Source organism: Manis javanica, chromosome 4 (assembly GCF_040802235.1).
Source record: "Manis javanica isolate MJ-LG chromosome 4, MJ_LKY, whole genome shotgun sequence".
Classification (NCBI taxonomy): Eukaryota; Metazoa; Chordata; class Mammalia; order Pholidota; family Manidae; genus Manis; species Manis javanica.
Window position 1 is genome coordinate 108,048,257 of NC_133159.1, and position 70,150 is coordinate 108,118,406.

Here is a 70,150-nt window from a genome sequence, read left to right on the forward strand (position 1 = left end):
GTGCTCAGCACCAAGTGCTCAAGAAATGATAGGTGGGAGCATGTGAGACCCTGGTATTTTGTGGGGATGCAAGACAATGTGGCTAGCACTTCTATTTTCATGTTTTTGTTTTTCAAAAGAAGTTATAAAATAACCTGGTTTTAAAGTATTAACAAGTCACTGAAAACAAAAACAAAAACAAAAGCTTTAAAATACTGAGTAGAACCAACAATTCCTGACTGTGGTTCATGAGTAAAGGGCAAATAAAATTTTAAAATAGTAGCGACCACTTATTAACTACTCTGTCATCCATTTTATGCATACTATTTATTTTTTGGCATAACTAATTAAACATAAATAACACTTGTGGTTAGAAAGTCATGCAACACCTAAGCATACAGAATAGAAAGTGAAAGCTTGTTTTCTCCCTTTCCTAAAGCCGCACCCCTCCCCAGGTGTCCACCAATTCTGAGTTTGGGATGCATTCTTCCAGATATAAATGGATATATAGACGTATCACCATACATTTCCGATTAGCCCCATTTTACAGGTGAGTAAACTGCAGCACAGTAAGGTTGAAGTGTTCATCCAAAACCTCAGAGCAGGCAAATATTCAGGCTGAGATTCAAATCCAGAACTTTTTGGGCCTTAAATCAGCGCATTTCTTCTGCCAAGCCCCTTTGGAAAATTTTATGGATGAAGAAGCCGAGGCTCACAGACTTTCCCGAGCAGTCGGAACCACATAGTTCGCAGCCCAACCTGGGAGAGGCTGGGCCGACTGTAATGACTGCACGAGAGAGGCTGTGAGAAGAGCCTCGGCCCGCCAGGATCTGGGGCCCGGACCCTACCGGCCCAGAGCGCAGCCCTCGCTGGCGCCCCGGGCTCGCCCACGCCGCTCCGGTACAGGCGCCACCCAGCTGCTCCACGCCCCTGGCGGTCGCCCCGCCGGGGCAGGCCCAGCGCTCGTACCGCCCACTCTGAGCTGGTCGCGAGGCCGAGGTCCAGAGACTGGAGCCCCAGCCAGGCCCTGCGCACCGGTCCGGGAGCGACGGCTGCCGGGAACCCGGCTGGGACCGCCTCGGCTTCGCCCCCTAAACCCTCGGCGGACGCCCAGCACGCAGGGGTGGCCGCGGCCCGCAGCCCCGGTGTGGGTGGCCCGGCGCGCGGAGGCTAGGGGGTGGGCCGCCCCAACGCGGGGACCACCGAGGGGCGCGGGCGGGGCCCGAGGCGGCGGCTGTGTCCCGACCCGGCTCAGGGGCCGCCGCGGAGCAGGGCTGCTTCGGAGAGCACCTGGACGTAGAAGGGTTAACGGGCCGCCGGGGCCGCGCAGAACAGGTACAGACCTTCCCTGGGACCCCAGCCCGGCCGCTCTCCCTCCCCGGTCGCGTTAGACCCTCCTCCCCGCGCCGGCGCCGCCCCGGCTCACTGCGCCCCGCCGTCGCGCCCCAGCCACGACCCCGGTCCCAGCCCTTAAAAGCCTCGGAAGATCTCCCAGTCCCTGGGATCAAATTCCTGGGGAGGACTCTGCTGCCCTGGAACTCTGGTCCCGTCACCCGAGAGGGGAATCAGCCGAAATTCCTACTGAGTCGCATAGTAAAGTTGGAAAACACAGCCAGGAGCACGCGCCGGTGTCTCCTGCCCTCCTCCTGGAGGAGGTTGCCCCTCCAAGATGTGCGCCCCCGCCTCCCCCTTACGTCCTAAAGTTGGGGGTCATGGATGCTGGGAGGGATGCAGGTGGGTGCCCTTGATCCAGCTTAGCCTGATGACTAGAAAGGAAGGACAGCTGTCGGGATGGTCCCGCAGGACCCAGAAATGGAGGGCACAATGAGTACCAAGGCATTCTGGCCCAGGATGGAGACTCCATGCCAGCCCTGAAATACACTGCCCAGCCCCCTTTCCCGCAGTGGCCCATCTCCCAGAGGTGGGTCCCTCTAGGGGTGAAAGGGTTAGCCCTGCCCAGGTCTCTCCTCTCTGACCTTCACTGTCCAGTGTGGAGGTGTGGCCAGGAGGAACCCTGGTTTGTCCAGAGAGCAGTGTCCAGCCCGGCACCAGAGTGGCCACTTCTGACCTCTCCTTTGCTCCCCCTGGGCGGTCAGACACACCAGATGAGGGACATGCAGAGGGGTGAAAAGCACAAATGTGTGTCTGTTTCCCCAGTGGACAGGGTGTCGGCCCCCTTGCCCAGCTGTGCACGGGGGTGGGGTGGGACTTTTCTAGAGAGGGAGCCAGGCCTGGCCTGGGCCCTAGGAGCTCATGTCACCCCACCCTGCACCCCTCACTTCTCCAGGGAGCTGCCAAAGCCCAAGCAGCTCAGGATGGGATTACGTGTACTGGGTGGACCCATGGAGAGAGACAGCAGGATGCAGCCCTGGGCTAGCAGAAGGAAGAGGCAAAGAGGGAGTGCAGAGGGGACCCAGCAGCACAGAAGGCGGGGACAGTGACCATCATCCCCATCTCTCCTTCCCTTCAGCCTCAAGTAACAGAGTTAGGCAGAAAGGTGAAGGTTTGGGTGGAACATTAGCCCTTCTCTGGAGCCCCTACCCATTCACCCCGACCCTGTCAGGGTGGAGCTACTGACCTCAGTGGCCGGCCCAGCCAAGGGAAGGAGCAGCCATCAGAAACCCCCTTCTAAACCCCAAGCAACTGAAATATCATGGGCTCCGGCTCAAATAAATTTCCCAAGTGTTGGTATCTTAGGAGGGGAGTGGGGCTGAGTTTTGCTACTCCTGAGCACTTTCCTGTCCTTCCCTCTGTCATTTTCCTGCCCCTGAACTGGCCCACCTCGGCATTAGCTCTGTGGATTCCTCTCCCAGGTGCCTTTCGGATCCAAGAGAAACATTTTTTTTTTCCTGGAAAGCAGAACTAAAAGTTGTCTGATGAGTGGGGGTGGGAAGTGTTCATAGAGAGGAGGAAGAGGCTGGAGGGCAAAGAGGAGCGGTGGGGAAAGTCAGGCTTTGAGACCAGAGGAGGGGTCCAACCTCCACTTTCCTATCACCAAAGCCAGACTTCAGGGTGAACTTCCCAGCTCTTCAGAATGACAGGCCTGTGACTGGGGGCTTTAGCTGCCTCTCTCCTTCCCAGGTTCCTTCAGCCCAACATAGTCGTGCCTGAAACTGAACCAGTGCTGGATGCTGGCCCCTTAGAGAGAGGTTAAATCGCAGTGGGAAAATCTCTTGCTTCTCTAAACATTACACCATCAAGCCTCTCAGTTTATGCCTTGGCTAAGAAGTGTGTGAGGCAGGCAGACATGTGCCCGAGTGTTCCGGAAGGAGCTTAGCTAAGAAGGGAAGAAAAAGCTGGTGGCAGGTAGGAAATGGAAAGTGCAAGAGGCTCCTTCTCAGCTCCTCAGAGAGGACGTCTGGTAGGTCCTCACACAGCCTCCATCCTTAATTTTCCAGGACCTCTGGTGGGGAGGAGGGGAGCCATATGAAAACCAGTTAAAGATGTGTGTGCCTGTGTGTGTTCGGATTGGGAGTTGGAGGAGCTGAGGGCAGACTCCTACCCTCTAGCCTCAGCTGATGGACAAGAGCAGCATTCCTTCCTGCTCTCACCCTTAAGATCATAAAGGGATGTGTTCGTCTTCCTCCACCCCTCCATTCTCACTCAGAGATGTCCCGAAGAGTCATCCCTCCCAACCTCCAGCTTTCCAGCAGCTGGAGATGCAAGCACCAGGCTTCTGTCCCTGCAGAGCCTACCCCCTCCAGGCCCAGATGGCCGACTAGAGGGCTTTCTTCCCGTCCATGCCTTCCTTGCCCGGGGCAATCAAGGGAGGAGAGATGGAGAAGTGGCCCTGCAGGTAAGAGGGGCTGCTGGTGGAGGGAGGGCCCGTCTCTGGAAGTGAGGGGAAGGAGAGCACTGGGAGGGTGCTCGAGCGAAGTGATGAGTAATGACGAGTAATGACGGCTTTCTGAGAAGTGGGCATCAGGATGCGGGGAGCCTGCTGGTGGGGTGGGGGTGAGGGACAGTGTCAAAACACCTCCTCTTGCTGCTGGCTGACATTCCTACTCCTGCCTTCCATCTACAGGCCCTGGTTGTGCCTGATGCTGCTTCTGCCCCTCCCTCGGTTCTGCCAGGATCGGGAGGTGAGCCAAGGACAGGGGCGAGAACCCTTCCTCTCCCTGATCTCCCATGACACTTCTCCAGGCCATGCCTCCATTTGTGATGTCCTCTTGTGAGCCATGACCCCTTTTTCTCACACTTGCCTCTCCCAGCCTCCCCTGAACCCCCAACCCCTGCCCTTCTAACTCTTGTCAAATAGGGTCAAGTTAATTGGGTGGGCGCTGCTACTGAATGTGACCTTGAGCGGGTAACAACCACCCCAAGCCTTGAGCATAGGACTCAAGACTGTACAGTTCCCTCGAAAATCATTCTAATTTTGTCTGACCTTTTTGTCTACATAGGTGTTGTCTGGACACTCTCTTCAGATACACCCTGAGGAGGGCCAGGGCCTTGAGGGCGTCTGGGGTCCCTGGGACCAGTGGGCCTCTTGCTCCCAGCCCTGTGGGGTTGGGGTGCAGCACAGGAGCCGAACCTGTCAGCTGCCCACAGCTCAACTCCACCAGGGCCAGCCCCTCCCACCCAGGCCCCCAAGCTATCCTGAAGCCGTGCTCCCAGGGGCTCAGGGCCCCAGACCCCAGACTTCCCGAGAAACCCTCCCTCCTTACAGGCCACAGACCTGGGGAAGAGGTGGCCTATTTCGAGGCCCCACTTCTCAATTAGGGCCAGAGCAGGCCCAGGGGATTCCAGGAGCCCGGAGGTGAGGGGTGGGGCTTTGAGGGGAGGGCCGGCCTTGGGTAAGGGGCGGGCTTGGCCTGAAAGGAAGAGGGTAAAGGATACTTGGCCTAGGGAGACTTTGGCAGTAGGAAGTAGGCAGTGGCGGTATGGTCAGAGCTGTAAGCCTGTGTCTGCAACACCTTTGCAGGTCCTGGGTTCGAGATCCCATCAAGCCAGGAATGTTTGGTTATGGAAGAGTGCCTTTTGCTTTGCCGCTCCATCGGAACCGCAGACACCCCCAGAGGCCACCCGAACCTGAGCTTTCCCAGGCCTCAGATCTTCCATCTCTGACTCCAAAAGCAGAGCTGACCTCCACAAACCATACCTCTCCAACTCAGTTCCCTCTTAAAGAACTGTCTGTCCATATCCCATCCCCCCTGGCAGAACCCCCAGGCCCCAGAAGTGCTCAGAGAGAGGTGCCGTCTAGAACCAGGCCTAATCCCACCCGGTCCCAACGCAGAGCCCAGGCCACAGACACAGAGCCCCCCTTCTCCACCCCATCCCCAAGAGAAAGTAGCTCTTTCCACATGTCTCCTCAGCCAAGAATTCCAAGTTCTCAGGGTTGGGCCGGTCCCAGGCTGGCAGCAAGACGCCCTAATCCCTCCCTTTCTGTCCCTCGGGGCCGAGGCCCGCAGAGCCAGGAGCGCCAGAGACCTGGGGGGACTCTTCACGGGCCCCTACTGGAGTCTGCCTCTCTCTATGCAGACAGCTGGTTGCCTCTTCTGAGTGCTGGCGCCCGCGCCACCTCCCTCTGGAGCGTCTTTGCTCCTAGTAGCCCTGTCCCAAGATGTTCTGGGGAGAGTGAGCAGCTGAGAGCATGTAGCCAAGTGGTGAGTTCTCCCACCGACCATTCCCTCCCCGGACTTCCAAATCTGCCTCCCTGCCCCTGAGGCTGGGTCCTTAGCCTGTCAGAGCTGGACCTGAGGGAGAAGGTCCTTGACATCTGACCTCCTCAGGGTAGGAGTCTTTGGGCCTGTTCATAGACCTGACCTTCCCTCCTACCCCCCAAATCCAGCCCTGACCGACACCCCCATTTTCTTCCCCAGCTTTGACTCCTCTGTATCCTTCCTACCTCAGCCCTGCCCCCCTGAACAGCCAGACCCCCGGGCTCTGCAGTGTGCAGCCTTTAACTCCCAGGAGTTCATGGGCCGGCAGTACCAGTGGGAGCCCTTCACAGAAGGTGAGGCTTCTAGCCCACATGGTGGACAAAGGGGGCTTAGGATTGGGGGATGATGGGAAGAGGAAGACACCCAACCCCTCTGTTTCTCCTCTGTAGGCCCTTGTATTTCTCCTCTGTGTCATAATTTCTTTATTTCCCAGGGCTGAAGTGAAGAGACAGATAGCACAGGCCCAGAAAGGGGAAGGGGGTTTCAGAACAGGGCCCAGCTGACAGATGGTGGTGGATGGTCAGCAGAGGGGTCAGGCTAGAGCTGCCCTTGGCTGGTTTCTTCTGGAAAGAAGTCCATCCCAGGAGGTGGGATGTACATGACATGAGAGGAACATGGTCAGAAGGACCCTGTCCAACAGTGACAGTGGGGTTGTGGGGACCCTATGGTCTGGGGGTGGTGTTATATCACTAGTACCTGAGTTACATCCACTTGAGTTTAGGCCTATGTCAACTTGTTCTAAGATAACCCCTCGTGACCTGAACTCACATAATCATAGGTTTCAAGTATCCACCCTCTCTGAGAATTCACAACCCCTTTGCTGGGTTTGGTGACCTCAACTGATCTGACCCAACTTTTGTGTAACCCTCAAACCAACCTTTCAGAGTATGGACTTATCATGTTCCCTTCATCCATAGTGATCTAGGCAACCTCAGGATATCCCATAGCTAATAGAAGCCAAATTGCATTCAGGGCCCTGGGGCCTTTGCCAGTTAACCTCCCCCCAGGGATCCCAGCTAACCACCCTTCCCCTATGTCTCTTAGTTCAGGGCTCCGAACGCTGTGAACTGAACTGCCGTCCCCGTGGCTTCCGCTTTTATGTCCGTCACACTGAAAAGGTCCAGGATGGGACCCTGTGTCAGCCTGGAGCCCTAGACATCTGTGTGGCTGGACGCTGTCTGGTGAGGGAGGATGGGGTGCACGCACATACACACACACATGCACGCACACATACGGACCACACACAGCCTCCTCATTTATCATCACAACAAACACCAGACTGAGATTGCAAAGGAAAAGTCTGCCAGGCTGGAGGTGAGAGCAGAGGCAGGAGGTGAACTGCAGGAAGGACCCACTTGGCACATCCAAGATTCGCTGAGGCTGACTGGGTGGTGGGGCTGGCCAAGAAACACATTATCATGTAGTGCAAAGATCAAGACTTGTGGCTTGCTGAAAGGGCCCAAGAAGACCAGGCTGGGGTGTGAGGTGGTGTCAGGCTTCAAGTGGTCCCTGCCTCATCCCATTTTCCCCCAGAGCCCTGGCTGTGATGGGATCCTCGGCTCTGGAAGGCATCCGGATGGCTGTGGAGTCTGTGGGGGTGATGATTCTACCTGTCGCCTCATCTCAGGGAATGTCACTGACCGGGGGGGCCCTCTGGGCTATCAGAAGATCTTACTGATTCCTGCAGGAGCCTCCCGGCTCCAGATTGCCCAGCACCGGCCCAGCTCCAACTACCTTGGTGAGCTCCCGGATTCCCTGAGTCTCGGGTGCCCGTTGCATTCCAGTCTCCTGGCTGTGCCCTCCACACCCCCATTCAGCACAGCAGACAGGCCAAGTAGGGAGAAGCCGAGGGCTCCCTCCCTTGTTCAGTAGACTTCCCTCACGTCCTGATCTCCAATCTACAGCACTTCGAGGCCCTGGGGGCCGGTCCATTATCAATGGGAACTGGGCTGTGGATCCCCCTGGGTCCTACATGGCTGATGGGACTATCTTCCGGTACAACCGTCCTCCACGGGAGGAGGGCACAGGAGAGAGTATGTCAGCTGAAGGCCCCACCACCCGACCTGTGGATGTCTATGTGAGCTTGGGGCCTGGTAGGCCTTTCCCTCTCAGGGCAGAGATGTGGGTGTCAAGATGGGGGAGAAGGCTATTGGTATGTCCCCACTTGCCACCCCAAAACATTCTTTGCTGTCTTTTCTCCCCAGATGATCTTTCAGGAGGAAAACCCAGGTGTTTTTTATCAATATGTCATCTCTTCACCTCCTCCAAAGCTCGAGAGGCCCACCTCAGAGTCCTATATCCCCCAACTCCAGCCCGGTAACCCCTGGACCTGGGAACAGAGAGGGGCTGAACGCAGGGCTCCAGGCCGTGGGGTTGTATCTGAGTCATCTACTTGGCTCTCCCTGCACAGAGATTGTGAGGGTGGAGACCCCACCTGCTTCGGTGCTGCACCACCCCCGGGCCCCAGGCATCCTCCAGCGCCAGGTGCGGGTCCCCCAGATGCCCACCCTGCCCCATCTCAGGACTCCCCTGGGGTCTCTGGCTGGATACTGGAAGCGGGTGGGACACTCCGAGTGCTCAGCATCGTGTGGAAAAGGTAAGACTTCAGGCCGCAGCCTGAACTCCCAGCATCCTGAGCCCAGCCCTGGATCGTGGGCCCGCATCTTGACTGTGTGCCCGCCAAACTCCAGTGCCGAGGACTGTACTGACCCAGGACCCTAAGCTACCCCACCTCTTCTCCTTCTCATCCCCTTCAGGTGTTTGGCGCCCCGTTTTCCTCTGCATTTCTCATGAGTCAGGAGAGGAGCTGGATGAAGACAGCTGTGCCATGGGCGCCAGGCCGCCAGCCCCCCTGGAACCCTGCCATGGCCCCCCATGCCCCCCATAGTGAGTATGACCCACAGGGAAAGGTTAGTGTCCTGGGAACACAACGGTGACCCTGGGCAAATACGTCCTCACCGCTCCTAGGGTCTCACCTGGACCCTGCACACACACACGGTCTGGCTGCAGAGGGACAGTATTTGATTAGAAGGTCTGCCGTTCTGTCGGCAGCAAGAAGCCCTGGCAGCCCGAGGCCACAGGGGCATCCAGAGCGAATGCTCGTGATGCCCACTCCTCTGAGGGGCCCCCATCTCCAGCCAGCGTCCCTCTCCCTGTACATGGCAGCCCCACACATCTTCTCTGTCTCTTCCCCGCCCTGCCCATGCTCAACAGCTGGGAAGCTGGCGAGTGGACATCCTGTAGCCGCTCCTGTGGCCCTGGCACCCAGTACCGCCAGGTACGCTGCTGGCAGGAGTTTGGGGGTGGTGGCTCCTCAGTGCCCCCGGAGCGCTGTGGACATCTTCCCCAACCTGACATCACCCAGCCCTGCCAGCCTCGCCTCTGTGGTTACTGGGAGGTTCGATCCCCCTGGAGCCAGGTGAGTGGGGCCAGGCAAAGAGGCACTGGGTGGTGGGAAGGGTCCTGAAAAGGGCACGAGTGGGCTAGGGCAGTGGTTTTTCCAACTTTTTAATCAGAAACTTTTTACAAACAAGATCTCATATGGAATCCTGTAAGTCAGATAAGAGATTGAACCAGGAGTGGAGGCCCAGAGCTCTATGCTCAGCCTGCTCCTTATCCCTTAAAGCCATGTAACTACTGAGCCAGGGATCAAAGGCAGATCCTGGTTCAAAGCTATAGAGCTGAAGGTTGGCGAGGAAGCCCAGCTCCTCGGACCCTCCCCATCCCCCAGTGCTCTGTACGGTGCGGGCGTGGCCAGAGGAGCCGGCAAGTTCGCTGTGTTGGAAACAATGGTGACGAAGTGAGGGAGCAAGAGTGCACTCCAGGCCCCCCACGGCCCCCCAGCAGAGAGACCTGTGACATGGGGCCCTGTACCACAGCCTGGTTCCACAGCGACTGGAGCTCCAAGGTGGGCCCCACACCCCCGAGCCGAGCCCCAAGTCCCTGGTGCTCTGCACACAGGACACCATCTCAGAGCCTTTCCAACCCAGTTCAACACACATTTACTGAGCAAGCACCTACCATCTGCTAGACACTGCTGGTGCTGGGAACTTGGAGATAAGTGAGTCCTGGATCCACCCCCAGCACAGGTTCCCCCTATCTGGCTGGCACCCCTGGGCACTCCCTAACTCCCGGGATCAAGACCCAGGATTGATGCACCATCCTCAGGTCCTCTTCCTCCCTATTCGGCACCAGCATCCCCGCCTCACATAGGCCCCTCTGCTCCTTAACAGTGCTCAGCTGAGTGTGGCATAGGAATCCAGCAGCGTTCTGTGGTCTGCCTTGGGAGTGGGGAGGCCCCTGGGACAAGCCAGGCAGAAGCAGGAGCAGGAGCCAGTGAGCAGAGCTGTGCAGCAGGAAGCCGTCCCCCTGACATGCGTGCCTGCAGCTTGGGGCCCTGTGAGATGACCTGGTGCTGGTACACAGGGCCCTGGGCTGAGGTGAGCGGAGAGCCTGGGAGGGGGCCCCCATTGGTGGGATTCCCTGTAGGCAGTTGGGAGTGACCCCTGTTCTACCTTCCCCTTATACACTCTGCCCTTCCTCTATATTAGTGTTCCTCAGACTGTGGCTCTGGTACACAGTGGAGAGACATCATCTGTGTGTCCAAACTGGGGACAAAGTTCAATGTGACTTCTCCTAGCAACTGTTCTCACCTACCCAGGCCCCCTGCCCTGCAGCCCTGCCAGGGACAGGACTGCCGCGACCGATGGTTCTCTACGTCCTGGAGTCCGGTGAGTGTGTCAGCATGCTCAGCGTGGACTTCCAGGGAAGGGGAACCCCTCTCACTGTGCTGGCCCTCTGCCCCAGCATAAGGCCGGATGCGATTTAATATCCCACTTGTTCTAGACATGGAGAACAGGTGGGCCCCTCTCCCTGTGGGATTTCATAATGCTCCAGGACAGTCCCTCCACACACTACTTTCAGAGGAGGAGGAGCCTGGGTCACAGCGAAGGTCTGATTTGGTAGCCGGGGTCTCCCCAGTGTTCTCACTCCTGTCAGGGGGGCACACAGACAAGGGAGGTCCACTGCCTGACTGCCAACCAGACTCTCAGCACCCGATGCCCTCCTCATCTGCGGCCCTCCAGGAAACGACCCTGTAACAGCCAGCCCTGCAGCCAGCGCCCTGGTAACAATCCCCCTCTCCCCAGCCCCCAGTAGAGTGAAGTTAGCTGAAATGTGTGTGGAGATGAGAAAGGACCAGTGGGACTGGGCAACACCCCTCCGGAGGAATGGACCTTACTGACTGACTGGTGCCCACTGGCCTCTGTCCCCAGATGATCAGTGCAAGGACAGCGCTCCACATTGCCCCCTGGTGGTACAGGCCCGTCTCTGCGTCTATCCCTACTACACAGCCACCTGTTGTCGCTCCTGCGCCCACGTTCTGGAGCAGTCTCCCCCAGAGCCTGCCTGAAATGGGTCCAAGAGACCCTCTCCTCATGTTTTTCTCGTGCCACCATTAGTCATCCATCAGTCAGTCCACTCTTTCCTCTGGCTTTCCAGCCCGTCCTTGCCTCCCCAGGGATGATCCTAGGGTGGTTGAAGGTGGCAAGATGACTGGCAGTGACAGTCAGGAGGTGTGGTTATGTCTGTGTGGTGCTGTGATGCTGTGTGGACATATGCTCTCAAATGTGTATCTGGGCCTGCATGGATGTGTGTACGCTCATATATGTGTATCATTTCTCAAAAAGAAGTTAAACAGACTGAGAAAGAGTGGGGAGGGGATGCTGCCTATTTCCTAAGACTTTTCTAGGCTGACAGGAAAGGAGGTTTGCAGCTCCTTAGTAATCTGAGCTGCTTAGCAACTGGCCTTCCCATCAATCACAACTTTGTTCCCTGACCCTCATTTCTCATGTTCAGGCCTCACAACTTCTAAACCACCCATTTGTCCTCTGACCCCTTCTCCCCTTAGTTTCTGTATCCCTACCTCTCTAGGGGTGGGGTCAGCCACTTTCAATCCTGCCTTGCCCAGGAAGAGAGACAACCTCCCCAGAGCAGGAACTAGCTGGGCAGAGGACGGAAAAGAGAAAGGTTAGAATAAGACACTCTAGCCCCTGCTCCCACTCCTGTCTCCTAAGATGGTTTCTTCCCCAGAGCTAATTTATTTTTTATTAAAGATGATTATCACAAATGATAAACCAGCTCTTTATTTTCCTCATGGGAATCTGGCCATACGGGCCACCGAAGCAAGCGGTGCGAGGTCAGAATGAAGGGAGGAAGGGCAACAGCACTTAGAGCCCAGGAAGAGAGATTCTGGGCCCAGGAAGACATTAAATGAGTGAGCCTGAGTCACCTGAGATCAGGAACCCTGATCTGAGGGAGAGGATCCTGGCTGGCCATAGGCCCTGCAAGTCGGTCACTGACCACTAGAGGTCACCACTTCTCCCAGTTAAAGTACGTAGTTGGGAGCTGGGGGCCAGAACTGAGGAAAAACTGCTTGGCCTGTGGAGGGTTTCTGGGTAGGCTGAATCTTTCTGTAAAGTCTCTTAGACTCTAGTAGCACTTTTTTCAATTTGGGGCTGAGCTGAATGGCAACTGGCTTTTATCCTGTTCTCTTTTGGCCCTGCCTTCCTGCCTCCCCCATCCTTTCTGCTATTGCTCTTTTCCCTATTAAGCTCTTGGTTTATTGCTTTAATAAAGGTGGGGGCGGGGATAGGAAGTGATTTCTGCCCCTCACTTCCCTCAGCGGACGCAGCTGGAGGAGGAGGAGCTTGGCCTGGCTGGAGGGAGCTTGCGGTAGAGGCACGGGCGGAGCCAAGGCAGTACTGGATGTCCTGCCAAGGACACATTCTTCAGAGATGTCTCACCCTAGTCCCTTCCCTCTCCCCTCTCCTGCCCACTTCATGGGTCAAGGTAAACAGCTTGCTTTGAGGGGAAGTGAGAGCAGTGGGCAATCTTTTCCATAATACAGATCCTTTCCCTGAGCCCTAGAATTCTGAGGTCTGAATCCAGGTCTCCACTTCCAGAGCCAGATTTCCCAGGGGTCCCTGTACCCCTGAAGGGAGCAGTGCAACAGAATTGGACTCCTCCCTGTTGGAAGCATCCACCTCCCCATCTCTGCACCTCCCTAAGTCTGGCCTAGTGAGACCATAATAAAGGCCTGCAGAAACTGTTGAACTCAGTGACTACTATTTCCTGAGTACATGCAGACCCTGTGAAGGACACCTGTGTTGCCTGAGGAGACAGGATTTCTCTAGTGGCCTCCTCACTTCAGACTGCTGCCTTGGGACTTAGGCTCTCCCTGAGTTGGAAATAGCTGTGAAAGACAACTTTGGACATCTTGGCGGGAGAGTGGGTGAGGAAAGAGGCAAAAGGGAATGGAGGGAAAGGAGAATGAAACTGATTCTAGCCCAGGACAAGGAATGAGGAAAGGGGTACAAGGAAACTCAGTCTCTGCTCAGCCTAAAGAGGAGGTGTCAGACCTGTTCTTCTCTTTGGTGAACCTGTAAGGGGATCAAAGATGATCCCCAGGGAAGTGGGACCTGGGCAGCCTGTAGTTACTGAGGGCTGAAGTCCAAGGCCTAGGACTGGAGGGAGGGGTGGTGGTAACTAGCTGGGGCCCTCCCCGCGATTCCTGGAAGCTGCAGCTGGGTGGTGGCCCCAGCTCAGCTGACTTCCCCGAAGTACACCTCCCTCTTTGGGCTGTTGCTGGGCTGGTCTGGAGTGCTGCCTATGCCTGAGAGCCAATCACACATTGGGAAAGTAGCTGCAGCCCCACTTGGACTCCCCCAGCCTCAGCCCTTGCTTTCTCTCTCTGACAGCCCCTGAACTCTGACTTCTCAGGATGTGGGCTTCCGTCAGGGCAGTTGCCCCTTTCCCCTCTTATTTTAAAGCCAGACTCAGTGCAGCCCCTCGGGGTACTTTCCTCTGGCCACTGAGGTCAGCATGGGGTCAGTGCACACATTTCCAGGAAGGTGAACCTGACCGCAGGTAACCCCTTTCCTTGTCCCCTTAGAGGGCAGTGTGGCCAGACACCTCTTTCTTGACCTCCAAAACCCTGAAGGGACTTGGGAGAGAGGAAGCTGCAGTTCAAGGCCAGGGAGTTGTGGTGGAGGGGCCCCTAGGTTTGGTGCACTAGGGGGAACTTAGGGAAGGACTCAGAGGAACTGGACCCCTGAGCACTGAGGTGGGGGTGGGGTGGTGATGGGAACAATCGTGATATGCACGAGAGCTCAAGCGTGCAGGTGGCCAGTGTGTTGGTAAGGGCTCCTCTTTCCTGAGTGTCTGCGGGAGCAAGGGGTTGTGGTTCTGTGTCGGGGTACTTACAGGTGACCTTGTGAGGTCTCAGTCCAGCTGCATCAGGATTCCTCTCCCCTCCCCTCCCCCAGCTTCCCCAGGGTAATTACCCACCCAATTAAGCTGCCACCTTCAGACTAAATTTATCTCCTAGACTTCCCCAACCCCCTGGCCTCCCTGCAAGCAGGTGCTCGCAGCTGCGGAGGGCAGGGGGAGGCAGTCTCCAGAACCCCATAGTCTTCACTTGACCAGATTCAACCTCTCTGGTAACTAGGATTGAAGCAGAACAGAGGGTCCAGCACATGCGTGTCTCCGCCTTCAGGCTCCCTTCTCAGGCCCATTAGAGAAGACCTAAGGCTAGATGATGTAGACAGCCCTCCAGGCAGTGGGAGGGCTAAAGGTCAGAGTGAGAGGAAGCCAAGAAGCTCCCCTCCAGATTCTCTCCAACCAGGTCCTCTTACATTTGTTTTCTCCTCCCCAGTTTTATGAATAGAGACTTCATATTAACACCCTGTGCCACAAGAGTAAACCGAATCGTGAGACCTCTCCTCTCCTTCAACCATGGAGAATCATGCTAGAGACCGTAGTTTGGGTGTGTGCAATGGGGTGGGGGTTCCCAAGTTTCTACCCTCCCTTGTAGCCCATCCCTCAAATCCACCATCTTTGCTGCCAGGATGTCAGCTGGGTGGGGAAGTTAGGACAGAGGGGGCTTATCTGTCACAGGCAGATGATGAAGAGGTGTCAGCTTTAAATGGCTGCAGGCACCTCACAGGAAATAGAAAGCTTCAGGAAAGTACCTAGTGTCAACAAAAGCAATCAAAAGTTTGGGCTAACCTCAAACTAGACAGCACAAATCCTGACTCTGACTTCAGGCTCTTTGACCAAGCAGATGGGAAAACTCTAGAGGGAGATGTTTCAGGGCTGAGGTCTGAAGAAAGGGAGCAATGTTCAAGATTAGTCCAAAAGAAGGTATGCATGAGCTATGTCAGATGGCAGTCAGATCCTGGGGAGACCTGTGTTTGAGTAGCCTGGGAAAGAACCTGAGTAGTCAGAGAGATGGGTTCAATTTCACGAAGGTCCCAGGTTGGGGTTAGGAAGTGTGTGTTGTACTCTTTTCAGCATTGCCTGAATCTCTAAGAGACAGCTCTACAGAACTTTTGACAAGGAAAAGAAACTGGGGGAGAAAGGTAGGGCTACTTAAAAAGGAGCAGGCTGAGTCCTGGGATCCCTAGGCTAAAAGGCAAGGTGGTGGGGCCCTGCCCTTGATGAGCCACAGATTTCTGTCCCTGGAACCCAAGTACCCCTTTCTTTCATCTCTACCTTCCTCCCTTCCCTCTCTACTACCTATCTTTCTCTGCCTGCCTTTCATTAAATAAGGCTCCCTTTAGCTCCGGTGGAGTGGGCAACTTTTCTCTTAAGGACCAGAGTAAATATTTTCTGCTTTGCAGGCCATACTCTGTTGCAACTATTCATCTCTGCTGCAGCTGCAGCACAAAAGCAGCCACAGACGGTATGTAAACAAATGGGCATGTGTTCTAGTGAAACTTTATTTGTATAACATTAAAATTTTAATGTTACATAATTGTAATAAGTCACAAAATATTTTTTCAACCATTTTTTTTTAAATGCAAAAACCATTCTTAGCTTGGATAGCTTCGGCAGGCAGGCAATTTACTGACCCCTGGCATTTTTTCCATCTGGCTGAACTCTTCTGCCAGCCTACACAGAGTCCTGTCGGGGGAACAGTATCTTTTAATTAACCATCCTGTCTCCCGATGGCTACTTTGTAAGGGCTTCTCCCGGAGAATCCAACAACTGGGAAATGGCTAAGAGAATAAACCCTTAAGGGATATTTCCTAAATTCCTAACATTTATATAGTGCTGTAGGTAAAACAATTATACATATTCTCTGCTTAAATCTTTACAATAATAAAATAGTAAGATAGGAAAGATAGTGAAATCCAGTTTATAGGGGAGAAACTAAGGCCTGGGACCTAGTCTAGTCTTTTCACTTTTTAAATTCTACCTAATTCCTTTGTTCTGTGATTTAACTTCACTCCCATAGAGTACCCTTATCAAAATACTTAATAATTTGAGCCACAGTGATCAGTGTTTTTGTTGTTTTCAAATGTCTTTCATGACTTTTCACAATTTAGGAAAATCCTGTCTAGATTTTTTCATCCCAAAGTGTGAAGGAATTAAAAATCCTTTCAAATGTATCTTCAGTATTTAAGTCCAAGGAAAAAACTGAAGTAAATACACATGGTCTTTATTTAAGGTATAATGGCATGCAAACATAGGCTTATGTATTCCTGGTTGAGCCACAGATTTTTTTCCTAGGACAAATTTTATCACTCAAAGTTGTGTGATATGTTCTGTATTTAAAGGCAATGCAGCTGCGTTTCTTTTTTACACAACCTATATTTACTATTAATAAACAAATCCTTATTCTGTATAAGTAATTTTTCATTCATAAGCATTAATATATCCGTTCATGGTTCATAATGGGGAAAGGAAGATACAGAGACCCTACCCTGTTTCAGAGTAGACCCTAAGTAACCAAACTTTAAGGTGGGGGAAAGGAGCAAGCAAGCAGGGAAACCAACCACCTTTCCTTACCATTACCTAGCTCCTCTGCAGAGCTGTTCCTTAAAGCTGAAGAAGTCATCTCATTGCAAAACAGACACACACACACAGCTTCATTTCATTTCGAAATGAAGTTGTTTCCCTCTTTCTGTTTCTCTACCTTCGTGAGGGATTTCTGAGAAATGAAAAAAATGTCACCTCCCATACTCAGTCTGCCGTTTTGTCTTTTTTTTTTTTTTTTTAATGGACAGGAGAGGGTTAGAGGAGAAGAGTATACTGCTTAAGCATCCAGTATTCATCCAAACTTCACAGGGTAAGAGAAATGCCATTTCCATAGTAGCCCTTAAGCAGAGGTGGGCCCTGCCTTGCTTAAGATCTTGGCTTTCAGGATCTGAGGAAATAAACAAACTATGGTTTTAGGAAATCTCAGTAACAGAGCAGTGAAACCTAACAGCTGCTCCTTGCAGCAGCCCAGCTGTCTCTCCTCCCCCATTCCCACCAAGGACATGAGATGGGTGGGAACTGCTTCAGGCAACTCAGGCAACACAGGAGGGGAGGTACCAGCTGAGGTATGAGAGATCTGGGCACACAGAGGAATAAAATGCATATGAGAGCAATGTTTCCCATCTCCCCCCAAAATCTGAACACCTAAGAGTCATACCAACCCAGTAGGGGAGACTATGAAATGTGTAGCGAAATTTTCTAAACTAACTCCTCATACTAGACAAGAACATTAAAGGTATTTTTCTTTAAAGAAAACAGAGTTGAAAGCCTTTCTTAATCAAAATAAGTGGAAAACTCCTTTAATCCAGGATGAAATCCAACAATCAAACATTGTTTTCCTTGTCTGCTTCCTTGGCTCCCCTTCCCAACACACCTTGTTCCAGGCTAACTTGAATAAACATACACGTGACCACATAAGGGAGAAAGTCAAGAGGGGGTGGTGAGATTCTGAATGGAATGCAGTACCAGCTAGTTAGGAGGCCCAGGCTGAGGCCTCTGGCACTGGCTGTGGATTTATGCAGGCAGAGAAGCCAAAACAATGAGTTCATGGGCAAGAATGCTGCCCTTGGGGAAGTCTGAGCAGAGCAAACCGGTCTTTTGAACCAAGATGGGAATAGCTGTGAATGAGTCTCCCATGAGAACAGGATTAGGGAGTGGAACCACCACTCAGTACCTTGGGGTCCAGTTAAATAACTTTTGGAGGCTGTCACTTATTAAAATTCTGTTCTGCAGAGAGCATAACACCCTCAGGTGTATTTTCAAAAACCTGGTTCCTTTCCCTGGTTATGTGAACCTGGGTGGGCGAAGGATGAGATGGCTGCTGAGATATGTGACTGAGCAACTCTCAGTGATGCTCTAAGATGATTTTTCAAAGCAGGCCTACAAATGCTAGCTCCTACACCAAGAGCCAGTGGTGGCTATGGTCCTGAGATTGTGTACATTCAGGGCCACCACTTTAACATGATAGAGGAATCAACGGAGTCTATCTTACTTCCCAAATAAACACAGTCCACACAGCCATGTGTCCTTTAAGCCAACTTCAGACTCCTAAGACATTTCCCCCCCACCATTTTCCCTTATTTTTATGTAAGGCCCCAAATGGAAAAAACTGAAGAGATACTACATTCACTGGCCATGTATGGGAAAGGGGAAGGCAGGCAGGGAGACAAGATGCTAAGAAAAAATTATCCACAAATCTCTACACCCCCAGACGTTCTTCCCTAACTCCATATGCTTTTGTGTATGTTTGTTTCCTATGTACTCTTTAAGGTCCAACCTCAAGTGTCTTTTGAAGCCCTCTTGACTACCTTCTACTTCCAGAGGTGGTCACCCTGAAGTCCTACCCCTTATCTTACAGTACCTTTAGGACTATTTTGTGCAATGTATTCAACACTTTTTGTCCATGGTTATCACTCCTACTAGATTGAATGGAGTTTAACATTTTGCCACAATTGCTTTCTCATGTTACACATAAATTCTTCAGCATGTATCTCCTAAGAACACTTCACATAACCATGATACACTTGGAACATTTAACATTGATACAATACTAACATATTGCCTGTATTAAAATTTCCCCGATTGTCCCTAAAACCTTTATAGCTTATTTCATTCAGGATCCAAAGATCATCCTGCATTCAGTTGTAATGTTTCTTTTGACTGTTGCCTAGTTTTTTTTTTTTGACCAAATTTCTAGAGGGAAAGAATTATTTTCTTAATTCCAGCATCCACTAGTGCACGGTACACAGTAAGCAGTCCACTGCCATGGACTGGACCAATAAAGAGGCTCAACAAACATCTGGTTACAGAGAGCTCATTTAATGTCCCAGCTCATGGCAGTGTTGAAACCTTAATTAAACCAAGGTAATACCTGAACAGAGGATGAGAAGGCAAAGTTAAGAATACAGAAACCGATGGCAGAAATAAGCCATGGAAATAGATCCTTGGAATGGATAAAATCCAGAGTATCCTTGGCCCTGACATATTTTTGTGCATGAACTACTTTATGCAGGTGAAGAACTGCCAGAGAAACCAGGTATAGTGTGGGAACAAAACCCTGCTGTGTTCTTTTTTACCTAACCATTAGTAAAGAATGCGGAGTTCTCAGGCCTGTTACATCTGCCTGGAGGCAGACTGCCAACCCCATCTTTCCACATGCTTCACGTAACTAAGATGGCACTATAACAACTGGGAACCTAAAGAGGGACAGAGTTAAGTTTTCAAAAATTGAAACAGCAGTTTTTGAACAGTGTAGGAGAGTTCAAGAAGACAAAGCTCTGTGTTATTAAATAAATGGGGCCATAAAGAGCTACAATTAATTGATACTCAACAGACCACCTTGAACTCCAGGAATTAATGGCCTGTGCTCTGGGTATCTGGCTGGAGCCATTGCTACACACCAATTGTACAAATTATTCAATTTTTGTAAAATCCTCCAGCTGTCACAATTGCTTTAAACAAATGTTTCTAAAAAGAAGTAGTATGAAGTAAAGAGCTGGTTCTAAAGTCGCAAAACAGGAACTGAAAGAAAACAGTGTCAAGTGAAGGGAAGCGTTACATTGATTCCCTCAGTAACTCGTTACCTGGTTACCATTTGGCCCAAGTTAAGGTGTTAAAGGAATGCCACAGAAATGCATCACATTATCAACGGGAGTGTGTAACTTGTGACAAGACCTGAGCTGTTCTGTCTTGTGGTATCCTCCCTCCATCCAGTTTGAGAGCATCTGTACCTAACAGCTTTAAAATGGTAAAAAGTTGCTGTCTTCTGATAGGTAGGCTCCACAATGAGCTACCAAGCAGAAAAAGGCATTTTTAAATGTACAGAATCCTATTTGCAGGCTTAGCACTTGGTAGTAGGGGCTTAAGACTAACATGCAAACCTCGCATTTGCACATTTCCATGGCAATTGTGCTTTCAAGGTAGCTAAAAAGAAAGACAGGATAGTTTCTGAAATTGACTAGCTTATTCTCACATCATCTTGGGCGAGGGAGAAGGGTAGTAAAACAGTACCAGAAATTTTACCAAACTCCTAACTTTGGCGGTTATTCTGCTAACTCCTTCACCTCAAATTGTTGCAGTGGGGAGACAGCGAATGCCATAATGAACCCTCTTGCCTCAAAATACCAACATTTGGTGACAAAAATCAGAGGACAGGGATTTTGATTTTTATATCAAAATGCACAAGAACTATTCTGAAGCACAGCAGTAAATATATAAAACCCAACCCTCTAATTTGAATTAAAGAGGGGTTCTTCTGAAGGGAACTGCCCTTTGCTCTAAGGGAAATCAGCTTTATTGAGCTTAGCTTGTTAATTCATCTATACTTATTTGCTCAGCTGGCTTTGTTAAAAGGCTTGCCCAAGAGGGGGAAGGAAAACAGGCATCAATTAGAAAACACCCATAACACACCTTGTATTTGAATAAAAGATTTATTTTCTTCTCAGAAAAAACAGGAAGTTAGGGAAATACACTACATTTTACAGCCCACATTATAGTTGGTCCTAACTCTTCCTGGCACAGCTGTCAACAGCATTTGCTGTTTAACAGGAACCAAGGTGTTTACCCTCCCCCCACTCCACAGAATGTACATGGACGACACTAGAGTGATTGCATGTTTCTCCCTGAGAGAAGCTTTAAGACAGAAGTTGCTGAGAGAACCAGCTTTCCAAGCAGCCCTTCCCTTTCCATTTTGGAGGATTTGCCCTGAACTATGCAGTCTGCCAGCAGTTGGTACATGTGCCTCCTCTCCCTATAAAACCACCCACCCTTCCTCAAGCACTTGGGCTCCCTAAGCCCTCACAGCCTTTGACCCAAAGTATCAATTAAGATCTTCATCTACATTGCAGCAGTCACACCTAGTAAATTGGGAAGTGGAGCCCCCAAATCCCACCAATTTACATCTATGCACTTATTTCCACAACTGGATATAGGGAGTCTTTTAGTCATCTCCACCAGATCTTAAGATTAATTTAAAACTACATAAAGTGCTTTTAGGTCCTTAGAGATAGACATGACATAAATAAGTGGTTCATTATCAAGAAGATAAATACATAGGTAAAAATGGCTCTATATGACCTTATGCTCGGAGATGGGCACACAGGGCAAATTCTTCCCCATTACATTCTTAGTCATTTTATTCATGCCTATTTTTATCCGGAGTCCAAGGTCACATTCTGAGGCAGAAGTTTTCAAATGACCCTATTTCCATTACAGCTCTCTTCAGTTTACCAGTTTTATGTAACCCTTTCAGGTTTAACAGAGTCCACACTTCTTTTAAGTGAGTGTAATTCAAATGCAGAGGAACCTAGAGAAAGTCACATAAAATGTTGCTCTCTCTGAAAATTCCCAGCCCAGACAGGATAAAGCAACAACTGAAAGGGTACCAGTCCAAGGAAAAGGGACTCCTCGCACCAAATGACTCTGTCACAGCACCCATTGTACTACCACCTCCCAAGGATAAAATTCATTAAGGATGAAGGCCTGTGGACTCCTAGGGGGGTTATCAACGTTCCCAGATGGGGTCCATAGTGCCAAAAAATGAAAGAGCTAGTAAGAGTTTAGGGATGGTAGGGTTAAAGAAGTAGGAATGGATATAAATATCTATAAAGGGTGCAGAACAGCCAGCAAATATTTCAAGGAAGGATATGACATAAACACAGATTCAATACAGTATCAAATCTGAAATTCAAAGAGATGCCAATGTAAAAATCTGAAAGTTTAGGAACCATTTATAGAAACAAAACAGTAAGTATTTGCTTTATTGAAGTAATAGGCTTAGACCTGTGTTTAACAAGCAAGCCTAAATATAGCACCATGGTTAGACTAGAGTCTGCTTTTCCAAGTCATCATTTTACAATGTATTAAGCAAACAAGGGACCAAATGCCTCTCATCCACCTGATGTGATCTTTTTATGCACATACTTCTTGTAAGTCCCATTTGGAACAGCTGAAAACCAAAAAGCTTTGAAGATGAGCTCATGAACTCAGTTTAAATTTCACCAGTTAAATAAGGTCAAATGGAAGGAACCCAAATTAGTTGCCCAGAGTCCATTATTTTTAAATCCTCAGCCCACATGCCCCACCCTGTCTCAAAAACAAAAGCAGGAAAAAAAAGCCACCTTGACTCAATTATTGAAAATCTACGAGTTAACTATGTGAAAGGATTACTCTCCATTCCTCAATTTCACAATCTCCCAGTCCCAGACTTAAAAAAAAAAAAAACTATCTAAGGAATACTTACGAAAATCAGACAGGAAAATTAAAGCCTGCATAGTTGACTCAGAATTGTTCCATTATAACCAGGTTGCTTACAATTACATCACTTGGTTCTGTAGACAATCTAGAACTGACCAGGACAAAGTTTAGTAAAGCTGTTAAGAAACAGGTTCCTAACTACCGAAGTTGTAAATTTCAAAAGGGCATGAAAAACTACTGTGAATTCCAGACTCTTTCTCCTTTACATTTCAAAGAAATACTTTCTGTAAAAATATATACAATTTTTACAGACAAATACAAGTTGTGTTTTAAAAATTGAGGATATTCCATATTTGCAACTAATTATTGAGCCTTTAAGTCAAGTATTCTTGGTCTTTATTAGGCTATTAAACTAACAGTCAAAATAAGCCAAAGTAGAACAGGTATGAAAGTCCTGAGCACTTACACTTTATATTCTTCAAGAAGTATACCTGGGAAAGCTTATTAGAGAGCAAACAGCTTTCCCTTCACACTGTTGAACAGTACTGAGGCTTCTAGTCATAGTTCTATTACCTGTAGCTTAAACCCCTCTTACACAGATTACTGGCACTATTAGTGCTTCTTTTTTAACACTAGAGAAGTCATGAAATTCAGTGGGTATATTTAATGAACTCTATAACTAGCCTGGCTACTGGCCACTCTCCTGTTCTAGGCAAGGAAAATTCAGTCTGCCCACTCTATCTTTACTAAATCTAAAAGTCCTCCTCCAGGGCCTCCCAAAGTTTGCTTGTTGCTGAAACTGAACCTTGCTTCTTTCAGACAGCACGTCTCTTCAAGGGGGACTACTTTTCCCATGTATTTATTTTTGTTAGCCATAATCCTCTCGCCACTTGCTTTTCTAGTTGCTAGAGCATAACTCTTGGAGGTTACAGCCTGGACAGCTTGAGGTCCAACTTCATAAATACATCTGATAACATAGCAGACAATGTGGTTTTGGTGGCTGGAGTTGGTTAAGAGTCCAATTATTGCACTTAAAAGGCTATCTTATTAGATATGCCAAACCAGCTCCTACTCCAGCAACACCTGCAAATGCCAACAGCACATTTCTGATGCCACCTTCTAGGTCCTCTACACGGAAGAATTCCACAAAACCATCCTAGAAAACAAAAAAGAAAATCACATTTTCAAGCATGGGTGTCCACTGGCTTAAAAACACGATTTACAGAGAGAAGAGGAATTCAAACATATCTAAAACGCAATGATGACGCATATTAATTAAAAGGAGGGGGCCTTTTGCTCAGGAATGTAGTTCATTCTCAACCCCAGGTGATTCTTATTTCTTCATAATTTGAATCCACTGGTGTGAAGTTGAATCCAGCTGAATTACAATAAAATACCAAATGCAAAAGACTCAACCACCAGTAAAATAGCCTACAGAAAACCAGGATTTTTGATGCAACAACTCAAGATAGTTAAACCATGATCTCTGTGTACCCACTACTTAAAATCAACATCAAGCAACCAGAGGCTCATTAAGCTAGAGGCTGAATAGTGAGTTGTGCATCATTAGTTATCTCCACTTTCTGAAAATAAAATCCTCCATTCCATCTCCACTCCAAGGCCCTCTTCAAGCCTAAAACAAACTTACCCAGCCTCTTTGTTTGACTAGCCAGTCTCGTTTTGTCCTTACGAGAACATCTGTGATGCTTTCTGCTAATGGTACGATGCAGCTTTCTTGGTTTATACTTTTCAAGTGTTTGGCCACAATGGCACCAAAAGAAATGAGAGTCACAATCCTGCCCCAGTTTGTTACGCCGTCACTGAAAACATGGACCATCACTCGAGACAAAGATTTGACATCGTCTTCGTTCTTGATGTCCAGTTTACGAAGCATGCCTGAGAAGGAAAAAAGCACGCAGATTCTCATGGTCTCCTTCGTCTAAACACGGCACGATTCGCCTGCCCACCCATGGCGGGGGTATATCGCTATTTGGGATCTACAGAACTCAGGCCGACCCCCCTAGAAAACTGACATCCCACCCTTTCCGGGCTATGAAGAGAGCTGCCATTTCCAAAATAATCAAGATGGGCGGAAACAATGACTCATGGCCAGAATATTCTGGTCTCAAATAGGATGAGAGTCCTTTCAATGACTCGTTTCGGTTTCCACCCATGTGTGCTGGGTGAGTCCAGGGAGAGGAAAAAAACACTGCGCGACCTTCGTGACCAACTCCCCTACCTTGGAAGGCCGTCTCGTGGTTGCGCTGCACACCATCCCCGACCCTTCGTAGGGTCTCTAACGCCTTCCGGCTGGCGGCCCCACACACGCCCATTGGCTTCACGTCCTTGGCGCCGGTAGCCTGCTCCTGAAGATACCGAGAGATAATCTCCAGCGACTGCCGGTACAATTCGTCCTCCTCCTCCTCTGCTGGGGGTGTCGAGGGTAGTGAGCCGTCAGTGCCGGAGCCATTACTAGGCTCCCCGACCAACTCCAGCAAGGGCAAAACAGCCGGCCGCTTCCCGAGAGACTCCGGCTCGTACCCGTCCAGCTCCTCTTCGGGCGACATGATGGCGTCGGCAGCTGGGGCTTCCATTTCTTCAGGCGGCGACATGTGGCGGGTGGGCGCGAAGAACAGCAGCCTCGCGGGGGTCGTAGTGACGTCGGGGCTCTCGGCGCCAATGGGCGAGGGCCGCGCGACCCTCCGGGCATCTGGCGCGATCGCGGCCGGGGGACTCGCGCCGGTGCTTCCGCCAATCACCGCACCGGCTTCCTCTCCCCCTGCCTCCCGCCTAGCTGCGGCCTCCTTCCCCGCAGTCAGAAGCCGCCCTCCCGAAGGCGAGGCGCCGCCGCTGCCGGTCCCCAATCCGGCCCCCCCACAGTAGAGGTTGAGTCCAATTACTGCGTTTCTTTTGAGGCCAAACATCGCAAGCTGGAGTCGCTGGAGCCGCCGCCGCCGCCTTCTAGGTGAAAAAGGTGGGGGAGGTTCCACCTCTTTACTTGAAGGAAGCGGAAGTAAGAAGTGAGCGAGGCCCTCCTAGATCACGGTATTTTAGGGCCAGTCCTACGCGGGGGCGTCAGCAACTTAAAGAAAAAAAAAGTATTCCCATAAAAGGCTGAAAACTTCCGGATTGCGCACAGCACCTTACAGGAAGAGGCCGGACAGAGCTGGGCGGGGACTTCCGGTTTGGATCCGCCCACGGCGCTTTACGTAACCGCCGCCGGGGACCCTGGGCTGCGGGAGGCGGAGGGGAGCGTGGGGGACTCGCGCTTTCCCGACCTAGGTTTGCGTAATGGCTGCCTGGGTTCTTCGTAGGGTCTTGATTTGCGGGCTCTTGTTGCCGCTTCTGTGCTAGAGGTTTATTCCCATACCAAATTCTTATCTATTTAATCACTCAAGAGATTGAGGAAAGGGGATGAGGAAGTTCTGCCTTAGGTGGGGAATAACAGTCAGGTAACATTAGTAAGTAAGAGTGCACTGTAGGGGACCTTAATTTGCGCATCCTCAGCTGTCTGCTCTCAGTCCCACAGGGATTTGGAAATGGGGATGCTAAATGAACTGCCCTATAGGATCATTATGTGGAAATTGACTAAAAGAAATTATTCTGCCTCAACTGAATTTTATTCCTAGCTTCCTACTTGCTTTCTCGCATCCCCCATCTTCACTACAGAGTCTATGGTGAATACATACAAATCTACTCTCTTAGCGCCTCTTCTTAAGACTCTTGACATCATTTATTTTTGTATTAATAAGGCACATTTGACTGTAGGGGTAAACCTCTTGAGGCCAAGGATTCTGTTACTTGCCATATTTGTGAGTTAACATTAACTGAAGGAACTTCTTTTTGTGGAAGGATTTGTAAAAATACTAGCTAAAATTCAAGAGCATGGTATTTGAGGGATATAAGCAGGAAAGGTAAGCATGGTTCCTGTTCCCCAAAATGTCACCGTTTAATAAGGAGATAGGGTGCTATACTACATAATTATTTGGGCAAGATTTACAACCATGGGGATTTATAATACGGGGCAGAAAGGATGGAGAGAAATACTGTGGGTGTAGTGAATAAGAAATGGTTTTCTATTTTAAGAATTTGTTATTTTGCACAGCAACTAGCCGTAATGTGAGATGGAATATATGCTCTACAGGAGGCATCAACGGCTCAATTGGAGTTGAGAGGTTAGGAAATTCACTTTGAACTACCAGAGCCAGCGGCAGATCTTCTGCAAGAGGTAGCTTTGCTGGGCTTTCTAGAATATGATTTCATTAGGTAGTCAAAGGGAGATTGAGAAAATGTCAAATGCAAAAAGACTTTTTTCAAAGGCTGAAAAAAAGGAATGCATTACAAGTTTCACTTTAAGTTTATAGCCAGAAATCTCAAGTACTTAGCAATACTATTGCATTTCCTTAGTCAATTCACTCTCCCGTGGCCCAAGATGACTATGGCACACCTTCTCTTCTGTCCCTAAACTTCCAATATTTCCTCCTTTGTTTCTCAGTTAACTTCACTGAGAAAGTGGAAGCAATTAGAGAAAAATTTCATTTCTCACCACTAAATCTACTAATTAACTCCTATTCCTATTCTGTCTGCCTTTGCTATAGTTAAGGTGAATGAATGAACCTTCCCTGCTATCTTAAACCAACCTCTTCACTTGTGCACTGGATCCCATTTCTTTTGTCTAGTACTTTGCAGTTGCCCCTTTACATACTTGCAGCAGTTTTTCTGTTGAACCACTTCCATCAGCACACAAACTTGATGTTCTCAGTTCTTTAAAAAGCATTCCCTTGGACCTAAATTCTTTGATGCTCCCCTTTATAGCAAAAAATTTCAACCTCCTTATTGCCTTTTCTCTTCCGAACCCACCCCAAGCAAGCTTTCATTCCCACCACTCCACTGAAACCATTCTTGTCAGTCATCAATGACCTTCACATGACCAAATTCCAGTGGGCAGTTTGCAGTCCTCTTTAGTTGATCTCTTGATCATTCCCTTCTTGAAACACTTTTATTTGCCTTTTAAGGCACCACACACTCATGGCTTTCCTTCTTCCACACTGGCGACTCTTCAGTTTCATGAATCTCTTCCACTGGCTGTCCACTTGTTGATGACACCTTACCCTGTTTCCCTTTGTAACACAAGCCATGCATGACTCATGGCAGAAACTCCATTATTGAATGGGTGAATCTGAATGTTTATTGATATGATGTCTTGCCAATGGGTTTCAGCCCTGGACAAGTTCACTATCGATTCAATGAGACCGAAAAAATGACAGTGGAACATTCTTGGGGTGAAAGGGTTTATACCCAACTTTATTCCCACAGTGGCAGGTCAATCACTAGAATCCTGTCCACTCAGGGCAAGCTGGTCTCTGCCTCTGGGCCGCACTGACCCCCTCAGCCCTCATAGTCTCTGTCCTTGGCACTGCCACCACTCCAGTCTCTGCTCTCCTACAACCATGCAGCCCTGCAGCCATGCAGCAGCCCAGAGCACGGGGTGGAGCTCTTTATATAAATTCAGTAACAATGTATTGCCCACATATGTGTAGTAAGCAAGCTGACCAGGGCCAGGTGAGGATCCTGGCCATAGGAATCTTCACTTTCTCTGCATACAGGATATATAAAGTCTAGGAAAGTAGGATGGGTCATGTTATTGAGAGCTTTGGAAGCCAGTCAAAGAGCTTTGAACTTTTCTAGGCAGATGAAAACCACTGAGCACTAGAGTATTGTGATATATGCTCAATTTAGGCTCGTTACTCTAATTTTGGGTTTTAGAATGGATTGAGGGAGAAAGGACTGGAAGCAATGAAATAACTTAGGTGGCTACACCATATGATAGTCAAAACTTAATGGTGACTGTACTCCGGCGCTACTGGTGGAAAAGGAAAAGTTAATATGGAGAGACTGTGGAGACAGAGTCTATATAACTTATGTTCTATCCAGGTATGGATAGAACAGAGTGTGATATCATAAAATACACATCCATATTATGTAAAATTAACAGGTAGACCACCTTCTAGACTCCTATGCAACTGCCCTAGAGAATCACCACTCTCATGGGTAGGGAAAGGGTCTATGCAGCTTGGAGGCAGAGTCAGTATGTTTCCAGGATGTCTGGGAGGTCCTGTCCTCAGGTAATTTTAGTTCACTTAGAAGGTCTTCTGACCCCTGGTATTAGAGTCAGAGGCACCTCTGGATCTGTGTATACTCTGTATCAACAATGGCTCTTGTTTGTAGAATAACTATATTGTCCACAGTCCTGAACCTAAAAAGAAAAGCACTGTTGACATCCTGACTGTGCCAATCTTTCTTGTAGGCCTATTGAATCCTTTGAAACATTCCCAAACTGTGAGCACATTTCCTCCTCAAAATGTGCTTTGTTTCAGAGAATTCATTTACATCATTTCTTTCAAAATAGAAAAAAAAAAAAAAGATCCCAGTGTAGGAACTAAGATTCTCTAGTGGCTTTATTCTCCAAGTCTTTTGGGACCTGAAATTCAGTATACTTAATATTTTGTGTAGCCTTCCCCCTTCTCTAATTAAAAACTTTCTCTTATCCTTACTGCCTCTCTTAATTATTCAACCATCTTATTCCTCAGCCTGGTAAAGTAGTGTTGTTTTGTTTTGTTTTTAGGCCCTGTATATAATTCAAGTTTTGGGAGGGTCTCCACTCTGCTGATAGAAATTTCCAGAACTACTGGAGCACCCTATTGTCTTTCTCTAGGTTGAGGCTAATCTTTTGCCTTTATGCTCTTTTGAATGCCTCTTCAACTTTGTTTGTTCCCACATACCAAAGTTTTATTTATGTCAATAATGAAGAAATCAGCAGAATGACAAAACTGGTTTAGAGAAGATATGAAAAATTGGGACTTACATAGTCAATAGGGAAGGAAATGCCAAGAAGGATGTTAAGTTAGGTACAAAAGCAGTTAATGTCCTCTGAGGCAGTAACTATAACTTCTGGGGTTATCTTCCTTAGTAAATGAGAAAAAAAATCACTGTATCTTATTAGTTTTCTACACATTATCCTCTGACACATTACCCTCTAAAACTTGTCTGTGCTTCATAATATAGGCACGTCATGGGGAAGGCAGTACAGTACAGAGAAGACAAGTAGTGACTCTATAGCATCTTACTATGCTGATGGACTGTGACTACAATGGGGTGGGGTGGGGGACTCAATAATAAGGGTGAATGCTGAAACCACAATGTTGCTCATGTGAAACCTTCATAAGATTATATCAATGATACCTTAATAAAAAAAATGTGAGTGCTAATCAAAATTACATTCCCCAAGGTAATCTGGTGACCCTTAGGTGGACTTATTTGAAAAAGCTCTAGCACAATACTAAAAGATTCTGTAGTCATCTTTTTGCTTTACTTCTAAAATGTACATAATTTTTCCTACACAAATCCCCCCTGTGACTATAAATAATCTCTAAAGATTATTTTTGATCACACACTAAAAAGGTTGATTTCATGTTTTTGTATCAAAATCATTAACTGAATATCTTGCTTAGTTGGCTGTTTTCTACATTTCTACTGGATATGATACTCTTTCATACTGTGCCTTCAGCATCAAGATCTTCCTACCCTCCCATTACAACACCATAATTATCATCTTTGCCTACAAGATAATTTCAGGCCCTAGTCTCAACAGGTAGTAATAACACTAGCATATAACTAGGGTTCAGTAGCCTCTCAGAAGGTGGGACAGGCACTGCTAGTTCTATTATCCAATATTCATTCTTCTTACTTTCTGATAGAACCCAGAGTTGGCATGGTGGTTCCGTAATGATCAGGAACTTCTATTCCTTCTATTATGTTGTTCTGCTGTCCTCACACATGCTTTTCTATCTCATGATCCAAGATGGCTAGCTTCATCCACGTTATCTGCACACCAACCAGCAGGAAGGAGAAAAGGAAAGGCAAAGGGTATCTAGCTTCTTTTAATGACATTTTTGAGAAGTTGTGTATTAGCTAGAAATTAGTTACATGGTCTCCTAGCTTCAAGGGACGCTAGGAAATACAGTACTTACTGTGAATGTCTGTGTGCCCAGCTATAAATTGGGGATTCTATTACATCAGAAGAAAAGAAGCACAACTAGCAGGTTGTACCACTATATGCAAAACTATGTGGAGAAAATGATAAAACTCTATTGAAATACATTAAAAATCCAAATAAAGATAAAAAAATGTTCACATATAAGAAGACTCATAACTGTAAAAATGTCAGTTCTTCAAACTGATGATTAGTTTGAATGAAGTTCCAAATAAGGAACTGGATAAATCAATTAAAAAATTTACCTGGAAGACCAAAGAGCCAAACTAGCCAAGATACTCTTGAAAGAAAGGATGAAAAAAAAAACCCAACAGTGGTGAGGGGACTAGCCATGCTGGGCATCATGATTTATACACCACGGAAAAAGAGATGTGACATTAGCAGGAATAGACAAGTGGATCAATGTAACAGAATAGAGATCTGACAAACAGATTTATATATATATGGAAACTTGATAACAGAAGCATCATTGCAGATCAGTAGGGAGAAGGTGGGTCGCTCAATACATGGAGCTAGGATAACCAGATATTTATATAGGAAAAAAAACAGAATCTCTACTTCATAACATATAAAAATAAATTCCAGTTGAATTAAAAACTTAAAAAATGATATACAGGAGAATGCTTTATGAAATCAAGGTAGGAAAGAGTTATTAAACAAGATATTAAAAATAACTAGAGGAAAAACTGACAAATATGATGGCATGAAATGAAAACATGTTTCATGCCAAAATTAGACTTTTGAGCAAAATACAGAAGCACACAGATGACAGAACGATTAACTGCCTCAGGAGAAAGTGATTTTGAGGTGGATATTAACCTGTGTTTGAGTGTTCACCAGGAGTACATGGGGCAAAACATTCTAAGCAGAGAGAAGAGCATATACAAAAACACAGAGCCAAAACAATGTGGTGTATTCAAGGAACTACCATGGTGGAATACACTGCAGAGAGGGGCTGCATGAAGACACAGGCTTTCAAATCAAATCAACAAACCCTACCATTTACCAGGTAAGTGATCTTGGGCAAGTTATTTAGTCATTTAGTCTAAGTATGTTTGCCCACCTGTAAAGTGAGAGTATTCCTACCTTATGAAGTTTTAAGGATCTAAGACAGCAGTTCTCAAAGTGTGGGTCACAGACGAGAGTTCATGAAACCTTTGAGGGGGCTGTGAGGTCAAAAGTATTTTCATGATACTAAAATATTCTCTGCCTTTTTCACTGTTTACATTTGCATTGATCATGCAAAAGCAATGGGGGTAAAACTATGGACACCTTAGCATAAATCAAGGCAAGAATACTAAACTGTACTAGTATATCCTCACAGTAAAAAAGAGCCAGTTTCACTTAAGAATAACCTCGATGAAAGAGTAAGAATAGTTTTATTAAACCTCAATCCTTGAGTACATGGATTTTTGTTTAACCTGAATCTATTTCTTCCTTGAAATGGGAGTACTTTGACAATTATATAGAGAAAAATTGACATGCAGTCTTGTATTTAGATAAACTGGATTTTTTCCCCTAAATAATTCATGTTAATTATACTTGTTATAGTATAATTTTCTATTTGCTTTTTTTTTCTTTTGGTATCATTAATATACAATCACATGGGCAACATTGTGGTTACTAGATTCCCCCCATTATCAAGTCCCCACCACATACCCCATTACAGTCACTGTCCATCAGTGTAGTAAGATGCTATAGAGTCACTACTTGTCTTCTCTGTGCTATACTGCCTTGCCCGTGCCCACCCCTACATTATGTGTGCTAATCATAATGCCCCTTATTCCCCTTGTTCCTCCCTTCCCACTCTTTCCCTTTGGCAACTGTTAATCCATTCTTGGGTTCTGTGAGTCTTCTGCTGTTTTGTTCCTTCAGTTTTTGTTTTGTTCTTATGTTCCACAGATGAGTGAAATCATTTGGTACTTGTCTTTCTCCACCTGGCTTATTTCACTGAGCATAATACCCTCTAGCTCCATCCATGTTGTTGCAAATGGTAGGATTTGCTTTCTTCTTATGGATGAATAATATTGCATTGTGTATATGTACATCTTCTTTATCCATTCATCTACTGATGGACACTTAGGTTGCTTCCATTTCTTGGTTATTGGAAATAGTGCTGCAGTAAACATAGGGGTGCGTTTGTCTTTTTGAAACTGGGATCCTGCATTCTTAGGGTGAATTTCTAGGAGTGGAATTCCTAGGTCAAATGGTATTTCTATTTTGAGTTTTTTGAGAATCTCCATACTGCTTTCCCCAATGGTTGAACTAGTTTACATTCCCACCAGCAGTGTAGGAGGGTTCCCCTTTCTCTGCATCCTCGCCAGCATTTGTTGTTCCTAGTCATTTCTATCCTGGCCACCCTAACTGATGTGAGGTGATATCTCAATATGGTTTTAATTTGCATTTCCCTGATAATTAGCGATGTGGAGCATCCATCTTTTCATGTGTCTGTTGGCCATCTAATCTCTTCCTGGGAGAAGTGTCTGTTCATATCCTCTGCCCATTTTTTAATAGGGTTATTTGCTTTTTGGTTGTTGAGGCATGTGAGTTCTTTATAGATTTTGGATGTTAACCCCTTGTTGGATATGTCATTTACAAATATATTCTCCCATACTGTAGGATGCCGTTTTGTTCTGCTGATGGTGTCCTTTGCTGTACAGAAGAGTACATGGCTTTTAACATTGTTTTATAAAATGAGAAGTACACATAAGGCATTTCTGCTTTTTATAAAAGTATGATGGTTGTCTCCAGGAAAAGCACTTACACAGTTATTTGAATTATAAGCTGAATTAGCTGCTTTTCAAAAAAATGAATCACCATTTTATTTTGAAAGAACGACAAACTGGTTATTTACACTTGAGTATTTGGCATTTTCTCAAAAATGAACAAAATGAGCCTGTCACTTCAAGGATAACAACTGACAGATTTGTTACCAATCATAAAATTTGAGATTTCAAGCAAAAATTACAGTTTTGGAAATTTTGTATCTACTTCAGTGAGTCCAACAGCTTCCCAGGACTTAAACATTTTGCTGATGAGATTGGTTGTGATTTTAACGAATGTGATTTTTTAACAATATTGGATAATGAAATATGTCAACATTTGGATCATTTCTGTTAACTGAGTGAACCAATATTTTCCAAATGACACATGCATGATGCTTCAAAATCGTACCTGTGTGAAAGATCTATTCAAATTGCAAGATAGACCAGTGGATTTTAATGTAATAGAACACAGCAAGTTCATTGATTTGGCTTCAAATACCACATTACAGTTAATCTTGAAGAAACTACCACTTGTGCTTTGGTGTACTATCAAAGAAGAATATCCATATTATCTGAAAAGAGTATTAAAATACCTCTCCTTTTTCTATTTATTTACCTGTATGAGGATAGATCTTTTCTCCAAATACTTAAGTCAAAACATATCAATATAGATTAAATGCACAGATATGAAAATCAAGCTGTTTTTAATTTAGATATTAAGAGATTTGCAAAAATGTAAAACACTTCTGTTTTTCTGAAAATGTAATTTATATTAACCTGCAATTGGCTTATTGTTTTTAAATGAATTTTTTTAAGTTTCTCAGTTTTAATTTCTAATATGGTAAATATCAGTAGCAATAACCCTCATAAACAGCTCTCAATAATTTTTAAGACTCTCAAGGTCATTTTAAGAACAGATTTCATAAGCTAATGAAGGCAAAAGCTGAATTGAGCTCGGTAAAAAAGTAAATGGGAGTTGAAATTTTCTTTTTCAAGAAATTTGAGAATGATGAAAAAGCAGAGGGTAGTTGGGTTGAAGAAAGAATTTTTTTTTTTTGAGTGAGGGATTCAAAAATATTTGTAGGTTAAGGAGAATGATCTTGCAGTGTAAAACTCTAGAGCAGAGAAAATGGACAACTGACAGAGCACAGTGTTCCAGAAGAGATAGATCGAAGGGCAAAAGCTCAATTTAAGACTGTAAGGAGATTCTCTTTTATAGCCAGGGAAGAGATACAGATGGGGTGCCTTCACAATCAGTTTAGAGATCAAGAGGAGGAAAGCTTGGGAATTTGGCACTATCTGTTTTCTTTTTGAGGGTGACTGCAAGGTGGTCTACAAAAGGCAGAGGCTGGAACTAGACAGGTGCTTGAGGAGAACAACTGTGGGACCTTCATAAGGCATCTGGCTCCTCCTGAGGACTGCCAAGATAAGGCTAGGAACCGCACACTGGTGCCAGTTCTGACTGGTAATTAACTAATGGTCTCCCATAAAGTGGCAGCCAACAACCAGAAGTGGAGAAAACACACTTCTATCCTCAATATATAGAACAACTTGGCACACCAACAGGCACTTGATAAATATTACTTGAAAAAACAAATAAAGATTGTTGTTGCTGTAGAATTGAGTGGCAAGTTAGCTTGGACCAAAGAACAAAAGACAAAGATAACCGAGGTGGTAGTGTCTTGAGATCATTGTTCACAGAGACTAAGATGGACAGGGAAAGAGGTGAAGCCACAGAGGGTCTGGTAGACTGGAACTGCAGTTGGCCCAAAAAAGTGATTGAAGAATGAATGACAAATCATTAGATATTAGAAAATCTGTAGGTTCTGAAATGGAAGAACCAGATCCTTAGAGAAGCTTACCCAGATGACAGAAGCGCACATCTGGACCAAACTTAGAAAGGCACACTGACAGATTTAGAGCTCATCCAAAAGGCAGCCAGGGTGATGCCAGGAGTCCAAACCACATCAAGGAACAATAACTGAAGGAAGGGGAAATTTTTAGACTAATGAAATGAGATGTAGAGAGAAGTGGTCCTCCAATACTTGAAGAGTTTTAATAAGGGTGAAGATAGTAAATTCCAATACACTGGATTTATTCAAGAAAAGGCTAAATTATCACTTGCCTGGGATGCTATGGAAAAGATTAATTTAGGAGGAATTAGTTGGAACTAGATGATCTTCAATGTTCCAACAACTTCTATTTTAAAATCCCTTGACCTCAGCCAGATTTGCCAAACCCCAAGTCCCTAAAACTCCTTTATTTTATTATGGAAAGGATGTTAGCCTTTAAAAGACATTTTGGTGCACTACAAACTGGAACAAAAAGTCTCCGTGAGTGCCAATTAAATGCCTCAGAGAACACAAAGATGATTGTAACTGGAAACCTTAACAAGTACCAACCCAAGGAATGTAATAAAAATTGAAGTTGAATTTTGTCTCCCCCTGCCTCTCTAAAATTTATTTCAATGAGAGGTTTTTCCTCTGACCTGGATGAAAATTCCACCACACCTCCCCAACATTTCATCACCTTTAAGTAGTGGTCTTGCAATTACTTAAGTAGCAAAACACATTCTTTATTCAGAAACATAGTAACAAACTCAATAACCTTCGTCATAGGTGAGAATACCTGTATCCCACAATATAGCCTACCAGCTTGCCTTTGTGGAAGAGTGGTAGCTGACTTTTCTTCTCCCTCCATTTTTCTACCTCCTAGATGCTGACACTGACACCTCCTGGAAATGCAGCAGGAGAGGAATGTTCTTGGTGGCTTCCTGTTCTCTAGACCTGACTGATGTTGAAAGCTGTCTCACAAATGGATGCATTTGTATGGCTCCTTCAGAGGCTTCCTTGCTAGGCCTTTCCAATGATAATGTCAGCAATCTGAAGTGAGATGATGCTTTGTATTTCTATGGCCTTCACTCCACCTCTCATCCTTTTTTTTACCAGTGGTCCATTCTACACAGAACCCTTGCGAGGAGTCCCACTATGGTTCCAGGAAGTTCTTTGAGTAGGATTTAAACTAGCTCCATACTTGTCCCCAGGATTCATGTATGTTTGACCTTTTGTCAGAAGGCAGTGCAGTTACTTACAAGACAGAGCTGTCTACTTTGTTACTTCAGGCCCTGCTGTCAGCCAACCTTTGCCTTGAAATTCTTCCAGCATGAGTCATACACAGTCTATTATCTCCTACCCAGGAACAAATACCAAATGCTTCAAAGGTCCCGTGAGGCCCCCCCTTTCTGGGCTTGAGAAGAGAGAAGTACCTCCACCTCTTTTTGGGATTGGATGCAGTTCACATGGTAGTAGGTCTCTCCAAAGAAATCTCTTATAAACCTGTCTTCACTCTTGAAATAGGGTGTGTGTGTGGGTTCAAGAATCATGGAACTGGTCCTTGGTAATTTCCTTTAACTTTGCATGACTATCTGGTGTCTCCCTTTGCAATTTCGTACTACTTATATCTGAAACATCCAATTTAAAATCTTGTTAAATGTACACCTGAAACTAATATAATATTGGATGTCAACTATGCTTCAATTTAAAAAAATAAAAATCTTAAAACAGTCTCCTTTATCAGTTACATCCTTTGCATTCCTTACCTGGAGTCTGTGATTCAGCCATGTGTCACAGGTCAGTCTTAGGGTAGTCATCAAGTTGGTCTAGCATGGTCTGGTCTCCCCTTTAGTGATTAAAACAAGCCAAGCCAAGACGTAGGGCCCACTACAATGATCCCACTGCCTCTGAGAGGGACAGCTCAGGACTTCCTCTCGGCTCCAGACCCAGCTCTCCAGGAGAGTGTACACAGGGCACAGGGTTTGGTGGAGTGGCTATGGTCTTTGGAGTCTGTCAATTACCAAGCAACCTTAGATAAATTACCTTTACTGAACTTCAGTAAAATTTTTTAAAATACAGAATAGTCTTAACTTTTAATTCAAAATTCAATTATCAGTTACACAATTAATACATATTCTTGTAAAAGAGCAAAACATCACGAGATTAAATTTCCTTTATCATGTCCAGTCCCACTCCCCTAACTCCCCTTCAGATGTAATAAAAATTCTCAGATTAGTATTTATTTTCACAGTCCTTTTTCAAACTGGATCTTTTTTTTTCACCTGTAAAAATAGGATAGTAATATTTATTCTGTGAGATAGAACAGAGTTGAAAATGCAAGGTGCATAATGTTTTCTTCTATTTCCTCAGTGTGTTAGGAGGAGCTGAGACCTGGAGAACATAGCTCTACAGTAAATTCAAGCTGAACAAAAGAAATCTTACCTATATCTAGAGGTGGAATTATCTGCCCTCTATCTGTTATTAGAAAATACTAGTTTTTTTTTTTTTCAGAAAGTTCAGCAGACATCATGCACAGAGCCTACGGCAGGAATAAGCCCCAGCCTGTTACACTGAGATAAGCAGCCTCCTCTTGAATAGGGGTCTGCTGGGGAAGGGGAGCCAGAGCCAAAGGCAGAGGGGACAGTCTGCCTCCTTTATACTCTTCCATTGTAGTCAGGCAAGGATGATTTTATGTCTTGTGTCTTCTCGTCTCTGTGACTTCCATTACAAATTGCAGAAAAGAAGAGATCGTATGCCCAGCTTCCCCCCCAAAACAGCTTTCCAGCTGAGTACAACAAAGTCAAAAAACAATACAACCCTCCCTCCCCCAACAATCTGGCTCCACCATCACTCCACAGTGTAAGATAAATTTTAGCCGAAATAAGCAGGTGAAGAGAGGCAACAAAGGGCCAGGTAGTTTATTTGAGTGCAATGTTCTGCGGTCTGGGTATTACAGGCCAGGGAAGTCAGTCACACCCAGTCAGGGAGGTGGGGGCTTATAAGGGATTAGGAGGGGGAGGAGTGGGCAAGCTATCCTAGGGGGCATGGAGAGGTATGATTGGCTAAAGGTGACATAATAGACAACTAGAAACCTTTTTTCCTTCCAAGAGCGAGGAAGGTGACATCCTGGTCTTAGTTGGCACATCAGAAGGATGGAATTCAGGAAGAGCTGTCCTCTTTCCATATAAGGCACGGACCTTGGGGTCTGGTCTGTTCTTCCCCTATGGCATCTCTCTGTTCTGTTTGCATGTCCTTGTTTTTCCTTCCTCCAGCCTAATACACAGGACATGGGACACACTCCTCCAGTAGCTTTTCTGTTATTAGGGCACACATGCCAAGATTTCCAAAGGCACCAGTGGTTGGTTCCCAGGTACCCCAGATAAGGATTTTATTTTGGTGTAAAAACAAACCCCATCTACTTTGCCAGTCATGATGCAACTTTCTTTACATATATTGACTTTCTTTTTTTATTAAGGTATTATTGATATACACTCTTAAGGAGGTTTCACATGATAAAACAATGTAGTTACTACATTCACCCATGCTATCGTGTCCCCCCCATGCCCCATTGCAGTCACTGCCCAACAGTATGGTAAGATGCCACAGAGGCACTATTTGCCTTCTCTGTGCTACACTGTCTTCTCCATGATCTCTCCCCACCAGCCCTCCCTCACCCCTCCCCTTTGGTAACCATTAGTCCCTTCTTGGGGTCTGTGAGTCTGCTGCTATTTTGTTCCTTCAGTTTTGCTTCATTGTTATACTCCACAAATGAGGGAAAAATTTGCTACTTGTCTTTCTCTGCCTGGCTTATTTCACTGAGCATAATATCCTCCAGCTCCATCCATGTTGCAAATGGTAGTACATATATTTACTTTTAATGGAAGCCATATAAAGTTTGTATTATAATTATCCTCATATTACAGATGAAGGGACTGAGGCTCAAAAAGGTTAAGTAATTCTGTCCTTAAACTGTGATATCCTGATGTAGAGATGTTTAAGAATAGTACTGGTCAGTGTGAAGTGGCTTCTGCCAGCAGGAATGATATGCATGGAAATGTGGCAAGAGCAGAAGAGGTAGGGTAATAGCAAATTAAGAAAAATACATGTCCCAGCAAGAACTGCCACTCACCCCTACCACTCAGTCGAGGCCATGCTCTAGAGTGTGTGTGTGTTTAACCAAATCTCCATAACAACCATCTGGTTTCAGTCTTTCTGGTTCCTGACAACATAGGCTTGCAGTGTCTAAATATGGTCACTGGTGAGGATGAGCTGGGGAGGGGAAGTGGGACTGCTGAGTCAAGGAGAATTTGTGCAGAAAAGGTGGATTCCTTTGGTATGAACTGATCTATCCCTCCCAGCTCACCCTCAAGATCGGAAAGGGTCTTAAGGCCCTGATCTTTCCTTCTTCACAGCAATCAGTTAAGAGCTGAGCGCTGTGTACATTTTGTCTTAAAAAAACCAAATTATGTAAATTCCTATCCAGTCGGGGATCTCCCCTGCAAGAGGGGATTGGTAGAAATTTTTGCTTGCCATTTTCACCCTATGTGCCACTTTCAGGGCCACTGTGGGTAGAGGTTGGAGGAGCCCATCTGATGAAGGCATGGTAGCCCTACAGGGATACGTGAGGGAGAAAAGCCTGGCACAGGGCTCTAGGAGTAAGAATAGTCACTCTTGAGAGAATTAAATGGGCCCAGACCTACATTGCAAGAGCCCCTTCCTTAAGTCAGTACAGTGGTTCCCAACCAACTACAGGTGACATTTGGCAATGTCTGGACTTTGATTGTCCTGTCTGAGCATCTAGTGGATAGAGAACTAGATGGATAGAGAATTTAGGTTGTGAATACCTAAAACTAAAAGCCTCCACAACAAAGAAGTATCTGGTCAAAAATCTTAGTCCCAAGGTTGAGACACCCTGAGTTAGAATATGCTGGTCCTACCTGAGTCCTCTCCTTGGTCCATTACAGGAGCACTGGTACTAGGTCAGATTACTTGAAGGGAATACAGTGGATGCCAACTGTTCCCCTGGGCCCTGAGTTCTTTTCAAACTTCCAACCCAAGTACTCAGCTTACTTCTAACAAAAATAATCTAACTCAGAGCCTGAGATTTGCTGTAAAATCAGCTTGTACAGAGGAGGGTCTTGGGTATAGGAAAAGCTGTCTGACAGAGGCTGTACAACTGCGCAGAAGGGACAATTGCTTGGCCACACTTTTGCCATTTATAAAATGAGTACACTGAACTCAGTGATTTCTAATGTCCCTTAGTTCCAAACTGTACTTCTGGATATTTCTTGTACATAGTTGTACCTGGTTTGGTCAGTGAAAAAGGAAATGACTCAGAAAGGCGATGGAGGAAGTCTGAGGGTGACTCAGACTTTCCTAATCATAAAAGGCTCTTCAGAGATGGACCTTAATGTCAAACCAGGACTCATGATCACTGAATGATGCTACGAACTTCCTTTGTATATTTCAGTAGGTGGTATCCATAAGGGGTGATTTTAGCAACATATAAGTTGGCCTCTGCTAAAAAAATCCCCCATTGATCTGCTGATGTTTGAATTTCTTCCATGAGAGTTTTAGCTCTACTTAAACATAAATATTCTAGCATAGGTATCAATTTGATGTTCCTAACTGGGTTTCAGAGTACAAGGTAGGTAGCTGGCACTAGATCAAGAATGATGCTTGTTGATGGGTATGCAGTCCTAGCAGTTAATGTAATTTGAGAAATGTTCATGTATTGTGTAAATTCTATTCAGTTCAATCTTTTCAATCTAAATATTGTAATAAATATTTAATAACTAAGAGTTCATATTTTATATTAATCTCTATTATCTATGTGTGATAAATGTCAGAATAAGGTTCAAAAAAAGTCCACCTAAATACACTAAGTGTCACTAAACTTGTTTATACCAAAGCTCTTCTTACCTGAAGGGGCCACTGTACCACAATGTGCTAATCAGTGTTAAATGCTTTCTTCCTGTTGTAAGGACACATTTTACTGTCTGACCATTCTTGGTAGAGCACTTGGTCTTTACCTCTTCTTAGTCATGTGGCTTGTCTAGAAAGTTCTCCAAAAGCGATCCAGCTTAACCTTCCAATTTCTTTCATTAGAGGTTTCATTTCTTTGCTTTTCCACTACTGTTATCATTCAGAGATTCTTTAGAGGTCAAAGTCTTTTTTATTTTTTCTGAATACTTACAGATTAATCTGAAGATAAGTTAGTGCACAATTTATTTCTTCAAAAAATAATTACTAACACGTGCCAAGCACAGATCTTGTTTTTTCACTTCTTTTTCATTAAGGTATCACAGATACACATTTTTATGAAGGTTTCACATGAAAAGCAATGTGGTTACTACATTTATCCATATTATCGAGTTCTCCCCAGACCCCACTGCAGTCACTGTCCATCAGTGTAGTAAGATGCCACAGAGTCACTACTTGTCTTCTCTTTGCTACACTGTCTTTCCCATGATCCCCCCCCCAGACCATGTGTACTAATCATAATACCCCTCAATCTCCTTCTCCCTCCCTCCCCATCCGCCTGCCCTCACCCATCCCCTTTGGTAACACTAGTTCCTTCTTGGGGTCTGTGAGTCTGCTGCTGTTTTGTTCCTTCAGTTTTGCTTCGAGTTATACTTCACAAATGAGGGAAATTATTTGGTATTTGTCTTCCTCTGCCTGACTTATTTCACTGAGCATAATACCCTCCAGCTCAATCCATGTTGTTTCAAATGGTAGGATTTCTTTCTTTCTTATGGCTGAATAGTATTCCACTGTGTATATGTACCACCTCTTCTTTATTCATTCATTTACCGATGGACACTTAGATTGCTTCCATATCTTGGCTATTGTAAATAGTGCTGCCATAAACATAGGGGTGCATATATCTTTTTGAATCTGGGATCTTGTTTTCTTTGGGTAAATTCCTAGGAGTGGAATTCCCAGGTCAAATGGTATTTCTATTTTTAGTTTTTTGAGGAACCTCCATATTGCTTTCCACAGGGGTTGAACTAGTTTACATTCCCACCAGCAGTGTAGGAGGGCTCCCCTTTCTCTGCATCCTCGCCAGCATTTGTTGTTCTTAGTCTTTTCGATGCTGGCGATCCTAACTGGTGTGAGGTGGTATCTCATTGTGGTTTTAATTTGCATTTCCCTGATAATTAGCAATGTGGAACATCTTTTCACATGCCTGTTGGCTATCTGAATTTCTTCTTTGGAGAATTGTCTGTTCATATCCTCTGCCCATTTTTTAATAGGGTTGTTTGCTTTTTGGTTATTGAGGCATGTGAGTTCTTTATATATTTTGGATGCTAACCCTTGTCAGATGTTGTTTACAAATATATTCTCCAATACTGTAGGATACCTTTTTGTTCTACTGATGGTATCCTTTGCTGTACAGAAGCTTTTTAGCTTGATATAGTCCCATCTGCTCATTTTTGCTTTTGTTTCCCTTGCCTGAGGAGATGCATTCGGGAAAAAGTTGCTCATGTATATATTCAGATTTTTGCCTATGTTGTCTTCTAAGAGTTTTATGGTTTCATCTCTTATATTCAGGTCTTTGATCCATTTTGAGTTTACTTTTGTGTATGGAGTTAGATAATGATCCAGTTTCATTCTCTTGCATATAGCTGTCCAGTTTTGTCAACACCAGTTGTTGAAGAGGCTATTTCCCCATTGTAGCTCCATAGCTCCTTTATCGTATATGAATTGACCATATATACTTAGGTTAATATCTGGATTCTCTATTCTGTTCCACTGGTCTATGGGTCTGTTCTTTTGCCACTACCAAATTGTCTTGATTATTGTGGCTTTGTAGTAGAGTTGAAGTCAGGGACTGTAATCCCCCCTGCTTTATTCTTCCTTCTCAGGATTGCTTTGGCTCTTCAGGGTCTTTTGTGGTTCCACATACATTTTTCTTTTTTGTTTCCCCCAATTCTGTCCCCCCCTTTTTAAAAATTTTGGTATTAATCGATAATTACATGAGGAACATAATGAATACTAGACTCCCCCCATCACCAAGTTTCCCCGACATACCCCACTGCAGTCACTGTCCATCAGCGTAGCAAGATGCTGTAGAATCACTACCTGTCCTCTCCGTGCTGTACAGCCCTCCCCGTGACCCCAGCCCCACATTATGCATGCTAATCATAATACCCCCTTTCTTCCCACCCCTTATCCCTCCCTTCCCACCCATCCTCCCCAGTCCCTTTCCCTTTGGTAACTGTTGGTCCATTCTTGGGTTCTGTGAGTATGCTGTTTTGTTCCTTTAGTTTATTCTTAGTTCTTATACTCCACAAATGAGTGAAATCATCTGATACTTGTCTTTCTCCACCTGCCTTATTTCACTGAGCATAATACCCTCTAGCTCCATCCATGCTGCTGCAAATGGTAGGATTTGTTTTCTTCTTATGGCTGAATAATATTCCATTGTGTATATGTACCACATCTTCTATATCCATTCATCTACTATAGACACTTAGATTGCTTCCATTTCTTGGCTATTGTAAGTAGTGCTGTGATAAACATAGGGGTGCATATGTCTTTCAAACTGGGCTGCTGCATTCTTTGGGTAAATTTCTAGGAGTGGAATTCCTGGGTCAAATGGTATTTCTATTTTGAGGAACCTCTATACTGCTTTCCACAATAGTTGAACTAGTTTACATTCCCACCAGCAGTATAGCAGGGTTCCCCTTTCTCCACATCCTCGCCAACATTTGTTGTTGTTTGTCTTTTGGATGGTGGCGTTCCTTACTGGTGTGATGTGAAGTGGTTCCATATAAATTTTAGAACTATTTGTTCTAGTTTGTTTTTGATAGGGATTGCATTGAATCTGTAGATTGCTTTAGGCAGATGGCCATTTTAACAATATCAATTTTTCCTATCCATGAGCACTGGATGTATTTTTATTTATTGGTATCTTCTTTAATTTCTCTCATGAGTGTCTTGTAGTTTTCAGAGTATAGGTCTTTCACTTTCTTGGTTAGGTTTATTCCTAGGTATTTTTTTTTTTTGAGAGGGCATCTCTCATATTTATTGATCAAATGGTTGTTAACAACAATAAAATTCAGTATAGGGGGGTCAATGCTCAATGTACAATCATTAATCTATCTCAAGCCTAACTCTCGCCAGTCTCCAATCTTCTGAAGCATAACGAACAAGTTCTTACATGGTGAACGAATTCTTACATAGTGAATAAATTCTTATATGGTGAACAGTACAAGGGCATTCATCACAGAAACTTTCGGTTTTGATCACGCATTATGAACTATAAACAATCAGGTCAAATATGAATACTCATTTGATTTATATACTTGATTTATATGTTGATCCCACATTTCTCCCTTTATTATTATTATTATAATAAAATGCTGAAGTGGTAGGTAGATGCAAGATAAAGGTAGAAAACATAGTTTAGTGTTGTAGGAGAGCAACTGTAGATGATCAGGTGTGTTCGTGTAGACTATGTGTTAATCCAAGCTAGACAAGTGCAATAAATCATCCACGGATGCAGAAGATTTCTCTCAAAGCAGGGGGGATGAGGTTCTGAGCCTCACCTCTGTTGATCCCCAATTTCTCACCTGATGACCCCCCTGCAACTGTGCCTGTCTTAGGTTGTTCCTCCCTTGAGGAATCTTACCCATCTCTGGCTAACCAGTCATCTTCTGGGGCCATACAGGGAAATGTAAAGTTGGTAAGTGAGAGAGGAGCCATATTGTTTGAAAAGGTTAGCTTTTTACTTCTTTGCAGATTTATGCCCTGTGGCTTCTATGCCCAGCACTTGTCTCGAGGTATCTTTACCACCTGGAGGAATTATGATACTCGGTAACTTCGATATGAGGCACGAATTCTATTTAACGGTTGTAATTAGGAAGGAAGAAGAAAAGCTATAGAGGTAGCATATGGAAGAAAACATGGGAGGATTGATTATTTCTTTGACATATTTTCTTGTAGAGTACCTTAAGTATGTATAGGTTTTAAACTACTAACTAACTTGCACACACATATTAACATAATAGGAATACAGTGACATAAACAAAGCAAATCTATAATTACCATCCATCTCCAGTGAAGCCAAGAAAACCATTTAGGCACCCTAGGCATTTGTGAAAATTTGTCTATGATATGATGGATATTGTCGAACTATACTTGAACAGTCTGAGAGAAATCAGACAAATTAAAGCAGCCCATTTCTGGGATCTGTTCACCTCCCATATGTCCTTTTAACCGTAGATAGTCTATAGTCATAAGATTTTGGAGTGCTACAACTTGCACCCCTCCCAACTCCTGGTTGAGTTCCAACAGTACAGATCCGGTCAAATTCGTTGTCTCACTGTATGCACATGCCAACCTAGACATCTCCCTCCTCATTCCAATGGCAAGTCCAGGAGACGGTGGGCTGGATGCAGCCATGACCGCAGCATCGCCCGGATCCCTGTGGAGGCTTTTTGATGATCATCCCCCGGCACGAGTCCTCCAGAGAGTGCTGATGCCGGAAGCTCCTCCTCATATCGTATCTTAGTTCATTTTCTGGGTATCAAAGCTAGGCCTTGATCTTCTGCATAGGAACAAACAGACCCTTTGCCCACACTTTGACATGCCACTGTGTAGAACTCATTGGAAGTCAGCACACAGGGACTGCTTTTTTAAAAATTTTTTTTATTAAGAGAAAGGAATATTATCAGAAAAGAGTACCTCCATAGCTGATCATCTGACACCCTTTAAGTGATCAACATTAAGGATATTTAAACCATGCGTTGATCTTTGATTTACCAATAGTTTTATCCTATCAAGGAGTAATCCCCCTTTTCTTTCTTTCTTTCTTTCTTTTTTTAATCTTTAATCTACACTTACATGAAGAGTACTATGTTTACTATGCTCTCCCCAATATCAGGACCCCCTAACAACTACATTACGGTTACTGTCCATCAGCTTAGCAAAATGTTGTAGAATCCCTACTTGTCCTCTCTGTGTTGTGCAGCCCACCCTCCCCTTTCTCCCTCCCCCCCATGCATGCTAATCTTAATACCCCCCTTCTTCTTCCCCCCCTTATCCCTCCCTGCCCACCCATCCTCCCCAGTCCCTTTCCCTTTGGTACCTGTTAGTCCATTTTTGGGTTCTGTAATTCCGCTGCTGTTTTGTTCCTTTAGTTTTTCCTTTGTTCTTATACTCCTCAGATGAGTGAAATCATTTGGTATTTCTCTTTCTCCGCTTGGCTTATTTCACTGAGCATAATACTCTCCAGCTCCATCCATGTTGCTGCAAATGGTTGGATTTTTCCACTTCTTATGGCTGAGTAGTATTCCATTGTGTATATGTACCACATCTTCTTTATCCATTCATCTACCGATGGACATTTAGGTTGCTTCCAATTCTTGGCTATTGTAAATAGTGCTGCGATAAACATAGGGGTACATCTGTCTTTCTCAAACTTGATTGCTGCGTTCTTAGGGTAAATTCCTAGGAGTGGAATTCCTGGGTCAAATGGTAGGTCTGTTTTGAGCATTTTGATGAACCTCCATACTGCTTTCCACAATGGTTGAACTAATTTACATTCCCACCAGCAGTGTAGGAGGGTTCCCCTTTCTCCACAGCCTCACAAACATTTGTTGTTGTTTGTCTTTTGGATGGCAGCTATCCTTACTGGCGTGAGGTGATAATACCTCATTGTAGTTTTAATTTGCATTTCTCTGATAATTAGCGATGTGGAGCATCTTTTCATGTGTCTCTTGGCCATCTGTATTTCTTTTTTGGAGAACTGTCTGTTCAGTTCCTCTGCCCATTTTTTAATTGGGTTATTTGTTTTTTGTTTGTTGAGGCATGTGAGCTCTTTATATATTCTGGACGTCAAGCCTTTATCGGATGTGTCATTTTCAAATATATTCTCCCATACTGTAGGGTTCCTTTTTGTTCTATTGATGGTGTCTTTCACTGTACAGAAGCTTTTCAGCTTAATGTAGTCCCACTTGCTCATTTTTGCTGTTGTTTTCCTTGCCCGGGGAGATATGTTCAAGAGGAGGTCACTCATGTTTATGTCTAAGAGGTTTTTGCCTATGTTTTTTTCCAAGAGTTTAATGGTTTCATGACTTACATTCAGGTCTTTGATCCATTTTGAGTTTACCTTTGTATATGGGGTTAGACAATGCTCCAGTTTCATTCTCCTACATGTAGCTGTCCAGTTTTGCCAGCACCATCTGTTGAAGAGACTGTCATTTTGCCATTGTATGTCCATGGCTCCTTTATCAAATATTAATTGACCATATATGTTTGGGTTAATTTCTGGGGTCTCTAATCTGTTCCACTGGTCTGTGGCTCTGTTCTTGTGCCAGTACCAAATTGTCTTGATTACTATGGCTTTGTAGTAGAGCTTGAAGTTGGGGAGTGAGATCCCCCCTACTATATTCTTCTTTTTCAGGATTGCTTTGGCTATTCGGGGTCTTTGGTGTTTCCATATGAATTTTTGAATTATTTGTTCCAATTCATTGAAGAATGTTGCTGGTAATTTGAGAGGGATTGCATTAAATCTGTATATTGCTTTGGGCAGGATGGCCATTTTGACGATATTAATTCTTCCTAGCCATGAGCATGGGATGAGTTTCCATTTATTAGTGTCCCCTTTAATTTCTCTTAAGAGTGACTTGTAGTTTTAAGAGTATAAGTCTTTCACTTCTTTGGTTAGGTTTATTCCTAGGTATTTTATTCTTTTTGATGCAATGGTGAATGGAATTGCTTTTCCTGATTTCTCTTTCTATTGATTCATTGTTAGTGTATAGGAAAGCTAAAGATTTCTGTGTGTTAATTTTGTATCCTGCAACTTTGCTGTATTCCGATATCAGTTCTAGTAGTTTTGGAGTGGAGTCTTTAGGGTTTTTTATGTACAGTATCATATCATCTGCAAATAGTGACAGTTTAACTTCTTCTTTACCAATATAGATTCCTTGTATTTCTTTGTTTTGTCTGATTGCCATGGCTAGGACCTCCAGTACTATGTTAAATAACAGTGGGGAGAGTGGGCATCCCTGTCTGGTTCCCGATCTCAGAGGAAATGCTTTCAGCTTCTCACTGTTCAGTATAATGCTGGCTGTGGGTTTATCATATATGGCCTTTATTATGTTGAGGTACTTGCCCTCTATTCCCATTTTGCTGAGAGTTTTTATCATGAATGGATGTTGAATTTTGTCAAATGCTTTTTCAGCATCTATGGAGATGATCATGTGGTTTTTGTCTTTCTTTTTGTTGATGTCATGGATGATGTTGATGGATTTTCGAATGTTGTACCATCCTTGCATTCCTGGGATGAATCCCACTTGGTCATGGTGTATGATCCTTTTGATACACTGTTGAATTCTGTTTGCTAATATTTTATTGAGTATTTTTGCATCTACATTCATCAGGGATATTGGTCTGTAATTTTCTTTTTTGGTGGGGTCTTTGCCTGGTTTTGGTATTAGGGTGATGTTGGCTTCATAGAATGAGTTTGGGAGTATTCCCTCTTCTTCTATTTTGTGGAACACTTTAAGGAGAATGGGTATTATGTCTTCTGTGTGTGTCTGATAAAATTCCGAGGTAAATCCGTCCGGCCCCGGGGTTTTGTTCTTGGGTAGTTTTTTGATTACCGTTTCAATTTCTTCGCTCGTAATTGGTTTGTTTAACTTTTGTGTTTCTTCCTTGGTCAGTCTTGGGAGGTTGTATTTTTCTAGGAAGTTGTCCATTTCTTCTAGGTTTTCCAGCTTGTTGGCATATAGGTTTTCATAGTAGTCTTTAATAATTCTTTGTATTTCTGTGGAGTCTGTCGTGATTTTTCCATTCTCATTTCTGATTATGTTGATTTGTGTTGATTCTCTTTTTGTCTTAATAAGTTGGGCTAGAGGCTCATCTATTTTGTTTATTCTCTCAAAGAACCAGCTCTTGGTTTCGTTGATTTTTGCTATTGTTTTATTCTTCTCAATTTTGTTTATTTCTTCTCTGATCTTTATTATGTCCCCCCGTCTGCTGACTTTAGGCCTCATTTGTTCTTCTTTTTCCAGTTTCGATAATTGTGATATTAGACTGTTCACTTGGGATTGTTCTTCCTTCTTCAAGTGTGCCTGGATTGCTATATACTTTCCTCTTAAGACTGCTTTCGCTGCGTCCCACAGAAGTTGGGACTTAGTGTTGTTGTTGTCATTTGTTTCTATATATTCCTTGATCTCTATTTTGATTTGTTCATTGATCCATTGATTATTTAGTAGTATGTTGTTAAGCCTCCATGTGTTTGTGAGCCTTTTTGTTTTCTTTGTAGAATTTATTTCTAGTTTTATACCTTTGTGGTCTGAAAAATTGGTTGGTAGAATTTCAATATTTTGGAATTTACTGAGGCTCTTTTTGTGAGCTAGTATGTGGTCTATTCTGGAGAATGTTCCATGTGCACTTGAGAAGAATGTATATCCTGTTGCTTTTGGATGTAGAGTTCTATAGATGTCTATTAGGTCCATGTGTTCTAGTGTGTTGTTAAGTGCCTGGGTGTCCTTACTCATTTTCTTCCCAGTGGATCTATCCTTTGGGGTGAGTGGTGTGCTGAAGTCTCCTAGAATGAATGCATTGCAGTCTATTTCCCTCTTTAGTTCTGTTAGTATTTACCTCACATATACTGGTGCTCCTGTATTGGGTGCATATATATTTAGAATGGTTATATCCTCTTGTTGGACTGAGCCCTTTATCATTATGTAGTATCCTTCTTTATCTCTTGTTACTTTCTTTGTTTTGAAGTCTATTTTGTCTGATACTAGTACTGCAACCCCTGCTTTCTTCTCACTGTTGTTTGCCTGAAATATGTTTTTCCATCCCTTGGCTTTTAGTCTATGCTTGTCTTTGGGTTTAAGGTGAGTTTCTTGTAAGCAGCATATAGATGGGTCTTGCTTTTTCTCCATTCTATTACACGGTGTCTTTTAATTTGTGCATTCAGTCCATTTACATTTAGGGTGACTATTGAGAGATATGTACTTATTGCCATTGCAGGCTTTAGATTCGTGGTTACCAAAGGTTCAAGGTTAGCTTCTTTAGTATCTTACTGCCTAACTTAGCTCGCTTATTGAGCTGTTATATACACTGTCTGGAGAGTCTTTTCTTCTCTCCCTTCTTATTCCTCCTCCTCCATTCTTCATATGTTTTGTGTTTTGTTCTGTGCTGTTTTTAGGAGTGCTCCCATCTAGAGCAGTCCCTGTAGGATGCCCTGTAGATGTGGTTTGTGGGAAGCAAAATCCCTCAGCTTTTGCTTATCTGGGAATTGTTTAATCCGACCATCATATTTAAATGATAGTCGTGCTGGATACAGTATCCTTGGTTCAAGGCCCTTCTGTTTCATTGCATTAAGTATATCATGCCATTCTCTTCTGGCCTGTAGGCTTTCTGTTGAGCAGTCTGATGTTAGCCTGATGGGTTTTCCTTTATAGGTGACCTTTTTCTCTCTAGCTGCCTTTAAAACTCTTTCCTTGTCCTTGATCCTTGCCATTTTAATTATTATGTGTCTTGGTGTTGTCCTCCTTGGATCCTTTCTGTTGGGGGTTCTGTGTAATTCCATGGTCTGTTCGATTATTTCCTCCCCCAGTTTGGGGAAGTTTTCAGCAATTATTTCTTCAAAGAGACTTTCTATCCCTTTTCCTCTTTCTTCTTCTTCTGGTACCCCTATAATACGAACATTATTCCTTTTGGTTTGGTCACATAGTTCTCTTAGTGTTGTTTCATTCCTGGAGATCCTTTTATCTCTCTCTATGTCAGTTTGTATACGTTCCTGCTCTGTGGCTTCTATTCCTTCAATGTCCTCTTGCATCTTATCCATTCTGCTTATAAATCCTTCCAGGGATTGTTTCCCTTCCGTGATCTCCTTCCTGACATCTGTGATCTCCCTCTGGACTTCATACCATTGCTCTTGCATTTTTCTCTGCATCTCATCCCAGTGCTCTTGCATTTTTCTCTCCATCTCTGTCAGCATGTTCATGATTTTTATTTTGAATTCTTTTTCCAGAGGACTGGTTAGGTCTGTCTCCTTCTCAGGTGTTGTCTCTGTGATCTTTGTGCCTGTAGTTTTGCCTTTTCATGGTGATAGAGATAGTTTGCAGACCTGGTACGAGTGACCGTGGAAGAGATTTCCTTCGTTGGTTTGTGGCCTTCCTCTCCTGGGAGAATAGCGACCTCTAGTGGCTTATGCTTGTCAGCTGTGCACAGACAGGGCTTCTGCTACCTGCCCGTTTGCTATGGAGTTTATGTCCGCTGTTGCTGTGGGCGTGGCCTGGCTGGGGCTGCTTCTCCAAAGTGGTGGAGCCCCGTTGGAGGGGGAGCGGCCAGGAGGCTATTTTTCTCTGTAAGGGTCCTCTGTGCTCCATGTTGCCCAGGGGGTTAGAGTGCCCAGACATCCCCAGATTCCCTGCCTCTGGTCTAAGTGTCCTGTCCTGCCCCTTTAAGACTTCCAAAAAAGCACTCTCCAAACCAAAACAACAACAGAAACAATGAGAGAGGGAACAGAAAAAAAAAAAAAAGGAAAAAACACGCGATTTTTTTTTTCTTTTTTTTTTCCTCAGGGGCCGGTCCCAGACACCTGCTCACTGGTCCTGCTGCCCTGCCTCCCTAGCACCAGGGTCCCTGTCCATTCAAGGCCTCCAAAAAGCACCCGCCCACCGGTCCCGCAGGGAGAAACGCGCGATATTCTTTGTCTTCAGGCGCCGGTCCCAGGCACCCTCTCACTGGTCCTGCTGCTCTGCCTCCCTAGCTCCGGGGTCCCTGTCCCTTTAAGGCTTCCAAAAAGCACTCGCCAAAAAGAGAAAAAAAAAGGGGAAAAATGCGCGATTTCCTCCGTCCTCAGGCACCGGTCTCAGGCAGCCGCCCACCGGTCCTGCAGGGAAAACCGTGCGATATTCTTTGTCCTTAGGTGCCGGTCCCAGGCACCCGCTCACCGGTCCTGCTGCTCTGCCTCCCTAGCACCGGGGTCGCTGTCCGTTCAAGGCCTCCAAAAAGCACCCGCCCACCGGTCCCGCAGGGAAAAACGCGCGATATTCTTTGTCTTCAGGCGCCGGTCCCAGGCACCCTCTAACTGGTCCTGCTGCTCTGCCTCCCTAGCACCGGGGTCCCTGTCCCTTTAAGGCTTCCAAAAAGCACTTGCCAAAAAGAGAAAAAAAAAGGGGGGAAATGCGCGATTTCCTCCGTCCTCAGGCACCGGTCTCAGGCAGCCGCCCACCGGTCCTGCAGGGAAAAACGTGCGATATTCTTTGTCCTCAGGTGCCGGTCCCAGGCACCCGCTCACCGGTCCTGCTGCTCTGCCTCCCTAGCACCAGGGTCCCTGTCCCTTTAAGGCTTCCAAAAAGCACTCGCCAAAAAGAGAGAAAAAAAGGGGAAAAACGCGCGATTTCCTCCGTCCTCAGGCGCCGGTCTCATGCACCCGCCCTCTGGTCCCGCAGGGAAAAACACGGGATAGTCTTTGTCCTCAGGCGCCGGTCCCAGGCACCTGCTCACCAGTCCCGCCACCCTGCCTCCCTAGCACCGGGGTCCCTGTCCCTTTAAGGCTTCCAAAAAGCACTCGCCAAAAAAAAAAAAAAAAAAAACCGCTCCGGCGGGAGGGGTGCTCGGGTCCCGCAGGGCCGGGGCTTGTATCTTACCCCCTTCGCAAGGTGCTGGGTCCTTGCATGTGTAGATGTGGTCTGGATGTTGTCCTGTGTCCTCTAGTCTCTATTTTAGGGAGAGTTTTGTTTGTTATATTTTCATAGCTCTATGTGTTTTTGGGAGGAGATTTCCACTGCTCTACTCACGCCGCCATATTGGCTCTGCCTATTCCTAGGTATTTTATTCTTTGGAATTTTCCTGATTTCTCTTTCTGTCAGTTCATCATTAGCATATAGGAATGCAACAGATTTCTGTGTATTAATTTTGCATCCTGAAATTTTGCTCAATTCAGATATTAGATCTAGTTGTTTTGGAGTAGATTCTTTAGGGTTTTTTATGTACAATATCATGTCATCTGCAAACAGTGACAGTTGAACTTCTTCCTTACCAATCTGGATGCCTTTTATTTCTTTGTGTTGTCTGATTGCCATCGCTAGGACCTCCAGAACTATGTTGAATAAAAGTGGGGAGAGTGGGCATCCTTGTTTTGTTCCTGATCTTAAAGGAAAACCTTGCAGCTTCTCGCTGCATTAAGTATGATGTTGGCTGTGGGCTTGTCATGTATGGCCTTTGTTATGTTGAGGTACTTGCCCTCTATACCCATTTTGTTGAGTTTTATCATGAATGGATGTTGAATTTTGTCAAATGCTTTTTCAGCATCTATGGAGATGATCATGTGGTTTTTGTCCTTTTTGTTGATGTGGTGAATGATGTTGATGGATTTTCAAATATTGTATCATCCTTGCATCCCTGGAATAAATCCTACTTGATCATGATGATCTTTTTGATGTATTTTTGAATTTGGTTTGCTAATGTTTTGTTGAGTATTTGTGCATCTGTATTCATCAGGGATATTGTAATTTTCTTTTTTTGTGGTACCTTTGCCTGGTTTTGGAATTAGAGTGATGCTGGCCTCATAGAATGAGTTTGGAAGTATTCCCTCCTCTTCTACTCTTTGGGAAACTTTAAGGAGGATGGCTATTAGATCTTCACTAAATGTCTGATAAAATTCAATGGTGAAGCCATCTGGTCGAGAGGGTTTTGTCTTAGGTAGTTTTATGATTACCAATTCAACTTCATTGCTGGCTATTGGTCTGTTCTCATTTTTGTTTTTAAGGTGTTTGCCATTGGGTTTTCATCTGGCTGGTTGTGTGTACAAACACCTTTTTTTTTCCCTCTAGCACTATTTTTTTTATTTTAATTTTTTATTAAGATATCATTGATATACAGTCTTAGGTTTCACATGAACATTGTAGTTACTGCATTCACTCATATTATCAAGTCCCCACACAACACACACCGCATTGCAGTCACTCTCCATCAGTGTAGTAACATGCTAGAGAGTCACTACTTGTCTTCTCTATGCTGTACTGCCTTCCCCTGTGACCCACCTACATTATGTGTGCTAATCGTAATGCCCTTTAATCCCCTTCTTCCTCTCTCCCCACCCACTCTTTCCACTCCCTTCCCTTTGGTAACTACTAGTCCTTTCTTGGAGTCTGTTAGTCTCCTGCTGTTTTGTTCTTTCAGTTTTGCTTTGTTGTTTTACTCCACAAATGAATTAAATGATTTGGTACTTGTCTTTCTCTGCCTGGTTTATTTCACTGAGCATAATACCGTCAAGCTCCATCCATGATGTTGTAAATGGTAGGATTTGTTTCTTTTTATGGCTGAATAATATTCCGTTGTGTAAATGTACCACATCTTCTTTATCCATTCATCTACTGATGGACACTTAGGTTACTTCCATATCTTGGCTATTGTAAATAGTGCAGCGATAAACATAAGGGTGTATATGTCTTTTTGAATCTGGGATCTTGTTTTCTTTTTGTAAATTTCTAGTAGTGGAATTCCCAGGTCAACTTGTATTTCTATTTTTAGTTTTTTGAAGAACCTCCATATTGTTTTCCACAGTGGTTGAACTAGTTTACATTCCCACCAGCAGTGTAGGAGGGCTCCCCTTTCTCTGCATCCTTGCACAAACACCATTCTTGATGTTGGAGATATAGCAATGAACAAAGTAAAACCCTGGTCGAATTTCAATAAATTCTTGTTAAATGAGTCAATGAAGGACCCTCCTTCAATTGTTTGCTTTAGTCTAGCTAACTTGTTCGTTTTTGTAATTATTGTTCAAACTACTGCTTCATTCTCTTTTTCTTACAATGTGTTAGAGCAGCAGGCCTGAGGAGACTGGGCTCAATATCCCTCTGAGGTCTTCAGCCAAGAGTGGTACAAAACAAGTTTTAAAGCAAATGTGAGAGAACCTTGAGGCTAATTTTTTGCACAATGGTTCCCATTTCTACAATCTTTGAACCCTGCCTGAAATGCAGAGCTCTCCTAACTCACTTATACTTTCATCCCTGGTCCCTCATTTCTCTGATGCCTCACAAAGAACTTCTTCTTTAAAGAATTTCCCTCAACCCACTTTTTCAAATTACACCTAGGTTTCCCTGCTTTATTTGCAGACCTAGAGGGGTTTTTCCTTCCTATATCAGAACATGGGGGGAGCTGAGAGACTTCTAGCTCCCTTGTGTAATTTTCAGGCCATTATTCTCACAAGATATTAACATGCAATGCCTCCTGGCTTTGGCTAAACTCTCCTTTACATTCTCTGCTACTCCTGGTCATTCCTATACGGAGACTGGCATTTGGCTTCATCTTCTCCTCCCAAGTTCAGTATAATACTGGATTCATTTAAACACCTGGATTTACTGATCAAACACTCCAAGCCAAAGATTCTTTTTTGTTGTTGTTTTCTAAGCTAGACACTTTACTTTTCCTTTTATTAAAAAAAAAAAAGAGTTTGGTTTAACAAGAGATAACAGAATATATGAGCCATTTACCCTTGCAGCTGGATATAGGAACTCACTTAGTTCTTTAATGACCTTTCATGACACTCCAATGACCTTTATCTTTACTGCACTTCAAACACCCATTCCTACTGCCCTTGTCATTACACGTTAGAGTTCCAAATCTAAAATCTTAAACTCTAACATCATTCTGGCTACCAGGTCCTGAGTTTCCAGCTTAATTACTTCTTTGACTTCTAAATCTGCTCTTTGACCTTATCAAGACTTCTCTTAACCAGAGTTTATCATACCTCCCTTAGCCTACCTTCTTACACAGTTTGAATCAAGTGTAACTTCTTTCACCAGCACCTTCAGTCCCCTTGTTCCCATCATTCCACTTCATGTGTCTACAAATCATGGTCCAGGATCTACACAATGTGTCTTCTCTGCCCTTTGTACCCAGGCAACTGGGTGTTGCTAGAGAAAATAGCAGAAATATATCGTTTGGTACCATTCCAAAGGATTACATATTCATGGTTTCCAATCTGTTACATCACCACAGCTGCTTAATCTTTTTACTTAGCATTTTTTGTCAGGTCTCTTCTATCCCCCTCCCTTTCATCCTCTGTTCTAAACTATCACCACTCTGAAGTCCTTTCTCTCTTAGCTCCCTAACTCTCACCTAGCAACATCACATTTTACTCTGCAATAAACAACGAAGCTGTCAGACAATGGCTTTCATCAATGACTATCCCCCAGTCACAAACAGCTGTGAGTTTAGCCATTGTTACAGCTCCATCCTGAGTCTCAAGCAGGATGAGGTATACATTTTCCAGCTTGAGAACAACTTCTTACTCAGCTGGCTGGCTTCCCAACTACACTAGGGCCAGCACCTCCCTCACCTTGTACAGTGGTTAGGACATAGTAAGTGCTCAATAAATGTTTGCTGAACTGTTGTTTAATTAACCACATCCACCTGAGGTCTTATTTCCATCCCTTCCTTCCTCTTCAGAACTTTTTGGTCATCATCATTCACTACTGAACTTCAGGTTTTACCTGTTCCTTTTACTCAGTTGATAATTATTACTATCTAAAAACAACATTAACAAACATCAAAACTTTCCCATACCACTCAGTTCTGCAAGCAAGATTCTTCTTCTACCAATTCACTTAAACTGGTCTCAAAAAAGTTATTAATCACCAAATCAAATGGACATCCTTTAGACTATTTTAAAAACATTTTATGATATTGTTTTTAGAAATAAAATGACCTCTAATAATCAAATACAGGCTTGTTCCCAGTCTTGAAAAGTATAGGAAGTAGACACAGACATATCCCCTAAGCCATAATTTTAACAAATAGAATTATCTGCTATTTTGGCACATTTCTTTCCTGAAATTTTGGGGTGCTTTTTATTATATAAGTGATATAGTCTCATTTTTTTTAAAATTTAACCTCTAAATAGCATTTTATACTATCGACTTATCCGGTTCCTCTATTAAGCTCTTATCCTTGGGCACCACATCTTCCTGATTCTTCTTTTATTGAGACTTTTTCTCTATTCCCTTCAGATGGGAATCTTCATCAAGGTCAGCTCTCCAGTCTTTCTGCTCTATATGCTTTCACTTCCATGGCTTTAACAGTATGTCCCAAGTCCATAGAATCTGTATTTCTTATCCTGACTTCTCCAACCTCTAGACTCATAAATCAAGTTAACTTATTGGTCATCTACTCCTGGATGTCCTATAGGCACCTCCTATCAACCCTTCTGCAAAACTGAAATAATCTTCCTTGCTAACCCTACTCTTTTGGTTGTATTCTCTGTCTGGGTTACAGCATCATCATTTACCCAGTAACCCGGGCCAGAAACCTGGGAATTTGTTATTAGAGTCCTGTCTGTTCCCAAGTTCCATCACATATCAAGTTCTGTTGATTGATTTTCCATGTATCTCTTGAATCTATCCACTCTTCTTCATCCCTGCTGTTACTGTCTTTAGTTCCTAATTATATCTAACCTACAGTACTGTAACAACTTAAGAGTCTGTCTTGATCATAACTCCACTAGCCTATCATAAGAGTTTACTGAATGTAGTACAGAATTCCATACTTAGGTGTTTCATTGTTACTTCAAACTTACACAACTTACATGCAGGTTCTTCACAACAGCCATACCCCTTCTCAACTATTAACAGCACCTCTAATACATCAATCTACTCTCCATCTCTTCCTTCCACTGTAGCCTGAAAGATTATTCTAAAAAGCCAAATTGATCATGTCATTCCCCTGCTCAAAGTCCTTAAATAGCAGCTTCTCACTGTCTCCAGGGTGAAGTCCAAAGGGGCCCTCTGTGACCTGACTCTTGCTTTCCTCCACCCATCTCTGGCCTTCCTTGCATGCTATGCTACAGCCACTCTCAATTACTGAAGGTTTCCAGAATATAATACCTCTCAATCTTTTTACATACTGTGCTTTCACCTGGAGGAACCCCTTTCCCAATCTAACTACTTTACCTAAATCTTATTACTCCATCATATTTTGGCTTAGAAGCTACTTTCTGTGAAAAGACTTTCCTGATTGTTTTTCCACCCCCGCCCCAAATCAGGTAAGTGCCCCTACTCTATGCTTCCAGAGCATTTTGTGCTTATCCGTCTTAGCACTGAATTTTTGTATTTTAATTGTCTTGTTTACCCATCTTTATTATGTCCCCATATAGTTTATAAGCTTCTTGAAGGCTTTAGATGTTTTATCTCATTCAATCACTTCAACAATCCTTTATGGTAAGTGCCACATCATTCCTTTCACCAATCAGTAAATTGAAGCCAAGAGAGTTTAAGAAACTCATCCTGAGTTGTCAAAATCAGGACTTAAAACCAGGCACCAGTCCATCACTAAATCCATCACCTTTAAATCCCTTCTCCACACAATTAGTCAATGACCTATGTAAAACACAGATCCGACCAGGTCTTTCCAGTGGAGTCTGCTCAGTGGTTCCTAGGCCTGCCTGCATGCTATATCCTTTGTAATCCGGTTCCTGTCTACTTTCCTGGCCTGGGCTCCAGCCTCTCCCCAGAACTCACTCCAATGCTGCTACTGCAGAAACACTACGGGTTCCATGCTCTCATCCTTCTTTAAGTGTTGGTGCCTCTACCAAAATGCCCTTTGCACTTTACCTTTCTGGAGAACTTGTCCATTCTTCAGAATTTAACCCATGGAACCTTTGCTGACCACTCTTGTCCCCATTCCTTTGCAGGTAATGGAGTGAATCCTGTCTACACTCTCAGGAGCTGTGTGATTTGGACAACTCAGTGTTTTAGTTTTCTCATTTGTATAATGGCAATAGTAAGTCTACCAACTTTGTAGAATTGTGAGGATTAGGTGAGATGTAAATTAAGCACTTAGTATAGAGCCTGAGACATAGTAAGCACTTAAGACATTTAGCAATTATTATTAATTACTTGTCCCTATTGCCCCATGCAGCTAGGCTGCTAGTGCTGTCTGTGTAATATTTCTTCACATGTAGTTTCCCCTTCAGAGTGTAATCTCCTTGAAAGATACCCTCACATACCACTCATCTGACATTTTAGTAGCACATGCCAGTAACCTGGCATATTATGTACACTTATAATTGAACTAGACTATTAAAATACTACCCATCTTTCAAAGGCCCAGTTCAATTTCCACTTTCTCCACTAATGTTTATCTAACGATTCCAGCCTTTTAAATTATCCCTTCTCAGAATTTTTTTACCACTGCTTGACTATGTAGAAGTATTATCATCAATGAGGCCTTAGGCTCCTCCAGGGAAGACACATCTTATACTGTCTATCTGCTCAATAATAGCTAGTATTTCCAATTGCAAATTGAGTGTTCAACCATCACGTGTGAATTAAAGTATTTTCTTCCTAAGCATGGGAGGCCTCTGTATTAGTTAAGTCCCGATCTCTGAGAAAATTCAGCTAACTCATCTCCTGTCTCTCCTTCCCCTGGCTCTTTTTATTTGTATGCCATTGTCATGTCTTGGCTTCTCAAGAACTCTTCCCATTCCTTATTAACCTCCCTCAAGAGGAGATTAGGCCCAGTAGAGGTCATTATGCTGCTGGCTCACTGTATAATCTCAATAGCAACTCCATGAACTATTTTTCTTTTGCCCGTGTTTTCCATGCCCATGCCACATCAGCTTAAAATAAATGATGCTGGTTAAGTCACATTAACAATGGTGACTTCATTCATGCAGTACTGCATCTCAGATGGCTGAAAGGCTTGTCAGCACAATCCTCACTCAACCACATTGGAGTTGACTCCACTCTTTGGAATAAAGATTTCAAAAAATACCTGCCCAGAATAGTGGGCAGAACAGCTATTTGAAGCACTGCCAGAGTCAGTGTGCTCTGGTTGCATAGCCCTCAAGGAAGGGATTAAAGGAGAAGGAATGGCAAGTTTTAAACTGAAATAGAAATAGCCACAAACATTTCTTGTCGCCTTGGAACTCGTAAGGCTACAGCTTAAAACTAAGGACCAGGGAAATGAGAAATGGAAAAAATCATATAAAAAGCCTTGATTCTAACTTAAGCTCTCCAGTAAACCAGCTTTGCCAGCTTGTAAGTAACCTATTCTTATGACTCAACTTCCTTAGCTGCACTAAAATGAAACTATGTTGACTCAGTGTTCCCACACTCAGCCTCACTAATCTTACTCCCCAACTGGATCCACCTGGCAAACAAACTCAGGACATTGTCAAAAAGAAGTTCCTCTTAGAACAAGAATGAGAAGACTCACTAATCCCACAATAAACACTAATTTATATTATAACATATATATGTATTTAAGATATATATATTTCTTCTAGCTTTGAGTTTATACCTTTCTAAATAAGAAAATCTTCACGTATTTTCTTCCAGGTAGACTATCAATCCCAAAAAAGTAGGGAATGCCTTTCTTTAATATATCTGCATACCACCCGGCTCACTCAGTGTCTAGCATGCTGTTCAGAAAGGCCAACGGTTACAAGGCATCACAATCCCCTGGCTAAATCAGTAACATCCCGAATAGTTGAAAACTCATTTGGAAGCTTCTGATTAAGGAGAAAGAAGGAGTTAGATACTAAGAACAACATTTCTACTCCAGTTTAGAAGTGCTTCTCCCCTCAAGATGGAGATTTCTCTGGAATATCCAGGTCTCCTGGGCCTTCTTTCTCTTGGTGCATACTCACTTGAGAAGTCAATCAGATTTGGGAAAAATACTATCAACTCTCCTAATCAAACTTGGGCAAAATAGGAAAGTAGATTCAATCTACCAAGTGTGAATGTTGGTGTGGTTGGGGGAGAGACAGATATGAGTTGTTTCTCCTTCAGTAACATTTTTGTGTATTACAATCACAAGTAATTTTTTAAAGTTTTCAGTGGCAGGATTCTAATGATGGTTGGGACACCATGAGGAGAGAAGTAACAGTCTCCTGCTGGCCATAAGCAGAAGGCCTTGTTTCTTTTGGTTTCTTAGAGGTCACATTTCTCCTTCACAGACATTAAGAACTTGTGAAGGAATGGGGACTGAAAGAGAAAAGGAAGAAGGGGCCTCCTTTTTAGCTTAGCCTGGACTAAGTGTTAGGTGTCAGTAAACCATTTAGGTCCAACAAATACATCAATTCTCTCATTTTGAGCCAACACCTGAGGCTGATGCATCTTCCTCATCAGTTACAAAACAAAGGGTGACAGGAGTCAGGACAAGCCCTGGTCTGTAAGCCAACGTCCTTGCTCCCTTTCCTTGAGTGACAGAAGGGACCCCAGCCACATCCCATATTAAGGGCCCGTGTCCCTTAGAAACTTCCTGAATGGTGTCTTCAGTCTTGTTTTCTTCCCTTCCCCCAAACCCCAATAAAACACACCAATTGCTTCAGAGTATTTGTGGGTTGGGTTTTTCATAGGTCATTGTCTTTTCTTTTTTTATTTCAGATACTGAAAAAGTCCCCTGGGCTCTGTGGGGCTCTCCATTCTCATGGACCCTTTCCCCCACATTCACTGCCCCTCTCCCCAAGCAAATCTATTTCTAGGACAGCATTTTTTAAACAAACAATTAACATTAATTGCATTCTTAGCCTGTTCTGCAGAACCAGAGGAGCTATTTAGATGGACAATTTCTTTTATCTGACACTAGGTCCCCAGCCACATCCAAGCAAACAATTTTCTGCAGAGCTGAATTAGAATCCCTCATCGTTAGTCTACTCCACCTCTTCCCCCACACACTCATCCCACATCAGCCACATGGTTAGGAAGGAGGATAATCAGGAATGTTTTTGTCAACCTCAGTCTCTAATTCATATTCCCCTAAATCTCCCACCCCACCTTCTCAAACATTCCCCATTCCTTCCAGGATTTCACTGAGATTTCTCCCAACAGTCATTTGGAAAAAGGTAAAACAAAAAAGGTTCAAGGTCTTGGTGCTCAGCCCAAGGGGCTCCATGCGCTGGGACACCGACGGGCAGGGGCTTCTGCCTCTCCAGCCCGCGCCCGAGCCACCTCCTGACCCCTGGCTGCAAAAGCAGGGAGGGGCAGGAGCCAGCACAGGACCCAGGGGGGCAGCGTCTCAGGATCTGGCGGAGCCCCGGGCAGCATCATTCAACTTGGCCACTGTGGATGAACACAGGAGAAAAAGAAAACACTGTCAAGTAATAAGGGAAAAAGTCCTAAGTTCCATCCCAGTCTGCAACCCATGACTCTTCCACACTTAATCTTTAGGCTTTCTGGCATATGCCTCAATCCTATCCATAGAAAGTTAGAAAAAGAGAGAAAGGGAGAATTTAAATCTTTTCCCGTGTACAAACAACAAAAAAAAATGTTTGCATTTTGGATATATCCATGAAAACAGACAGAAAAACAGTTCTTTAGACAAGACAAAAATAACTGGAGGTTTGGAGTGTAAGGTAGAGTTGGCTCAGTTTCACAGGCACAGCCACAGCCATGTACAGCAGCAGAGGCTTGAATGGGGGCACACAGTGACAAGGTGGTGACTGTGTGGAGGCCAGGGCCAGACAGTACATATAATTGTTTGGAATAGATTAAGCAATCTAGGCTCAGTCAAAGCAATTTGGATTTGGATTTTGAAATGACCATCTTTGCAATGGAAGTTATGTACTTCATGCAATATAAACAGGTGGCAAATACAGAATGTAGCTTGTTTCTTTGTTATCTTAGCCTTGAAGATAATCATGTAGAAATAAAGTAAGACCAACAGTTTTCTGATTTCTCTATTTCTTCTATTCCTTCCTAAAACCAGACTCATTGTTAACTCAGGCTTGAGGATTCAAACTGACCAATAGAGAAAGCAGTTCAGACAGAAGAGAAAAAAAGTACAAAACTCAAGAAGATCGGAGATGAAGAAAACATACAAAATTATATATATATTTATATATATAATAACATGATGTATCTATGTACAACATGGCTGGGACAGTTGAGGAAACTATACAAGAATGTTCAGCATTTTCCTCTTCCCACATGGGCTTTAGACTAAGGAAGACAGCATGAGGAAATGGAGCAAGAACACGAAAGTTATATACAATTACAAGCAACAGTCAAGGAGTTTGGGGGCCAGGTAATCCAGGGATCCTGCTCTCTCCATTCTTCCCTCACCAACTCTTTCCTATCCAATCTGAATGACAGCCTGAAAAGTGAATGGTAAGTCAGGAAAGAAATATATACACACCCCATTCCCCAAAATGCACATAAGGAAGTTCATCAGTCATTTGATCATGCCAAATGTTTGGCATATCAGAATCTGGTGGTGAGAGGGCAAGAAGGATGACAGAATCTTGCTCTCCTGAACAGTTAGTCCTCACCCTGGCCCTCTCTGTCATATCTAGCAGGTTGCATCAGTGAGATTCAGGCCAAAAGATAGTGATAACTAGACTGAAGATGCTGGCGACCCACAAGCCCTTTCCTCCATCTATTCATGGATCAGCATTGCGACTCCTCCTCAGAGCCCAGAAGCCAGGTTAGTAAGGTCTAGGGAGATGGAGATTTCTCTGTTCCTTTTCTCTCTTCCTAACCACCTTCCCTAAATTTCTTCATGATGAATCATCTCCTAAGAACCTGCTGCTCCAGCCCTGCCATAGGACCAAGCCCTGGAGGCTAGCTCAGTTCACTTGTTTTCTTTTTGTCTCCCTAACAAAACACCTGACATTTCATTATATCTGAAATGTGGAACTCCACATGTGCATGACTGAGCATGTTTCCTCAGGCCTCCAGTTTGGCTGCCAGAGAAGCTTTTTAGCAGCGAAGGCTGATCGTAGGTCAGGAAAGTAGGTGGGGGCAGAGGCAAGACATTTCCATGGCTAGCTTCCTAGAAATTTTTTTTGACATCCAAGGCCACGATACTTATGAGGCCCTCTTGCCTGAATTTATAACCCCTAAACCTCAGCTTCCCCTCTCTCTATGGGGTCTTCAAATGGTTCCCCTCTGTAGGCTCACTCAAGGGCCTTCCTCACTTTCAGTTTCACAATGAATAGTACTTATTTTTTCCAGATGAGAGTTGTAAGGTTTTAAAATCAGAATCAATCTTACCTATATTCAACTCTACTTTATAGTGGGGAAACAGAAATCCAGAGAGGTTAAAGGACTTGACCAAGGTCACACAGCAGTTCTACCGAGACTGAGTGTAACTAGAGCCCAGATTATCTTGACTCCTAAACTAGTGCTCTGTCCACTATCCCATGATACTTTTGAAAGCAACATGCTGGAAGAGAGAGAGAGAAGGTGCCCATTTTATGTGAATAATGTCCTCTAATCTTTACATTATTTAAGAGCCAGGGCAAACTCTAAAAGACAATGACTAAAGGAAGTTAAGCGGGCACTGTTTTAGGCACACAAATCAGTTTTTCTTTCCAAGAATTCTCTAAACCTGCTGTAATGGACACAGGAAGCAAAAGCAGCCTAAGGGACAAAACATGTAGAAGCACAAAAAAACAGATCTCAATCTGTTCCCAGGTAAGTGAGATTAGCCTTGGGATGTTAAACCTGCTGTGTTATTCCAAAGACTTAGCCTAACCAATTTTGGGATATTCTTTTCCAAAAGGAGAAGTTCCATCTCCCCAGTTTCTCATACAAAGAAAAAGAGAGTTTGCAACATTATCCAATCCTAGTTTCTTATTTCTGTCCCTACATGGGCTACAGTGAGGGTATGGAAATCTCAGTTTTATCAAGGAAATGAACTCAGAGGCCCTCTTCAACTCACATTACCTTCTCAGTGGCCCCCAGCAGAATCACAGCCATTTCTGGCTAACAAGCTGAGAAGACACAACTAGGTGCCTATTGAATCCCTGCCTATGATATATAAAAGTCCAGTGGGTGAGGAAGGGGAGAGGAAGAGGGGCCCAGGTTACCCCGCGAGCTTGCTGGTGACGAGTGAGGACTTTCTCTGGGGCAGATCCTGAGGGGTGGGAATGTGGTCACCAGTCACCAGGTTCTTGTCCGCTCCTGCACTTGGCAGCTGCTTGTTCTTCATCTTGGCCTTGGCCATGTTGTAGTCTCCTGAGTCAAAGTACTTTTGCTGAGAGACAAGACGGAGGTTTAGGTGAGTCTGGAGCTCTGGCCCTCCTTGAAAGCAAGGAAACTCACATTTATTATAAAACCTCACCTACACTCAGATCTTTCAAGTCATCTTTGATTAACCTCATGCATACATAGCTCAGCATTAATTACATGTACTTATGTCTTCTCCCCAACATGTTCTGACTTTTTCAGGTGTGCAATTTCACAGCAGTATGTATGTTTGGAGATAAGAGAGCCCCTATATCCTTTGCACCCACATCCTGTGTAGTGCCATCAGCACAGGATGGTTTAACCAAATTACTAACTATTCATAAAGGCTTACTGACGATATAGTCTCAAATGAGGTTGGTTCTGGAGAAACAGAAATGAATAGCTATATAGAAGGGTCAGCCTGGGGCTATCCTAACAATCAATAGGAGATCAACCTCTAAATTAAAAACTATTCTCTCAAACCATCAAAAGAAACAGGGCTTCTCATGAGGACACCGTATCTTTCCTCTGACTCCCACAGCTGTGACAGCCTGCCCACACCTGACTTGCCTACAGCACCACATCAGCACCTGTGACTAAGACTCAGAAACCAGGGTTCTTCACAGGAACCTGTTTCACTCAGAGCAACACACTCTAGCTGAGTGACCTACAATCCCTTAGTCAGCTTTATGTACCTCTGGGGACTGAGACACCTGAGCAGGAGCTAGGTGGCTATGAAGGCAGACTCTCCCTTGGTGAAGAGGACCACTCTGGACAAGAAAAATAAGTCTTCAGGGAGTACAGTTAATGGCTAGTCCTAACTTCAAGGGTCTGAAGAAATCTATTCATTTCAGGTTGGAGAAATCTGTAGGACAGATGGTTTGTTCCTTTTCTGAAATGACGTACCCTCAAATGTAGCTCTAATCCTAAAAAATTTAGTTCCTAAAACTCTCACCATCCAAATTGGCAAATTCCAGTCAGCATTCCAGTCTCTAAAATCTTTCTTTATTCCCCTCCCAATATCCCCACACCTCAAAGCCCCTACATTAAGCTGTAATATCTTATATGGGCAATCAGAAGATAACTGATACCATACCAGGGAATTACAATAATTTGCTTTGCTTTTTACAAGTTCCTAATTCCACCTTTCTACTGCTCAGCAACACAACATCCAGATGAGAATTCAGAACCTCCACAGATCTCATCCCTAAAGTCTCCTTTGGTTCCAGAGTAAGAAAGTAAAGAGATTGTGACCAATACCCCTTTCTGAAGCCTCTTCATGAGGAAGTCAGATCCGCCAGGCTTTTGTCCTAGGCTTGGATATTTGGCCTTTAGCTTTGCCTCTTCAGCTCTCTCAGGGAGAATACCTTCTTTCTCCTGTGTGTCCTACAGGAAACAAATGGACCAATAAAATTAATGACTGAGAAGAAACTGCTTCTAATACCTAGCAAACATTTATACTGCCAACTTTCCCTGAAGATCCACCCACTTGGAAACATGCTATTTCCACTCTGCTCTTATATAAAGCTGGACCTTTGTTCAAATCCCTAAAGCTTAAGATGACTGTATTGTGAGAAGAAAAAGACAAGCTAGTTCTCACACGCTGCCCAGGGAACCACCTCCATGATATGAGTATTGGGTTAAAGGTAATAACTAAACACAATACTTTAATCAGAATGAGCCACAGCTCACTCAGCACAGAAGCTAGGAAAGAAAACAAGAGGGAAGAGCTAGCCAGAACTTCTGATGATACAAGATGAGTAGGAAAGCTAACACACAGTACAGGTAAATGGGAAATCAAAAGGGATAATTCTGCTGAGATGTTCCCTCCTTACTCAGTGTAAGATAGTCATCTGATAAGTCTCTCTGTGGAGGAAGCTACAGCTATGTGGTCTCCAAAAACACTCCACCTCAGTAATCGGACAAAGTTGCTTTAGCATTTCCACAAACATTATGGTAGGAAGATGACAGGTAAACAGATGGAAAGGACACTGTTTCTAACCTTGGGAGAACTGAGATACAGTAGGTTCACTAGTATTTACCCAGTTTTTTTTTTTGGTATCAATGTAAAATTACATGAGCAACATTATGGTTACTAGACTCCCCTCATTATCAAGTCCCCACCACATACCCAAATTTACAGTCACTGTCCATCAGCGTAGTAAGATGCTGTAGAATCACTACCTGTCTTCTCTGTGTTGCACTGCCCTTCCTGTGCTCCAGTCCCTACATTATGTGTGCTAATTGTAATGCCCCCTTTTCCCCCTTCTCCCTCCCTTCCCACCCATCCTCCCCAGTCCCTTTCCCTTTGGTAACTGTTGATCCATTCTTGGGTTCTGTGATTCTGCTGCTGTTTTGTTCCTTCAGTTTCTTAGTTTTTATACTCCACAGATGAATAAAATCATCTGATACTTGCCTTTCTCTGCCTGGCTTATTTCACTGAGCATAATACCCTCTAGCTCCATCCATGTTGTTACAAATGGTAGGATTTGTTTTCTTCTTATGCCTTAATAATATTCCATTGTGTATATGTACCACATCTTCTTTATCCATTCATCTACTGATGGACAATTAGGTTGCTTTCATTTCTTGGCTATTGTAAATAGTGGTGCGATAAACATGGGTATTTACCCAGTTTTTACCAAAAAGTCAACACCTTCCCTAGTGGGGCAAGTGATTAAAGTTTGGGTAACAGCCAGGAGCTCAACTCGCTTGCAGAGGCTTTCACTGGTGGTGATATTCTCTTCTTGCCTTTTGTGGGCCCTGCGGCCCTTTAGTAATTTTTGAAAAGGACCTAAACCCAAGAAGTGGATTTCGAGTGTTTTCATCACATAATTGCAGGTGAGCTTAGTACCACCACTTGCCTTGGATGTCTTGGGGGAATAAGGTGGTGTATTTCTTGTCACGACGCTCCCGGTGTCTAGGTTTAACCTCCATTATTCTGTATGGAACTCTAGCCCTCTACAATCCTGTTCGGCCCTCACTGAAGGTGGGCAACAGACCAACCCCAACCGTCAAAACAGATCTCTTGAGAAAGCTGCAGCCTTAAACGAATCATAATAATAATAATTTCTCTTCTCCCTACCCCCAGTGCTGGTCCTTTGTAAAATTCTTCACTTCGACGTGTACCTTTCTGAGGACTCAGGATGCTGACCGCAGCCTGGTTGTCCGGTCATTAACACCTACTAACCAAGTACACACACTGCATCTTGGGACCACCGCCCACTTTCATTCACTCAGTTTTTCCAAACACCCGCCCTGCGCCCAAGCTCGGCCAATTATAGCACAACTTAAGTCTGCCTGCGTGACGTATAAAGTAGCCAACCCCTGCAGGACCTGAGACAATGGCGACCAATTCGCAGCGGTGGGAGACCGACTCCCGCCCCATCACGGTTGCCCCCTGCTCGCCAGCCCGCACCCCCTCCATTTCACCTGCTTCTCCTCGCCGGTCTCCTCCGCAGGGTTCTCCTCTTCTTGTTTCTGGGACATGGCGGGGCCGGGGCTGTGGCGTGTACGGGGCCCGGGAAGTCAACCGGAGAAGGGAAGGGGGAGGGGAAACGGGGACAACCTGCGCGGCTGCTTCGGCTCCTGTCACTAAGGTTGCTCTGTCAAAATGGCGGCTCCTGCGTGTGACGCCACGGCCGCCCTTTCCATTGGGAGCCAATGGAAGTGGGGTAGATGCGGCAATGACGTAACGACCTACCAATAATTGCCGGCTAAAGGCGGGATGGAGGCGACGGGCAAGCTGGAACACCAGTCTCGAAAGAGCGTGAGCCACAAGGGCCAATTGGAAGCCCATGGGAGATGTGGGGGCGGCACTGCTAAGCTTTGGCAATGTTGCCCAATGGCGGTGGGGTCAGACCTCTGATACCACTCTCGGTTCCCTGCAGGCGTTACCGAGTTTCAAAAGGAAGTTAAAGGATATACGCATTTTATTTCAAGGTGGAGAGGATTAAGCCTTGGGCATCGTTAGCAGAAAATGGTCGATCTTAAATAATTTGGAAGTAAGAGTGGACTTTAAAGTGATACTCAACGACTTTCCGATGTGTCATTTGGTTTGCGGAAAGGAGACTTGAGTCCTCAATCCGAGTCATTTTGCGGAACACAAATAGCATACGTTCTATGATTTAACTTAATCTTAAAGACACTATTATACTTACTTATTAGGGGTCATACCATGAAGACAAAGCTCCTTGAAACAGCACAGTTCTAAGTATATGGTAAACATTTAGTAAATAGTTAACACTAGTTAACCAATCTGGAGTCACAGTAAAATATTTCCATAAAGGTCTGTTTGTAGATGGTACTGTATTAATTTTACAGGGGATATTTGGATAGTAAGGCAGTCTCTGCCTTTCGAAAGCTTATTAGTGGGCGTTGGAGCTGAGGTTGGAGGGGGTCCTTCATAGTGTGCCAGGAGTATCCCAAATCCCCAAAATTAAATCGACACATTGTCCTGGAGTGGCAGCCACGGCATTTTTCATATTTAAAAAGTCTACTAGTAATAACAGTGCAAAATTCATATTAAATTTTAATTTTCCAGGCAGTCTGTTGTGACAAATAACCTTGGGGCTATCTGTTCTTTTTTCTGTATAATTAGAAATTTTCTGTATAATCCTTTTCTAATGGAGAAGTTTGACAAGCACTGGGATACACAGATTATTATCATAAAAGGAAAAATCTGATTAGCATTGAAATAAAAGTGTTAATAAAGGGCTACATGGGTTCAAATGAAGGCTCATATTCAGTATGGGGGTCCAAAAGAAGACTTTGTGTCAGAGGTGGTTGTAAGTACACAGAGAGGAAATCCTGGGTCAAAATACCTCTAAAAACCGAAATCAGTCAAAGGGAGAAATGAAGTTTAAAATTCACGTATTGTTTACAAACTGCAGTCTGGGCCCTTCTCTCTTTCCTGCTCCAGAAGAAGCAACATGGGCCCTCCCCTCCCCTCTCAGGTACAGGTAAGCCCTCCATGCCCAGGTAATTACCCATTGATATGGAGATGAACTTCACCCCTGAGGAATGATGCAAATGTACTAAAGCCATACTTCTTTCCACATCTGAATGCCTATTGAAATGCAAATGTACTAAAGCCAGGCGAGATATTCTGGAAATACTATAATTTTACCCACAGGCCACCCTTCCAGAAATCTCACCTTATAATTTATTCATTCTCCCTCTTCCGACCAATCTAATAACATATAATAGCAATAGCAATAAAATCATAATAATCCTCAAGCCAGAGGATTCAGCCTATGCAGATTAAGTAAATGTACTTTACAGCACAATCTCTCACTAAGTACAAAATGTTTCTACACTTGTTTATTCATTCCTAACAACTATGCTAGATTACTCACAAACTTTAGCCAGACATTAGACAAAGTCAAGCCTCTCTTTAAGCATTTTTTTCTTGACA

General features: G+C 44.4%; 3 protein-coding genes and 1 long non-coding RNA gene across 23 annotated transcripts; 2 read left to right on the plus strand and 2 right to left on the minus strand.

Annotated features, from left to right (window-relative positions):
- The first annotated feature begins 937 nt into the window (after positions 1–937).
- Positions 938–16,329, plus strand: ADAMTSL4 (ADAMTS like 4). 19 transcript variants are annotated; one of them, XM_017670231.3, is made up of 19 exons: positions 939–1,314; positions 3,668–3,775; positions 4,004–4,061; positions 4,380–4,735; positions 4,901–5,582; positions 5,830–5,932; positions 6,684–6,820; positions 7,173–7,377; positions 7,544–7,716; positions 7,844–7,955; positions 8,050–8,235; positions 8,396–8,525; positions 8,853–9,057; positions 9,370–9,546; positions 9,872–10,078; positions 10,190–10,369; positions 10,650–10,764; positions 12,322–12,488; positions 12,602–16,329. In XM_017670231.3, exons 2-19 carry the CDS (start codon positions 3,720–3,722, stop codon positions 12,632–12,634), a joined length of 3,282 nt encoding a protein of 1,093 aa, XP_017525720.1. In that variant the 5' UTR covers positions 939–1,314; positions 3,668–3,719; the 3' UTR covers positions 12,635–16,329. The 19 variants fall into 19 exon arrangements, 18 of the variants coding, with proteins under 18 accessions (XP_073090690.1, XP_017525728.1, XP_036859126.1 ...); XM_017670233.3 differs by having other exon boundaries at positions 8,853–8,916; positions 10,620–10,764; XM_073234586.1 differs by having other exon boundaries at positions 940–1,314; positions 3,587–3,775; positions 10,620–10,764.
- Positions 16,330–20,370: 4,041 nt separating this feature from the next.
- MCL1 (MCL1 apoptosis regulator, BCL2 family member) lies at positions 20,371–25,196 on the minus strand. Of its 2 annotated transcripts, XM_017670245.3 has the most exons (3): positions 24,394–25,189; positions 23,803–24,050; positions 20,371–23,310 (listed from the first exon to the last, which is right to left on the minus strand). In XM_017670245.3, exons 1-3 carry the CDS (start codon positions 25,076–25,078, stop codon positions 23,194–23,196), a joined length of 1,050 nt encoding a protein of 349 aa, XP_017525734.1. In that variant the 5' UTR covers positions 25,079–25,189; the 3' UTR covers positions 20,371–23,193. The 2 variants fall into 2 exon arrangements, with proteins under 2 accessions (XP_017525734.1, XP_036859133.1); XM_037003238.2 differs by lacking the exon at positions 23,803–24,050 and having other exon boundaries at positions 24,394–25,196.
- Positions 25,197–25,214: 18 nt separating this feature from the next.
- On the plus strand, positions 25,215–36,537 carry LOC108403237 (uncharacterized). Its single transcript, XR_012130356.1, has 2 exons — positions 25,215–31,216; positions 35,688–36,537. It is a non-coding gene; the product is annotated as an uncharacterized lncRNA (long non-coding RNA).
- A 24,580-nt stretch (positions 36,538–61,117) lies between these two features.
- ENSA (endosulfine alpha) lies at positions 61,118–68,359 on the minus strand. Its single transcript, XM_017670246.3, has 4 exons — positions 68,167–68,359; positions 65,995–66,120; positions 64,596–64,762; positions 61,118–61,845 (listed from the first exon to the last, which is right to left on the minus strand). Exons 1-4 carry the CDS (start codon positions 68,221–68,223, stop codon positions 61,830–61,832), a joined length of 366 nt encoding a protein of 121 aa, XP_017525735.1. The 5' UTR covers positions 68,224–68,359; the 3' UTR covers positions 61,118–61,829.
- Between the last annotated feature and the right edge of the window lie 1,791 nt (positions 68,360–70,150).

Bases quoted from the DNA above. Each gene is read 5' to 3' on its own strand.
- ADAMTSL4 (XM_073234586.1), top strand. From the start codon at position 3,720: ATGCCTTCCTTGCCCGGGGCAATCAAGGGAGGAGAGATGGAGAAGTGG. The intron at 7,956-8,049 runs GTAACCCCTGGA...CTCCCTGCACAG, and splicing joins TATCCCCCAACTCCAGCCCG to AGATTGTGAGGGTGGAGACC. The intron at 12,489-12,601 runs GTAAACAGCTTG...CTCCACTTCCAG, and splicing joins TGCCCACTTCATGGGTCAAG to AGCCAGATTTCCCAGGGGTC.
- MCL1 (XM_017670245.3), bottom strand. From the start codon at position 25,078: ATGTTTGGCCTCAAAAGAAACGCAGTAATTGGACTCAACCTCTACTGT. The intron at 24,051-24,393 runs GTAGGGGAGTTG...TTTCCTTCTCAG, and splicing joins CCACGAGACGGCCTTCCAAG to GCATGCTTCGTAAACTGGAC. The intron at 23,311-23,802 runs GTAAGTTTGTTT...TTTGTTTTCTAG, and splicing joins TAGTCAAACAAAGAGGCTGG to GATGGTTTTGTGGAATTCTT.
- ENSA (XM_017670246.3), bottom strand. From the start codon at position 68,223: ATGTCCCAGAAACAAGAAGAGGAGAACCCTGCGGAGGAGACCGGCGAG. The intron at 66,121-68,166 runs GTGAAATGGAGG...TGTTTCCTGTAG, and splicing joins AGACCGGCGAGGAGAAGCAG to GACACACAGGAGAAAGAAGG. The intron at 64,763-65,994 runs GTATTGGTCACA...CTTGTCTCTCAG, and splicing joins TGAAGAGGCTTCAGAAAGGG to CAAAAGTACTTTGACTCAGG.